The sequence below is a fragment of the Euprymna scolopes genome, chromosome 46 (genome assembly GCF_053919585.1).
Source record: "Euprymna scolopes isolate OS-2025 chromosome 46, ASM5391958v1, whole genome shotgun sequence".
NCBI lineage: Eukaryota > Metazoa > Mollusca > Cephalopoda > Sepiida > Sepiolidae > Euprymna > Euprymna scolopes.
In genome coordinates, this window is record NC_136527.1 from 27,691,922 (window position 1) to 27,764,010 (window position 72,089).

The 72,089-nt window shown below is 31.2% G+C and overlaps 1 long non-coding RNA gene across 1 annotated transcript; it reads right to left on the reverse strand.

The window, feature by feature from the left end:
• Nucleotides 1-25,042: 25,042 nt before the first annotated feature.
• Nucleotides 25,043-32,210, reverse strand: LOC145271039 (uncharacterized). Its single transcript, XR_013865669.1, has 3 exons — nt 32,071-32,210; nt 29,135-29,222; nt 25,043-25,817 (listed from the first exon to the last, which is right to left on the reverse strand). It is a non-coding gene; the product is annotated as an uncharacterized LOC145271039 (long non-coding RNA).
• Between the last annotated feature and the right edge of the window lie 39,879 nt (nt 32,211-72,089).

Consider the following 72,089-nt stretch of genomic DNA (forward strand, 5'->3'; position numbering starts at 1 on the left):
AACTCACACTCTGTTGTTAAAATTCTCAACTCTCAAACTCACACTCTGTTGTCAAAATTCTCAACTCCCAAACTCACACTCTGTTGTAAAAATTCTCAACTCCCAAACTTGACACTCTGTTGTCAAAATTCTCAACTCCCAAACTCACACTCTGTTGTCAAAATTCTCAACTCCCAAACTTGACACTCTGTTGTCAAAATTCTCAACTCCCAAACTTGACACTCTGTTGTCAAAATTCTCAACTCCCAAACTTGACACTCTGTTGTCAAAATTCTCAACTCCCAAACTTGACACTCTGTTGTCAAAATTCTCAACTGCCAAACTTGACACTCTGTTGTCAAAATTCTCAACTCCCAAACTTGACACTCTGTTGTCAAAATTCTCAACTCCCAAACTTGACACTCTGTTGTCAAAATTCTCAACTCCCAAACTTGACACTCTGTTGTCAAAATTCTCAACTCCCAAACTTGGCACTCTGTTGTCAAAATTCTCAACTCATAAACTTGACACTCTGTTGTCAAAATTCTCAACTCCCAAACTCACACTCTGTTGTCAAAATTCTCAACTCCCAAACTCACACTCCGTTGTAAAAATTCTCAACTCCCAAACTTGACACTCTGTTGTCAAAATTCTCAACTCCCAAACTTGACACTCTGTTGTCAAAATTCTCAACTCCCAAACTTGACACTCTGTTGTCAAAATTCTCAACTCCCAAACTTGACACTCTGTTGTCAAAATTCTCAACTCCCAAACTCACACTCTGTTGTTAAAATTCTCAACTCCCAAACTCACACTCTGTTGTCAAAATTCTCAACTCCCAAACTTGACACTCTGTTGTCAAAATTCTCAACTCCCAAACTTGACACTCTGTTGTTAAAATTCTCAACTCCCAAACTCACACTCTGTTGTCAAAATTCTCAACTCCCAAACTCACACTCTGTTGTCAAAATTCTCAACTCCCAAACTCACACTCTGTTGTCAAAATTCTCAACTCCCAAACTCACACTCTGTTGTCAAAATTCTCAACTCCCAAACTCACACTCTGTTGTCAAAATTCTCAACTCCCAAACTTGACACTCTGTTGTCAAAATTCTCAACTCCCAAACTTGACACTCTGTTGTCAAAATTCTCAACTCCCAAACTTGACACTCTGTTGTTAAAATTCTCAACTCCCAAACTCACACTCTGTTGTCAAAATTCTCAACTCCCAAACTCACACTCTGTTGTCAAAATTCTCAACTCCCAAACTTGACACTCTGTTGTCAAAATTCTCAACTCCCAAACTCACACTCTGTTGTCAAAACGTCCAAATCCAAAACACATTTCAAGTTTATTTGCACGCATTCTTCTTACTCGTCTTCTTTTTATGTCTGTTTTTATTCACCTTTTTATCATTTGCATAGAAATGCAACAGTCTGCATCGCTCTAGTGATCGCCTATGATAAAACCAACTTGGTAACTTATTTAGTGTTTTTATCTTCTGTTTTTGTTACAAGACCAAACTTTTCATACAAAGTAAAATAAGAAAAACTAATTTTTGTAATGTATGTGGCTGATCCTTTGATTATGTTGATAATTTTCATTAAGAAAATAAAAAAGTTTTTATTCTCAAGTAAATATTTAAAAGGAAAGAACACAACTTTTATGCCAAAGTAACTATTTTAGTCTTTTTTTTGATACAAGACCTTTTGAAGCATTCACACATGCTAGCCAAGTAAGTTTCGATATTTCCTACAAAGTAAAATAAGAAAAACTGAAAAGCCATATTTTTGTAATGTATGTGGCTCTTCTCTAAAAAGAGAAAAGAATAGAATCCTTTGATTATGTTGATAATTTTATTTAAATAAAAAAGTTTTTATTCTCAAGTAAATGTTTAAAATGAAAGAACACAACTTTTATGCCAAGGACTTCAGGTTCTTCTTCATAAGCCTTGTGGCACCTATAACTGGTATGATTGATATCTCCCTAAGATTCCAGTTTCTTTTAATATCATACATCAGACATCTTAACATGTTTTTACTTCTAAAATTTACTACATCTCAATAAAACATCTATTTTATATCGAGTATTCATGGTTAAATATCTACTTAAGCGTTGTAAGATTTTTAGTGAACAGGAATGGAGATGAGAGATTTCCTAGCAATGTTTAACTCAATTACAGGAGATTATTGCACTTCATTTTATAGGAAATTAAATAAAGCTATCAGCATTAGGAGGCTTATTGTACTTCATTTAATAGAAAATTAAATAAATAAAAATCAACATTAAGAGGTGAGATCAGATCAGCAAATATGTCCCTGCAAAATATCACTCTGATAATCAGATGATGCAGCTTGATTTCTGAATTTCTGCATCTACAAAAACTTTCTCCAGAGATGCATTAAACGATGTGAGGAATGTGTAACTCTGTGATGTTTTTATCTAGAAAAAGAAACTAAAAACTGCGGCAATTTTTGTTCTAATTATATTTGAAATTAGACTCTGGCATTATTATTTACTTTTGCAGCATCATGATATCGAGAAAGTATAATTTTGTTTTTCAGAAGACTAGGTATAAATTGCTTGGTTTACTTAATGTAATATTTTAATGTTCAACAGAATTTCATACAGTTTTTCATAGACGCAGTTTTTCTCACTTGCGTTTTCGTTTTAAAGTGATCAAGGATTTTTGTTTAATACTCGATTAAATTAGGGTAATTGACTTCTGATCTCGTGGTGGTTGAAGCCTAGCTCTCACTTTAGATAAATTTAACAGACAAAAATTACACGTGTAGTAAAACAATGAAGATTTTCTGGTTTTCAAAGGTTTTATTTAAAGAGAAATTTTTTAGAGGAGGAGAGACCATTATCTTATTAACTAATTACTTCTTGATCAGTTTTTCTAAGTTAGTTTTAAGGATAAAAATTTTGAGATGCAGACAGCTAGACATGAAGGTTTTTATAGTTTGGATTTTCCTTCCATTTTCGGATTGATTTTGCTTGTATAGAATCCAGATTCAGACTCCCTCAAAACTCTATTCCATCCTCAAATACGTGATATACTTTTTTGCTATATAATGTTACACTTGCATTTCTTACGTGTTTAATTATTGAACGAAACTTTCAATCACACCACCTGCAGCATGGCATATTTCTATCTGCTAAACAGATTATCCTGAGATGTACGGCTCTAAAATTCAGACGTATAATCCCAATATTAAGAGTCTTATTTTTCTAGTTTAAAGGTTAGGAGGAGAGAACGAGGTTGGCGGGGAGAACGAGGAAGGGAAAAGTGGGGGAAGTGAATTAAAAAATAAAAAAGAATATAAAACGAAAAATACATATAAAAAGTAGTGTTAATGAAGAAATGTAGTATTGGGAATCCCAGCTTAATTGCGATCTAGGTAGTTTAGAAATAGAAAGTTATGTAAGCATATTTTGATTTCCCATCAGCGAGTTAGCAGGGTAAGAAGGTTAGGTTTGACGGGCATCAAACTCGCTTCCAGTTGACGACCACATGGGCTGGGAGTTGGTCTAGGCAGCAGATGAAGCAGACGGAAAATTGGGTCCCTCCCGACAATCAGGGTCCGAGATGATAGGCTTGCCTTGAATAAAAATTTGAAGCTTCAAATCCCATCTTGTTCATTAATGAATCTGTCTGCAGAAGTAAGTACCACTCCCCAGCAAGATGTCAGACCAGCAACCAGAAGATATCCGCTGGCCAAAGCAACCAGGTATGTTCACACTCCATTGTGCATACACGTCTCAGAAACCTTCCAAGGCAAAAGAAACTGTAAGAATGAGAACACACACACACATAGCAGTAAACTTCACGTAAGATACGTAAGATCATACACACACACACACATATATGCAAAAACAGTGATAAACGTTAAAGTATTCGTAACAAGAAAACGTAAAAGTAAACGATTAGTAAAAGCAAACGTTTAATAATAATAATAAATAAGAATAATAAGCACATAAACAGAAAGAAGAAAATCATACACACACACACGTATATGTAAGAACAGTGAAAACGTTAAAGTACTCATAACAAGAAAACGTAAAAGTAAACAGTAAAACCAAAAGTTTAATAATAATAATAAATAAGAATAATAAGCACATAAACAGAAAGAAGAAAACTAATATATATATATATATATATATATATATATATATATATATATATATATTTGTTGCCTACATAACCCCAAAGTGAAACAATGATGAGGCTAGCCAATACCAGATGCGTAACTATTCGGGGAATGCTAGGCGTCTCATGTGTTGAAAACAATTCTTGCATATAGTATCACGGTTAGGCGACTATAGATGAATAAAGAAGATATTTCCAAAAGAAATCATCGTATTTTTAGCAAAATGCGCAGTTATTTATTAATTTCTTTTCTTTTATGGTATCGATTCTTAAAAGGATTTAAAAGTACTTAAAAGCATGGTATATTGAAAATGAAAGTTTCGGCTTATCGTTTTAAGCATATTTGGGCCCACAAATACAGAAGGGGTTGTAGACTATATATATATATATATATATATATATATATATATATATATATATTATAAAAATGTACATCATTATAAAATTCATTCTTCACTTAATAATCGGCGAAAATTACGTATTGATTGGATAATTACTTGATTTTGATAGATTTTAAAAGAAAGCCTCCGTCAAAAAATATACTTACTTTCTCTTTTAGTGTTGGCCGTACCGAGTTTTTTGTGTGTGTTTTTTAGTTTGTTTGTTATTTTTACATATTAAAATATAAAAGTAACTGAAACAATCAGGATTTAAGAGTTAATTCAATTTTCTTGTGCACGGCAGCTTTTACAATCTGTTAATATTGAATAAAAATGGCTTTCAATATTTATTTTAACAGTAGAAATTCATTTCTTTCAACATTTGTACAATTTAGATATCATGCTTATCCCCTTCACAATAAATTAAAAACGAAAATATCTTATTTTCTGATTCAGAGGACAGGACAAATGTAGATAATGTGCTTAGTCTGGCAATTTCCTTCGAATTATATTTTTCCAATTCCAAAATCGACCTACAATATAAAGTTTTAAAAACTAAAGAAAAAAAATAACGCATGAATTTCTGGTTGCTTTTTTATAGATGATAACACCTCCACAACTTTTTTTTAAAATTACGACTTTTAAATGTTTTCGACTATGCTGAATGAGAAAATATCATTTAAATTTTGCAGAGTATTTTTGGGGATATAAAGACTTTTATTATGCACTATAATTCACTGGCTTCCATTTATGCGTGTGATAAATGAGTCTACTTCTCTGCGACTGCCAACTCCCACTTTTTTTAAATATAGTATTTGCGGGTTGGTACGCTGACAACGAATATCACAGTTACATTTGGAGCAAATATCCCCCCTCCCCATCAAATGGAATGTTTATTGCAAAATCCATTTCTTTAAGAATTTCGAGGATTAACATGGGGAGGTTAAGGTTGTCTATTCTGAAAGCCGTTCTTTACATGGGGAGGTTGAGGATGTCTATTCTGAAAGCCGTTCTTAACATGAAATCACTCAAGGAAGTATAGTCGTAATTGTTTTGGCTTATACACATGCATATTACTAATTTCTCGGTTGTGAAAAAAAATGGATTTGTTTCCGCTAGGTGGCACTGTCGGTCACAGAGAAGTAGATTTGTTTATCGCGTGTGCATACAACATTAAGTGAATTTTAAAGTGAATTGTTGAGGTGAACCTAATGTTTAAAAAAAAATACCTTAAACATATTTTTAATATTTCACAAACATTACAATAAGCAATGTTCATTCAATATTTTCATGAAAAAATAATATAATTATAAAAATATTTTTTAATATTTCACGAACATTACGATAAGCAATGTTCATTCAATATTTTCATGAAAAAATAATATAATTATAAAAATATTTTTTAATATTTCACGAACATTACGATAAGCAATGTTCATTCAATATTTTCATGAAAAAATAATATAATTATAAATATATTTTTAATATTTCACTAACATTACGATAAGCAATGTTCATTCAATATTTTCATGAAAAATAATACAATTATAAAAATATTTTTAATATTTCACGAACATTACGATAAGCAATGTTCATTCAATATTTTCATGAAAAAATAATATAATTATAAATATATTTTTAATATTTCACAAACATTACAATAAGCAATGTTCATTCAATATTTTCATGAAAAAATAATATAATTATAAAAATATTTTTAATATTTCACAAACATTACGATAAGCAATGTTCATTCAATATTTTCATGAAAAAATAATATAATTATAAAAATATTTTTTAATATTTCACGAACATTACGATAAGCAATGTTCATTCAATATTTTCATGAAAAAATAATATAATTATAAATATATTTTTAATATTTCACTAACATTACGATAAGCAATGTTCATTCAATATTTTCATGAAAAAATAATATAATTATAAAAATATTTTTTAATATTTCACAAACAATACGATAAGCAGTATCCCTTCAATATTTTCATGAAAAAATAATATAATTATGAAAATATTTTTAATATTTCACAAACAATACTATAAGCAATGTTCATTCAATATTTTCACAAAAAATAATATAATTATAAAAATATGGTACTTGCACAGTTTAACCAAGACATTAAAAAAAGGAAAATATCGAAAAAAAAAAGTTTAAATTGTATGTATCCGTTATGGAACGAAGTTCTCCGGAAAAAAAGTTCTCTTAATTTCATTAAGTAGTTTTTTTTTGTTTTTTTTTTCAGCGGAAAAACACGTTTTTATGAGAACGCGTTGAAGGCAGACATCTTGGATTTTTAAAAAAATGTTTGAATTTTAGAAACACCACGTGAGATAACTTCAGTTAAAGCGCCGACACTCCCTCCCCATCTTTAATACTAGCTTTTCTTCCTAAAAATCGAATCTTTTGCTCGGTATCATAACAAATAGTTTTTTCGCTGTAAAGCAGAAAAGGTAAAATCCATGTAGAGCGTATGGTGTTTATATGAGAAAATAAAGCTGTTTACGCATTATAAATGTTCCTTTCTGTGTCTTATGTTATGTACATTAGTACATTATGGGTCATTTCGAGTTAAACATTTATTTACTGCACCCATCTGAACTAGAGAAAATCATGATTTAAAGGTTGTGTTTTTTTTTGCTTGAACTTTGCGCTTTTCGGATTATTTTGTTATGTTTTATTTTCTTGATGGATATTTGGGGGGGGTTGTCAGAGATTATAGTTATAGGTAAAATCATTAGAAACACTTCAAACAGTGGGGAAGGCACTTAAATCATAAAAAAAAACCGGTAACATAAGTGCATAAGCACCAAAATTGTTTTTCTTATGTTTTGTCTGTTAGTTAAATCCGGCTAAAAAATAATAAGAAGAATCAAAAATAATCCGAAAACTGCAAAGTTCAAGCAAAATTGAAATTTTTTATTTGTTACGTTTGAATAAAAAAATATTATTAAATCAAAAACAGTCGTGTTCCTCGTCGAGTATTTTTTAAAAATATTATTATTTATGAAAATAAAAGGTACTCGTTTTTGTTTACAAGTGCTAATCTGGACTTGCACCAATTTTGTTGTTAATAATTACCTATAACTATAATCTCTGCCCCCCCCCCCAAAAAAACTGACAAAAAAACATCCACCAAGAAAATGAAAAATAACAAAATAATCCGAAAAGCTCAAAGTTCAAGCAAAAAAAAAAAAAAGAAAAAAAAAAGCCAGTTGACAATTTGGTCATTTCGGTTTCCGGTACGCTCGATCTGATTTGGTGCGTGACTTTGTGGCCACCCTGTACAGGGAATCTGAACAAATAAAAACGTTATATTTAATCGTATGTTCTGAACGGGAAAAGCCTCCCCCCCCCCCGCTAGTAATAAAATAAAATGAACTTTTTGCCATTTTTTGGCTTCTGTAGAATTTATTCGCGACTTGTTGTCACTTGTTTTGATCTTTTACTCAACTCTCGCTTTGGAGGTTGGGGGGGTAATTAAGCTTTTTTTTGTATAAATATTTTAACACTTTACTTTATTAATTATCTTTGAAATTTATTTAACTTCTAAATTTAGCTGAATTTGTCAGTTTCTGAAGCCGCCGTAAAAACATTTTTCATTATAACTTTTTTTTCACGTGTATTTTTCATATTTTAATCTTTCAAACACAATTTAAAAAATCAGAAATCTATTTAAAAAATCGATAATAAATAAATCTGTTTCTATAAAACAAACAAACAAAAAATACGATCAGGCGGCTTTCAAAACTATGTTCACCTATCAGTTTCCGCTATTAATTTTCACGTGCAACGAATTAGAGAATTTGGGTTTGTATTACTGTACACATAGATTCGAAAAAGTTATCACAAAACAAATATATAACAAATAAATGTTATCAAAAGCAAGATAAGTTACTTTTCTATCAAACTGGATATATTTTTCGTGTTTTTATTCAATGTAACATGTTTATTCAGCTCGAAAAACATACATTGTTTACCGATATATTGGAAAATTCAAAATGGCGTCTGATTCTCTCTTTAACACGGTAAGTTTGGGAAAAGGTGTTATAAATAAAAACCCAGATAAAATACTGTTAAAAACTCGCTCAATATATGTTACCGTGACATAGTTTGACATATATTCGGCGGGTTTTTAATAGTATTTTTAATAGTTTTTTATTTATAACACCTTTTCCCAAACTTACCGTGTTAAAGAGAGAATCAGACGCCATCTTGAATTTTCCAATACATCGGTAAACACTGTATGTTTTTCGAGCTGAATAAATATGTTACATTGAATAAAAACACGAAAAATATATCCAGTTTGGTAGAAAAGTAACTTATCTTGCCTTTGATAACATACATTTATTTGTCATATATTTGTTTTTTGACAACTTTTTCGAATCTATATGTACAGTAATACAAACCCGAGAATTTTTATTATCTACGATTTATTTGATGTAAAATGAAAAGAATACTCTTCAAATGTTTATAGTTTTTATTTAATATACACATATTTTTATTATTTATTAAGCTCTATAATAACACAACTATTGTAAATTCGGATGCAGCCAAATATTTAGATTAACTTTTTTTATTTTGTTCAGATGTATAGAAAAAATGTAAGCCAAAACGGATTAATAAATGCATAAATATTCAATTATCATTTTTTCTAAATCAATATAATCTAAATGTAAATTTGAAAATCCGATAGTAAAATAACGTTACTGACAATAAATTTTATAGTGCTAAATGCTGATAATGTTTTTCCATAGAAATTACAGTAAACACACAAAATGACGACGACGTGTTTTTGGTTTAGAATGATAACGTAGTACAGAATAGTTTGGAGGTCCTTAGTTGTCAGCGACCTCGAATACCCCTATAAAACCAAATTAGAGTGATCAGTATTCTGTTGTAGCGTAAGGTAACATTTGGGTGGTTAGTAAATTCAGCTAGGCGTGACACCCCTAACACGAAACTGACAAATAAAATATAAAAATCTCGTAATTTCTCTGTTAAAAGTGGGTTATTTATTTTCTTTATGGATTATACTTCCAAAATAAACTATTAAAGTTGTTTTAAAAGTAATAGAAATATTTAAAAAAAAAAAAAAAAACTAATGAATTTTACGAACTCAATATTTTTCAATTTTTAAACTTTAAAAATCTATCAAAATTTTTCTATTGATTCTATTTTTACGATATTTTCAGGGTCAATGTGAAATTTTATGTTCTTTCCAATAAACCGAATATAATATTTTAGACAAACATTTTTTAAAATTCATGCCCCCCCTCATTTTCAAGTTTCTATTAAAAAGTAAATAATTAATTTACTCACCGAAAAGTAAATAATTAATTTACTCACAAATTGAAGAGAAAAGGTCAATAAATAATATATTCAAATTAAAAAAAAATAATAATAATGTTTTTTAGGATTTTACCTGTAAAGTTTGAAGTTTAAAACCTTTTTTTAACCACGTTATTTGTTTTTTCTTCTTCTTTTTATGGAACCTTGGTCCTTGCTCCTTTAATTGAAAAAAAAAATAAGGGCTTGAATTACATTTTTCGAGGATTTATAAGCTTGGAAAGAAAGGGGTCGAATAATTCACGCCTCCCATTTTTAAATGTCTATTAAATAGTAAATAATTTATTTATGTACCAAAGTCTTATATATCACAAATTGAAGAGAAAAGGTCAATAAATAATATATTCAAATTTAAAGCAAAAAAAGTACTGTTTTTTTTAGAAATTTACCTGTTAAGTCCGAAGTTTAAAACTTTAAAAAAAAATAACCACGTTGTGTTTTGTTTGTTTTTTTATGACACCTTGGTCCTTGCTCCTTTAATTGAAACAAAAATTAGGGCTTGAATTACATTTTTCGAAGAGTTATAAGCTTGGAAAGATGGGGTGGAATTATTCACTATTTTCACGAAACTTCTGACACACCTACCTCACCCCAAAAAATAATTCAGGTATTTACCTTTCAATGCACTGCACTACCCTCATATATTATATTTCACGTCTCTTCTTCTTCTTCTTCTTCTTCTTCTTCTTCTTCTTCTTCTTCTCTACCACTTTCTCTCTCCGACTCTGAGACCAGAAATATATTTTCTATTTCAGTTTTTTTTAAATTTTTATTTTATTATTTGATTATTTTTTACATTCTACATTTTATATTCCATATCTTGATAAACGGCCTAATAATGTGAAACCCGTGCTCATCTATTTAACCGTCTGCCTCATTCTTTCTTTCTTTCTCCTTCAATAACTTACCACTCTCTCATTTCCTTTTGCCCTCCTCTTTCTCTCTCCCCCTCTTTTTATTCTTCTGCCTATGGCTTTGTAATTTAACCCTATCCCTTTCTACCTTTGTTATCTCTTTTTTATGAATTTACAGTTGTTTTACTGATGTTTTGATTTGAATCTGTATTTTGTACTTTTCGTACTCTGTTATAATAAATATTCAATCTGCCAAGTAAACTGATTAAAATATCAGATAGTTATTTCGAGCCTGGTAGTGGAAACATGGGTAACTAAACAGACAAAAAAAACGGTAATAAAAACATATTTTGCTCTACATTAGTATTGAGCTCTTTTTCAGGTTTATTCACCATTTTCTCATTATATATATATACATTCTTTCCTCCTTTTTTTTCTTTTTTCACTACCCTGCCTTTTCCATTAACCTTCCTATGTACATACAGTCCTGGTCGAAATCATAAGACTACTTAAAAAAGTAATTATTAGATCAGGGTTAAGGTTTCGAATGAAGCAGAATTCATTTTTTTCATCATATTTTCCCTTTTGGCAAGGGTTTCAACCATTTGTTTGATTAAAAATTCGATAATATGCGTAAACGCTTACTTTCTTAAGTTGTCTTATTATTTTGACCAGGACTCTCTCTCTCTCTCTCTCTCTCTCTCTCTCTCTCTATATATATATATATATATATATATATATATATATATATATATATATATATATATATATATATATATATATATATCAGGGGCGGAGATGGGACTAGTGGCACTCGTGCCCGGCACGACCAATAATTCGATTAATGTTATTCAAAATGGATTAAAAAATCATCCATTAATTTCAAGCAAACATACTTAGTCTGATCTCAATTAAATTACATATCTATTCAAGTTTCGATAACTAAGTAGCAAAAAATTCATAAATATATTTGGGAATAATACAAGGATGCTGTTTTGAACGGGTTGTCTTTGTCCGGCCACCGCCAGATTCATTGAAAACTCCATAACAGCGGCTATGACGTTGAACGTCCGTAATTCGTGCCAAGCCAAAGCTTTACTCGTAATAATCATAATGTTAGAGAAATCCAGATTTTTCTGTAATCACCCGCAAAGTGAAGCCCACTTATAGTGCCTAAAATATTTAGCACGATCCAGCCTGCTGATGTCTGTTTTAAGAAGAGGATGAGGGACCGAGAGAGAGAGAGAGAGAGAGGGGGAGAGAGAGATCTCTAGACACATACATACGCATAAACACATGAAGAACGATTACTACTACTGTTGCAATATGTAGTAGCACGAATAGTTCTGTGTAAACATAACCACGCGTGTATATCAGATTGTAAATAAATATCAGTGATTAAGTTATTGTTTCATTAATTAATAAAGAACAGGTTTTGAATAAGAGTGAATTTGTTTTTTTGAGAAATTTTTTTTTCGTGAATTTTGAATCATAGAAATCTACGAAAAATACGGGTTTTAAGTCATTTTATATTAATACTAAGAAACCCGTCAATCCAATAAATCTTCGTAGAATTCCGTAGTGATACGTAAATACTTTGTAATTTTTTGTCATAAAAACCCTGTATGTAACTTTTCTTGCTGCATCCATCATTTCACAGCTATTTAAACCCAACTGTATTCATCAATATTACCTTTTATTCTATGGGAAAATTTAATCGCCGTTTTTGGAGAACATTACTTCAGTTGCCGAAATATTTCAGTCGCTTCACTTCATTCAATTTTACCACGGACTTTATTTACGAATTCTTTGTATCTTAGAATTTTTGGATAAAATTAAGATTTTCAATGTTCTCAGTGTTTCCACGGATAACTTCAACTGGTCAAGATATCATATGTTTCAAGATTCATCAGATGGAATTTACTTTTTGGAAGTTCCCTGTATTTTGCGTATAACGTCACTTGGGCTAATTTTCCTGTGTTTCACGGGTAAGCAGATTATTCTCTAAAACACTAAAAAAAGTTTTACTGCATTTCCTGTTAATGATCTGAATTTAAAATTAGATATAATGGAAATGGATATTGTGTTAGACCTGAAAAATAGATCGTTTGGCCAGAGAAATGTAGCTGAGAAGCGAGAAATTATCAAAGTTGGGCGCCCAACTCCTTTATTGGTGAATAAGGTTAGAACTCGTTCCTTCCAACCCAAATGGTTTAATGACATTGACTGGTTATGTGCGAGTAAATCTGAGGAAAAACTATTGTTGGCCTTGCTTGCCTTTCACGCCTAAATAACGACAATCATGGACTGATACTGGCCATACTGATTATAGGCATATTTTGGCTGACTGCAAAATTCATTCGAAATCAATGACTCATTTGAACAATTATAAGCGTTTAAAAACATTTGGCATGTATGACATAGTTACTGCTATTAGTGAATCGGCCAAACTTGAAAGAGAAAGGCACAATAAATTGGTCGAAGAAAATAGACAATATCTGAAACACCTGATAAACGCAATATTATATCTTTGCAAACAAGAACTACCATTGCGTGGACACGATGAAGGGGAAGATAGTCTTAACAAAGGTAATTATCGAGAATTATTGCAGTGTTTCTCTAAAATTGACAGTGTGTTTGCATCAAAACTTTCCGCAAAAGAAGGCTCTAGGCAATTTTCAGGTGTTTCCAGAACAATACAGAATGAAATTATATCTCCAATTGATAACGTGATTGCTGATGTTATTTACGCTGAAATTCAAAGTGTCCCATTTATTTCAGTGCAGGCTGATGAAACAACTGACTGTGCAATGCATGCACAGCTTTCGATCATTGTTAGGTGTGTGAATGGATGCAAAATTATTGAACGATTCCTTGGATTTCATGACGTGAGCGATGACAAAAGTGCCACAAGATTAGCTGATGTAATCGAGAAGTCTTTAAATTCCTTTGATGATGCAAAATCAAAATTGGTTTGCCAAACTTATGATGGAGCAGCCGTGATGGCAGGTGAACGGAACGGAGTGCAAATTAAATTTAGAGAGAGGGGATTTAAATACGCCGATTTCATCCATTGTTATGCCCATAAACTTAATTTAATTTTGAGTAAAAGTACGGAAAATGTTGATGGCGTTAAAATATTTTTTTCACATTTACACAGCTTTAGTAAATTCACATCATCTAGTACGAAACGGAAGAGTGTGTTCCGAAAATTTGAAATCAGCATCCCATCTTTGTGTGCTACCAGATGGCTTTATAAATCAAGAACTGTATCCGCTATAAAAGACGATCGTCAAAAAATAATGAACGCACGCGAAGATATTCTTGATCATGGCGAAATATGGGATGGAGCAACACTAAGTGAAACCGACAATTTATTGTCAAAATTGAATGATTTCACTTTCATGTTTTTTATTAACTGTTTTTATGTCATTCTTTCTCAAGCAGAGAAACTATTTGACATTTTACAGTGCAGAAAACTCGACGTGAAATATGCTCAAGATAAAATACATGATTTCATTCAATCAATATCAAACAGTTGTGACAATGAACATTATGAAAATATGATCCAACAAACGATGACGTACATGGAGATATCTGACGAATCACACGCTCCACCAACAAAAAGAACTAGGGGAAATCGAATCAACTACAAAAGTGTATATTTTGAAATAATTCAAAACATCATTTCGTCACTAAAGGATCGATTCGCCAACATAGGAGACTTTTCATATTTTGAATTGCTCGATGTGAAGAAGTTTGAAGTTTTTTCCTGTACATTCCCTAAGCAACATATAGATGCGTTGCAGAAAAAATACCCTGGTATTTTTTACCTAAAATTCTTGACAAGTGAGCTCAGGTATTTGTATTCTGACAATGATTTCAAAAAATGTACCTCAAGTAAAGCTATTTTGGAGATGCTTCATGAACTCGGTTTTTTGTCTGCAATGTCTGAAACTGTGAGACTGATACAACTTTTCCTTACCATTCCCGCTACTTCAGTTTCAAATAAAAGAAGTTTCTCAACCTTGGACAGAATACGATCATTTTTAAGATGCACTATGGCTGAGGATCGACTTTCGTCTTTAGCCCGAATTTCAATTGAGAAGGAAATGCTTAAAGACTTAGAGCAAAGAAATGAATTGCACAATAAGGTATTAGAAAAATTTGCGGCCAAACCAAGACGCCTGGAGTTTATGCTCAAATGAGATGACCTTCCCCAATTCCTACTATTCAAAGGCATTTATAGACGAACACTAGCTGTAAAAAATGCAGCAAAAAAAAAGAAAGTTACATACAGAATCTTTATGAAAAAAATTATTTACGTACTACTACGGACTTCTACGAAGGTTCCGAGGTTTGAGGGTTTTTCTTACTATTAATATAAAATGACATAGAACCCGTATTTTTTGTAGATTTCTATGATTCAAAATTCACGAATAAACCATTCCTTAATGAAACAAAAAGGGATTGTGAAGTGCTAATAAAAAATCAATCATATAATTATTTTATAATTCCATGAGACAAATGACCTGGCGATTTGTGGACTTAATTGCTAACCTGGTTAGTTGTCATTGTCATCAATTTCCTTATTCTAATAAACATATTTTTCTACTCATAGTAATGAATATCTCTTTTCTCCTATACTTTTGAAAGGGAAAAATATCTTATCTACTGTATCAACAAGACCACAAATTATATAGTATCTTGATTGTTCACAAAAAAACAAAAACAAACACCATGCAAGGTATGTTAGTCAATCTGTGCTATGAAATGGAGAATCACGCAATAGCAACTATGATTACTTATTTGGGTCCACGGACCACGGATTGGGAACTAAAGTTGACAAAGGGCAGGGGGGGGGGATCGACAAGCAATAATAGGCTAGAGTCGCCACTGATATATATATATATATATATATATATATATATATATACTAGCTGTACCCTGCCACGCGTTGCAGTGGCTCAATTTGGTGTAATGGAAAAATTTAATAAAAGAGAAAATGCATATTTCTTATATTAGTACAGCTATCCACTGCAAAAAGTTAAAAAGAAGGCGAAACTGAAAAAAATGGTACTCTTGCAGAATTTGATCTGGATCCTCGAGAGTTTCTGTCAATCATTCATGTTTTGGACTTGACCAACAATCAGTGGATGAAGCCGAACGTAGCAAAACTGTTGAAACGCTAAATGTTTTTTTGTTGTTGTTGTTTTAAAAAATGTGAGTTAGTAATTAATATTTGGTTGATGGTGGGGGGAGGGGGGTTACTATACACAGATTCGAAAAAGTTGTCCAAAAACAAATAAATGAAAGCAAATGTAAGGTAATTTACGTTTCTACCTAATTGGATAATTGTTTAGTGTTTTTATGTAATGTAAAATGTTTAATTGGCTCAAAAAACAGAAATGGTCGCGGATTCTGTTGAATACGTTAAGTTTGGGAAAGTAAGTTGAAAACTAAAAACTATACAAAACAGTGTCTGAAACTCACCGATTATATGTTACAATGACATAGGCTGGCATAATCGGTAGGTTTCTGACAGTATTTTGTATAGTTTTTTTAGTTTTAACTCACTTTCTCTAACTTAAAGTAATCAACAGTGTCCACCACCGTTGGTAGCTTTCAAATACACCAATAAACACTGTTTTTCGAGCCGACTAAACGTTACATTAAATGAAAAGGGTTTGTATTACTAAACACAGATACAAAGAAGTTGTCAAAAAATAAATATATAACAAATAAATGTTATCAAAGGCAAGAAAAGTAAGTGTTCTACCTAACTGGATAAGATTTTAGTGTTTTTATGTAATGTATAATCGGTTCAAAAACATTCAATGTTTATCGGTATATCTGGAAAATACAAATGGCGGCAGACTGTATCGAACACGTTAAGTTTGGGGAAATTTTGGGAAAATGAGTTTAAACTAAAAAAACTATACAAAATAATGTTAGGAACTCACTCAATATATGTTACCATGATGTAGGCTGGCATATAATCGGTGGTTTTAAACTTTTGCTCGATACAGGTGACGACTTTTAAAAGTCCCTTTTAGTGATTACCTGGTTTGAGGATATTTGTACAACTAAACGGCAAATCTGCTAAAAAATCCGGTATTATTTTACTTTAAGGCCTGTTTCACGTTCATATATAACGAAATATTTTATTGTAGATTTCGGTTTGCTAAAAACGAATCTGCAAACCGTTTACGTAGAAAAAAAAAAGTTTTCATGATATTCATGAAATTACTTTTTCGAAAAGTGGGTGATCACTTTTCAATAGAAATTTAACTTAGAATGAGCACCCACTTTCTGGCCACCTGAGAAAGGGGCATTTTTCTGTTTCTTGGCTAAAAAGTTTTTTGTTTGATTTCTTTTGCATGGTAATAACCCCTGAACTCTGGGACTATTTTCCATTTCACAGACGTAGCCTTCGTATGCGTAAGCATAAACGAAAGCTGTTTAGCCAATAAACATGGGAAAAAATCCCCCCTCTCTCAGGTGGCTAGAAAGTGGGTGCTCATTTTAAGTTAAATTTACATGGAAAAGTGATCGCCACTTTTTCGAAAAAGTAATTTCTTCATATCATAAAAACTATTTTTTTGCGACGGAAACGGTGTGCAGATTCGTTTTTAGCACACCAAAATCTACAAAAAAAAAATGTTGTTATTTACGAACGTGAGACGCACGGCCCTTAATGGAAAATTATATCAAAAATCCGGGGGAAAATAGTTTTCAATAAAAACAGCAAATGAATTCGATAGAAAAAAAATGGATGCTATTTTTTTTCTTTCTGTGTGTTTCTTGGCTAAAAAGTCTTTTTGTTTGATTTCTTTTGCATGGTATTAACCCCTTAACTCTGGGACTATTTTCCATTTCACAGACGTAACCTTTGTTTATGCTATGCGTGAGCATAAACGAAAACTGTTAAATATAAATTCGCGTACCAAACTGCCTTGTCAAAAAAACGTTTAAGCCAATAAACACGAAAATAAATGCCCCTTCCTCAGGTGGCCAGAAAGTGGGTGCTCATTTTAAGTTAAATTTACATGGAAAAGTGATCACCCACTTTTCGAAAAAAAAATTTCTTCAGATCATGAAAACTATTTTGGTACTCCTTGGGCGTTGAGTTCCATGGCTACCCGCAGAATTATTTAATGGTCGTTCCCTTAGTACCCCCCTAGTCAAGGCTAACGCATGCGCACATAACATTTTTTATTTATTTACTTACGTGGTGGAGTTTCTATACTGATAGGTTTTTTGAAATTTTTTCACTGGATTATTATTGATTGAACACTAACCAGATTATGAAAAAAAATTGAAAAAAAAAATCATTTCAACATTTGAAAGGGGTACTCACTTTTTAGTTACCACGTTCTGGTAAAGCAGTCACTTTTTATTTATTTATTTTTTATTTTTTCTAAATACGGAAGTGTCTTCGGGAGATATAAAATGTTCGCATGTTGATGAAGCAATGTATCGGGAGGCGTACGGGATTAAAAATTATTGGTAAATTTTTAGATTAGCTCCACCTCATCAATTTTCTTTTAAATGACGACTTGAAATGGTTTTCGACTATGCTGAATACGAAAATCGCATCGAAATTTTGCAGAAATAAGTAGTTATCAAGATATAAAAAGTTGTATTATGCATTGTAATCTTTTGGCGGCCATCTTTTTTACGTGTGTGTATTTGTTTATGGCGCGTGTGCACGTAAAAAGATGGCCGCCGAAGAATACAATGCATAATACAACTATTTATTTCCGCAAAATTTCAATGCAATTTGCGTGTTCAGCATACTCGGAAACCTATAAATGTCGTCATTGAAAGGAAAATTGTGGAGGTGGACCTAATCTAAAAAAATACCAAATTATTAAACATTTCTCCAGCATGTTAGTGAAATTTATAATACTTTAAAAAAATTAAAAAGAAACAAAACAAAAGTTTTGAAAAAAAACTCACCTTTCACAAAAACAATTAAAAAAAACAAACAAAACCCACAAACTGACTAAATAAGTAAAAAAAAATAATTAAAAATCTCGAAACTTTATTTTCATGAAAACAATAAAAAAAAAGTCCTGCTCTCTCTATTTTTTTTCTTTGAGAAACAAATATATTTCTGACTTACAAATGCGGTAGAGACTCATTATTTTTACTTTCTATGGTTTTGATATACCGCGTTTTTATTGCTTACAAAATGGGTGACTGATTTATCAGAACGTTGTAACTAAAAAGTGAGCACCACTTTCAAATGGCGAAATAATGATTTCTTTTTTACATTTTTTTTAATAATCTGTTTAATTAGTGTCCAATCAATAATAATCCAGTGAAAAAAAAAACCCAAAAAACCTATAAGTATAGAAATTAAGCATGGGAGTAATGGTTGTACAACAACGTCGCCTTTCGCACTTTTGCAAACATTTTTTTAAAAAAGTAACTAAACCATTTATTGATAATTTGTCACGTGTACAAACATTTATTTATTTATGTAGGCTTAACTCCTTTCATGAATAAGAAAAGTTTTACTCTTTAAGAATAATAAAAGGAAAAAGTTACTGAACATTTATAAAAGGACTTACTTCTTTTCATGAAGGCCAGAGGAATAGTTGGCCGAAAAGTCGTGAAACAAAAACTAATAAAGATGAGAATAATAGTCCGCAATAAAGAAAAATGGTGCTAATGCAGAGAGCGATCCGCGCTATTTTTTAAATCATATTTCCACGTTTAAATAACGTTTTACGATATGTTTTATTATTATTATTTATTCAATTGTAAGGTTAAAGTACAGAATAGGTACAAAACATCCTTCCCTCCCCATGTTAAGAATGACTTTTTAAATAATAACATTATTTCAGCACGGATCACTCTCTGCATGAGTAATCTTATATCGAAAAACAAAACAAAAAACTCAAAAGCAAGCAACAAACTTTTTTTGGCCTTATATAATAAAGAAAAGATGTGTAAATTAAAAAATTGGAAGATAAACAAATGAAATATGTTTTTTTTTGTTTTTTTTTACTTATCGAGTTAACAGAAAATGAAATCTTTCGTCAATTCGTGGCTGTGAAATGAATCGAACCGGAAGTTCAGTTTTATCCACAGAACAGATTCGCAGTAACGGTTAAAAAATATATTTATTTTATTTAATATTTTTATTTTAATTAGGTAAATTTATTTTAATAACATAAAAGCATACCTCGACTCTAAAAATGGGTTGTCTGAAAATTTCAAATAAATTGGTAACGTAGAAATATGGTTTTATTCTTTTAGAACGAACCAACAGTTATATATATATATATATATATATATATATATATATATATATAAAGAGAGAGAGAGAGAGACACACACACAATAAATAAGTAAAAATTATATTCCAACATGCATGATATTGACCATCTTATAAGCTATTCCTTTAATTCAGTTGACTTATACAATTCATGACAGTATCTGTTTCGTAGCGCAAAATCAATCACTAAATTATTATATCAATGAATGTAAGTAACCAATTATTTTACAATTCACCATTAGCAGAAATGAAGTACAACTTATGACTATCGATTGAAATAATTTTTAATACTTAAATTTTATATTGGACAGATTAGTGAATTAATTTATAATATAAACCGAGTAAATCTTTTTAATAATATTAAGTGAAAGACATTAAAACTATATTAGATTAATTATTAGTTTAATATGGATGACTATGGGTTACGAAATGTTTATAATATGAATGTTAAAGGAGAAGAAAAAATGAAATTAAAGAGGAAAAAATAAATAAAAGTAAACTTAATATTTCGTTAGTTTTGTTCCAAGGGAAGTAACTCTGCCTCACTTTAATTCAAATAATATTTATTATTTACAATTACGATAAAAAGGAGGTTTCAGATAATTTTTAAAGTTAACTTAACGTAAGTATATGTTTGGATTGTATGATTTTTGAAAGCTTGATTATAATAGTCAAGAAAATTGAATGATGTCTGGTTTTCAATTCAAATCAATTGATTATTTATAATAATCGTAACGATCAATCATTTTAAGCTTAGTTTAGTTTCGTACATACAAACATGTAACATAGTTTATAATTTATTAATGTTATTTTTATAAGTATGAATACACAAGTTAGAATGTATAAATTTACTAATTATTAAATAGAACTTCTGATGAGTTAAGGACATAATAGATTCACTGATTGATATAATAATTAAGTGATTGATTTTGCGCTACGAAACAGATACTGTCAAGAATTGTATAAGTCAACTGAATTAAAGGAACAAATTATAAGTTGGCCAACATCATGAATTTTGGAATATCATTTTTTGTTATTTATTCTCTATATTGCTCTATAATTACATTGAGCTTCTTAAATAAGGATTGGTATAGATTATAAGAAAATATACTTCTACAGAACTATATATTCTCTTCTTTCTTCTCCCTATTTTTCTATTTATTTTTTTTTTCTTTTTCTCTCTCATCCTTTCCGCCAACCTCCCCTCTCCTCTCTTATTCACCATATTACTCTCTCCCACCCTCCCCTTCTTTCTATTATTTTTACTCTTCTCAACCCTGACCCTAACCCCCTCCCCCTTCTTTCTTTATTATTATTCCTTCCCTACTCTATCACGGTTACATCATTTCATCATTCTCGCTTTCACATAACTCCCTCTCTCCCTCACATCTATTCACTATCCTGTTCTATTCAATTCATCTATTTTTATTAAAAAAAAAGGTTTATTATTTATTAGAAAGATTTATGAACCTTGAAAAGAATTGTAAAAATTCGAAGGAACACAATTAGTTCTTAAAGAAACTAGCATTGCTTTCAATTGAAAAATATACTTCACTAATACACAAGATGTCAAGTTGAAAATGATCTTTTCTTACAAATTAAAACAATAAGAATGAAGTAAAATAAAATATTTATTTCTGTATAAGATTCTATTAAGCTTATATATTTTATATGTATGCATATATATGTATTTTTATGTTTTAATTTTACAAAATATCGAAACAATAGGTAAAACTTTTTCTGGAGCAGTGTAACAGAGTACTCATGAGAAAATCAGCAGCAGCTATAAGATAGCTGGCTTGCTATTTTATATTGCCTTTAACCTTAATCACTACCGGTTTTGAAGAACTGTTAAGGTTATGTGCGTAATTGGAACAGATTATCTCTTTTCGGGGAATCAGGTGAGGGGGGCAATGTTTTGTGGAGCTGGATTTTTTTTTAGATAAATTGAAGTTGTGTCTAATATTGCTGGTGTGGTAGACCTTTGTAAAAAAAATCCGATCTTCGTTCTGTCGACAGAACCGTTTTTATTTTTTATCGCCACTGAGTTATTAATTTGTTTTACATGGACATGCTTGTGTTTTGAACATATATAAATATATGGAGGCGTTATCAAACGTTCAACCAATTATTTTGCCATCCGAAAACTTTCATTTTTATCTTTTATTCTATTAACAAGTTTTTGAATCGGATTAATTTTGTAAAATGGCCGTTTTCATCTTGTACTAGATAATGTTGTATGGTCTTTACTTCCGGGTATTGCATCCTTATTTTGGAGAGTGGATGTGTTTGCATTTTATCATCTTAATTACTGTTAAGTTGAAGGGAGTGCAGAGAGTACAACCCAGGACATAGTACAACCCAGGCTATGATAACGTAATTGTGCGAAATTGGCAATACCCATATGTGCAGATCGAAATATAAATTGGATAAGATTATAAAAATAATAATTAGAAAATCGAAAGAAGAGAAGAAACATTAGAAAACCGAAATAAGTAATTGTATTAAGAGAAGAAACATTGCTAACTAAAAAAATAACTAGGATTGAAAATATGAATTCATCTGTAACATTATTAGATTTTAATGGAATTTGTCTTTCTATTTCGATTAAATGTCTTTATTCTTTTAGATAATCATGGATACATGTTTCGTCATCTCTAACTCTTATGTGTGATTAAAGACCGAAACTGTAGTTGCTCTCTACCGGTTGCACAAAAAAAAACTGCTTGTGAAACTTGAATGAAGTTCTTCATCTTATCCTCGTTCACGCTGTTTATGAAACACGTGATTCGGAAAGAGGGATTTGAAGAGACAGCAAAAAAACATATGGAAGAGCACAATAACCTAAAAAACATGCATGTGAAGCCCCCCCGTGGAAGTTATTTCAAGGTATTAGCAATAATTATAATAAGCAATTGGTGATGGTAAAAGTCAAGTATAAGTTTTGTTTCATGAATGTATTATCCCAGGCATTATCTACTTATTTTGAATCACAAATTTTATATTATTATTGCGTGAAGTATGGCGAGGGTAGAAAGGTTATTTTCAGCAATTGATTAATTTGACATTTCTAAGAGGTTAATTCTAAATATGAATTGACCTTGTGTCTAACTTAAGCCATAGAAAGCATATGAACAAATCAGACTTTCGTGGTATTATTTCAATGTAGTGTTTGTTCTGTCCTAGAAGGATGTGCTCGCAGGTAAAACCTTTGAATGTGTGATTTTTCTATTGCAGTCTTTATTCAATTTTCGGAAAGATAGATTCCAATTATAAAATATGCAACTCTGTGAGGCATGTGAATAAATGTAGATTATAAAATAGAATTAAATTGTTGAATGTTGTTTGTGCAAAAGGTTTTAACGACATATAAGCTATATATGATGAATCACATTCCACCACAAAATTATGACCATGACGTTTTTAAGGTGATTAAATTTCTTTTTGTGTGTACGGATGGGAGTGCTATATTTGAGGATTTCAAAACAAACAACTTAGCATAGTACTTATGTATACTTTGTAGTGGTGATTAATTTCTTTCGTCATTTTCAAATGCAAGTTAGTTCTTACAAGGATTCATTAACTCAAAATATTCATAATCGAAAATTGTTTAAAACTAGAAAAACCACACTCTTATTCTTATATATTGAGAACATACGCCTATAACAATTTTGTTAATTCTTATGAATTTTGGTGAGGGTTACAGTCGTACAACTCATAATAACCTGTTGTTTACCAGAAATATGCTGCAGGTGGCGTGATTAAAAGTTTCCCTAGATAAATATATGAGAAATGTGTAACATGATATGACAAAGAAGTATCTCATGTATTTGAGGATAGAAAAGAGTTTCCAATCTGAATCTGGAAAGAATCTTCAAAGAAGAAATACATTTTTTCATGCCAAATTACGTGAATACATGGAAAAATTTTTAAAAAATGCAGAATAAAATACTTAATCAAAAGTAAAATTAATAAAAGAATCAATTCGAACATTTTGTTAACTTTATTTCACGCTTGCAGTTCTCAGAAACGAAGGGGTTCCTACCTATAATAAATCTGTCTTTTTATTAAAAGAACCAGAATGTTGTTTGTCTCTTTTTTAATTTAATATATATATATATTAATTCTCATGCATTTCAACCGAGAAATCATTTAACCAAATATATTTGTCAGTTTTTTAAATCCTTTTGTCTAATTCAGTTGCTCTTATAATTACTGAAATAAAAATTTTCCAAAGATTCCAGCTTTTTTCTATCTTCTTAAAAGCAGTGGTAATCAAGCTTTCATTGTGAGCAGTCATTATAATTCTATCCTGATCATAGTGAAGAAATCCTCTTTAAAGCCAGTCTATAAAACATTCCTTACTTATATAATAATAATAATTCAAGAAAAAACTTAGCACACTATTGTTTGGCATATTTTTTCCAATTTTTGAAATACAATGTGTGGAGTATTTTTAACTACTATTTTTATTTCTGTAGCTGCTCTGTTAAGTAAAGCATCAGTAGGAACGATCTGTATGATTTCATATGCCTCACCAAATGTCAATCGGATGCAAAAGAAGAACCACATAATTAACAAGAATGTGGTTTCTCTCCTGTATGTGTTTTCATATGGCTCAACAAATGTGACCTCCATGCAAAAGAAGAACCACATAATTAACAAGAATATGGTTTCTCGCCAGTGTGTGTTTTCATATGACTTAACAAACTTGACTTCCATGCAAAAGAAGAACCACATACTTCACAAGAATGTGGTTTCTCTCCCGTATGTGTTTTCATATGACTCAATAAATGTGAGCTCTGTGCAAAAGAAGAACCACATACCTCACAAGAATGTGGTTTCTCTCCCGTATGTGTTTTCATATGACTCAATAAATGTGACCTCTGTGCAAAAGAAGAACCACATACCTCACAAGAATGTGGTTTCTCTCCCGTATGTGTTTTCATATGACTCAATAAATGTGACCTCTGTGCAAAAGAAGAACCACATACTTTACAAGAATGTGGTTTCTCCCCCATATATGTTTTCATATGACGCAACAAACTTGACTTCCATGCAAAAGAAGAACCACATACTTCACAAGAATGTGGTTTCTCTCCCGTATGTGTTAGCATATGATGCAATAAACTTGACTTAAATGCAAAAGAAGAACCACATACTTCACAAGAATGTGGTTTCTCTCCCGTATGTGTTTTCATATGACTCAATAAATGTGACCTCTGTGCAAAAGAAGAACCACATACTTCACAGGAATGTGGTTTCTCCCCCGTATGTGTTTTCATATGATGAAACAAACTTGACTTCCATGCAAAAGTAGAACCACATACTTCACAAAAATATGGTTTCTCGCCTGTATGTGTTTTCATATGACTCAACAACGTTGACTTCAGTGCAAAAGAAGAACCACATACTTCACAAGAATGTGGTTTCTCTCCCGTATGTGTTAGCATATGACGCAATAAACTTGACTTGCGTGCAAAAGAGGAACCACATAATTCACAAGAATGTGGTTTCTCTCCCGTATGTGTTTTCATATGACTCAATAAATGTGACCTCTTTGCAAAAGAAGAACCACATACTTCACAAGAATATGGTTTGCATCTCAGCTTTGTCTTGCATCTGATTCCAGAAAAAATAGGAATGTAATGAAGTGTGTGATGATAGGCACGCTAATAAATTTCAACTTTGGAAAATTTATATGAAGAAATTCATAATTATTTTAAACGATTTTTAAATCAACAATGCAGAAAGGTGCTTCTCATCCATTAATGAATTTTTTTCATTGTTGCAAATTCTGAAAGTATAAAATAAATTTGAAAAAGTACATTTCATGTTGTAAAATTCAATTTATTATGTTGTTAGTTATCAAAAAATATCCAAACATATATTAATTAATTAAATTAAAAAATAAAATGAGTGTATTTTTAATTCAATACAGGTTTGTTTACAAACTTAATGTGTTTTTATTTTTCCAACTGAAAGTAATAACGTTTTTATTATTTTAGAGATGAGGATTGAGTCTTCATATTATTTGATTCTTCAGAATACTGTTCTCCACTTGGGTGTTATTTTCACAACGTTTCTATGTTACCTCCGATCTTATTTGGGTGTATTTTGTCGAACTTGAGAACCTTTTTCTTGAACTCAAAAAATCTTTACATAATTCTGAATGGAACGTTTTAATTAGTACATGGGATTAGCACAGTCTAGTATTGGTAGCGATGACTGGGTAAAAATTTCTAAGTAATTTTTAATTCTATTTTAAATCTCACTGAGGATAAAAACTTCAACGTTAAGTAGTACGTAACCTACAACTAAATTTTACCAAGTACTCTAATCATAGCAACATATATTAGCATTACAGGTCCTAGCAGACAATCTTAGTATGAATTTGAAGAACTATTTTGTTTCTAGATGTTATCAGTATTCATTACTTCCTATATATATATATATATATATATATATATATATAGAGAGAGAGAGAGAGAGAGAGACAGTTTTTATTACATATTACTATATGTATATATATTATTGTTAATGGTTCCTTTATCGTATTAAATAATATATAACCTAGCTTACTCTTGTTTTTTCTCCATTTATAATTTTTACTTTATCCCATAATGGTAGATGATTTAACTTTTCCATCCATATATATTCTGCCATAACTGATTTTTCAATCTCTCCACATATTACAGCTTTTCAATGATTTTATAACCTTACTGTTAGTGAATGGCATGACTCACATTTGTATAATTTTCCACATTTACATGGAATCTATTAGTCATGATTGTTTTCATAAGTGGCTTTCCATGAACAACATGTTTCTGTAGAATCGAATAACTCTTGAATACTATATTATGTTTAGCTCTCTGTTGTATTGTTTTCTTAAACTTTCCACCTTATTTTGACATTTTTATCAGTAGCAATACACATGAACGATAAAATGCTTTGGATAATCACAGATTCCAAGGGGATTCTGATAAAATAGTCATATTTCAGAAACCGAAGCATTTTAAGTCGTCAATATACCACTGTTTTTTTAAACGAATTTATAAATAATAATGTGCAGTATATATTTTAAGAGTTTTAAACAAATAAATTTATAAATAATAATGTTCATTATATATTTTAAGAGTTTTAAACAAATCAATTTATAAATAATAACGTACATTATGTATTTTAAGAGTTTTAAACTAATAAATTATTAATAAATGTGCATTGTATATTTTAAGAGTTTTAAACAAATAAATTTATAAATAATAATGTACATTGTATATTTTAAGAGTTTTAAACAAATAAATTTATAAATAATAATGTACATTGTATATTTTAAGAGTTTTAAGCAAATAAATTGATAAAAACTGTTAACATCATAAAATGGCGTTTTCAATAAGATTTTGTAACAACTCCCCCGATTTCTAAATGCTCATACTGCGCTGGTATGAAGAATTTTTTCATGAGATTTAGAATCTAGCCAAGAAAAGATGGCACTTTTAATAGTTTCGCCTGTTTGAAATAGATTTGAGAACTCGTTTTTCCATTGTGTAAAAAGAGATTTCAACATGAGTATGGAACTTTTTTGTTTTAATTTTATTTGAACTATCATGTTAAATAGAACAATCTTTTTACTGTTTTAATCTGTTAGAATAATAATTGTATATGGTTTTCTGTTGTGATAAATAGCAATTAAAAACATGATATCCGGAAAAAATGGGTTTGATTTTGAGTATGGAATTCTTTTGTTTTAATTTTATTTGAACTATCATGTTCAATAAATCAATCGTTTTTTGTTGTTGATTTTTATTCCAAATCTTTTTACTGTTTTAATGTGCCCAATTATGAAAAATGCAAAATCGATATTTAAATATTTGTAGGAGATGCTCAGTTAAGAAATAAAAACGGTAGAAAAAGACATGAAATGTAATTTTTTAAAAATCAAATTTATTCAAAATTTGTGAACAATTTTTCAGCTTTAACAAAAACTTTTTTTTTAATATATAAATGTCAGCTTTAACAAATACTTATTATTTTTTAAATATATATAAATAGGTGGGTAAAAATACTTGATACTTTTACAAACGTTGCGTTTTCTGTTAGAGTGACGTCACTTGTTTTAAATGACATTTATTTTTGTTTGTTTGTCGTAATTCTTGTATAGTTTCATAATGGGTGTCAAATGCCCTCGTAACAAAAACTCGCTTAATCCTTCGTCTAACCCTAGGTACGAGTGGCAAGTCTACTTCTAAAACCTTCAGAGCTTATAATAACGCTAAGTCCAAGTGGTAGAGCTCCCCACTAAACAAAATTTTTTGGTAAGTTACATATAAACGTAAGAAAAAAAGATCTTTCCTTAAAGAAAAGTGCAAATGATTTTTTCCCATAAAAATTATATTGGTCAACTGTCCTAAGATAGTAGAATGATCTTCAATGCTAAATCATTTTACATTAAATTCATGTGAAACTAACCCCCACTCTAAATTCTAAAAGTTTTTTTTGTTTCTATCAAATATCCAGGATGTTAACATATAATTTCCCTTAGCTCTAATTGTAGAAGGGTTTGCTCGATTAAGAGTAGGGATAGAATGTTAGTTTTTCCGTCATGACTGCTTTGTTGCAGAGAATCTCAACACACGTGTGATAAAAGCCATGGGTTGCTAAGAAAAAGAAGATGAGGATGTACTTCGATTTAGGTGTTAGTAATAATTAGCAGTGTTTTTAAAGAACTTACAGGAACCTGGACTATGTGATAAAAAAGTTTAAGAACCGCTAATGGTTCCCCATTAATTGTAGATGGGCTTGCTCATTGCTCGATTAAAAGTTGGGATAGAAAGTCAGTCTTTCTACCATAATTTCTTTGTTGCAGAGAATCTCAACACAAATGTGATAAAAGCCGCAAGTGGCTTAAGAAAAATGGGGTGAGGATGTATGTCAATTTAGGTGAAATGATGCAGGCAGATGTAATTGAATGATCAATAGTCCATGGAGTTACTGGTCATTGATGACATATTAGCCTTACTTGGGTCGGCAAAATACTTTGTAAACTTAGATCTGAAGTCAGGTTACTCTCAGGTTTAATTAAATAAGAATGATAAAGAAAAGAACTTCATTTACCTGCAACTGGGGTTTATTTCACTTTAACATTATACCATTTGGTCTCGCAAACACCCCGAGGATCTTTCCGCAATTAATGTCCATAGTTCTAAAGGGACAGAAAGATTATGCATTACCATATTTGGATGATATTTTTATATTCTAAGATACGATGGAAAGTCACTTAGATCACATAGATAGGGTACTACTAGTCATTTTACATAAGCACAACCTCAGGTTGAAAGTGATGTAGTGTGAGATTTTAGGAGAAGAACAGGATCTGGCGTTCAAAGTTAGTGAACAGAGTATATAGCCAGACCTGGAAAATGTCAAAATCGATAAAATCTCGACTCCAACTACTGTGAGACAAGTCAGATCTTTCATTCGTATGACGTCATATTATTGTTTATTTATAAAAATATAATTTCTGCCTCAAATGATCCATGATCTGATATGATGTTTGTTAAAACAAATGTACTTTTTTATCTCATAATCTTATTGATATGCAAGAGAGATGGTAGGTGAAATCGTTTTGTTTGAACCAAAATAGTTTTCATTGGATAAGAAAGTTGAGGGCTCATTGCTGTCATATGTTGTTATGGTTTTATTAAATTAGAGAACAAAAGGCAGATGATGAAATTTTTAGATTTGAAGATACGGATGCAGAACAGAGTTATGGGTGAGATAGTGTATTACTTGTCCCAACCTGACAATGAACTATTGATAAGGTAACATGTACCGTTGCATCCTAAAAAAAGTAGTGTTAGTACAGTACCATGACAATAATAGTTATGGAAAAGACTTTTCATGCTATTAAGCAAAACTATTTCCGGTCGTGTTTATTTAAGGAGGTGAATGAATATGTAGGAAATATATCAAATGTGCAAAACAAGAGATCTGAGGAAGCAACAATCTAGAATGCAGAAGTGCGATCAGCCTCCTTTTCCTTTCATAAAACTGGTGTTGGCTATTTTGGGCTCTACCAAAGACACTTTTGGGTAACTAGGAGATAGTGACTTTCATCGATATGTATAGTGGTTGGCTGGAGGCTTTTGCGGTTCCTAATAAGAAGGCAGAAATGGTAGTGCATCTGTTGTTGGATGAAATTCTCCCCAGATTCGGAGGACCACCCCAGCTGTTAAAAGATAATGCCCGGAAAATATTAACAAAGTCATGAAGAAGGTGTTGAAGGACCTCAGCATACATCATGTGATGACGTCATTTTATTACAAAACAAAGAAAGAGTGGAAAGATTTCATAGGATGATGCATGACAGTTAAGCAAAAAACTGATGGAGAACAAGAATAAGAAAATAAAGTCATTAGATTTTAAGATTGGAAATCTGGTTTTTTATAAGAACCACCAGAAGGCGCATGTGGAACATCTGTGGGCAACGTTGATTGAGGAAAGTCCAATGAGTTGGATAGTGATTGAGCCACAGAACAAACTGATATCTCAATATGGAGGAGTCAACATCAACAGGAAAAGTCGTTAATGGATCGTAGAGTCATGACATATAGCATTACATCGAAAATTGCAAATAACTTGGACACAAATTATCTGCTGTATCATCGTTTGTGGATGTCCAAGACAGTAATATATAATATAATGGAGTCTACATCAACGGGAAAGGTTGTTGATGGATTGGAGAGTCCTGACACATAACATGGCATAAAAATTGCCAATAATTTGGACACAAGTTATCTCCTATTTGCACTTATTGTGGATGTCAAAGACAATAATTAGATCCATCTAGAAAGGCCTAGAGTTGGTTCAGAGTTTGGAAGTGGGGAAGAGGAACCAGTGAGAGGGAATTCGTTAGGTTGGGTAAGATCTATATTCTGTTTTTAAAAAATATTTCTTTCTCGGGATTCGTTTTATACGTGACACTTTGGAAGATGATTTCGGTTAACCATTTTGACAGAGTATGCAAAGCATTAGGAATGAATTATGAAAGAAAAGATTATTAGAAAGACAAAAGAAATGAATTTTTCTTGTTTATAAACTCAAGCATGGAAGTCATCAAGTGTCATCTACCGATGTTAATTTTAAATTATCAGATGGTATTCACCATGCATCGGGCGTTTCTCATATTAAGCCATTTAACAAAAAAAAACGAAACTTATTCTTGGAAATAAAAAATTGAGTTAACAAGACAATAACGAGTTTTCGGAATATTAAGCAATGTAATTCCTTATGTTATGAATGGTGACCACCACTGATAACATAAATAATTACTTAGCTTAATATCCATACAACTACTTGTTTGCAGCAATTTTTAATGTCATATTGGTTTCAGCATAACCTAAAACTTTTGAATTCGTCATGCTAAAGATGACTATTAAGGTGGAAAGTAAGTTACAATTTACCAAAACGGCATTCAGGCAGCCCTTTCCCCAAATATCTCCATGTGGCCAGAAAATGGGTGCTCATTTTACATTAAATTTATATAGAAATTGACCTTTTTTATGTTTAAGTCAGTAGTGAAAACAAAATCTGATTTTTTTTTTTGACTTGTGAAGCACTGAAGCAGTTAAAAACATGAAATTTATAAAATTATTATTATTTTTATTTTATTTTTTTTTTGTAAACGATAAAAAAGTTTTTTTAAATGATTAAGTCAGTATTGAAAACAAAAACAATCGACAGCAAAAAATTTTCACCGATAAACCAACATTTTCATTAGGATTATTCGCTTTTTTCTGATTTCATGTTTCAATAAAGATACAGGGAAATTAAAGAACAAAAATCAATAAAAATGTTATCAATTCTGTACGTGAAAACGCATACAGAATTGGTCACCACTGATAACGTAAAGAATTACGTATTGACCGTTTTTATGTTTAAGTCAGTATTGAAAACAAAATCTGATAAATTAGTGACCATTCGATAATAATCCGATGAAAAAAAGATGAAAATAAAAAATACACATACGTGCGCCATGTAGTAATACTTACGTTTTTGTTTTATAATCTGCTTTCGATTAACTTTATCTGATTTTATAAAGGAAACGATGTTTCAAATGTGATTGACTTTACAAGCTCAACTTAACATTCAAGATGACGAACGGAAGAGCAAGTTCGCAGAAAAACAACATTGAAGAGGAAAAATAAAAAATAAATCATTTCGAAATAAAGCCGATCTATTTGGTGAATATCACGGATAAAATTAGTATTATTTTATTTAACATTGTATTATTTACATGAGAGAGAATAGATTACAAGTTCAATTTTTAAAATTTTTTTTATTAATTCTCTAATTCGTTGCACGTGCAATTTAATGGCGGAAACTGATAGTTTTTAAAGCCGCATTTTCGTATTTTTATTTATTTTTTAATTAATTTATTTATTTGTTTATAGATTTCCGATTATTTCTTGATTGTGTTTAAAATAATTATCTAAAGTTAATCTCTACGAGAAAAAAATAATTACAGAGATTAAATGTAAAAAATTACAGGTGAAAAAAAAATGTAATAATGAAAACTTATCACGTTGGAAAAAACTGACAAATTCATCTAAATTAAGAAGTTAAATAAATTCCTTGTAAAACCCAAAAATCACTTGAAAAATAAATACTAGTTTTCTGTGACTATTTCAAAGATAATTAGTAAAATAAAAGGTAATATAGTTCGTCTCAAAGTTGCATCAAGAAGCAGAACTTGAAGTAACAACAAAAACATGAAATCATATCCTACGGAAACGAAACGAAACTTCTGTTTTATTTAGTTATTTTTTTTTTAATACTGCAATAATTAGTTTTAATTATTTTCTTCTGTATCTTCACTTTGCATCGCAACGAAAAATAAAGTAGAAAAATATTTTGTAATAAAAAAATATTAGTTGCATTCAAAATAATTTAAAATAACAACCGTTTTGGGGAGTTTTGTTAAGAGAAGCCAACAAACAAAAAAGTGACAAAGCAAGATAAGTTACTCTTCTACCTACCTGGATAAGGTATGTATTTTAATGCTTTTTTTGATTCAATAAGTTACTCTTCTACCTACCTGGATAAGTTATGTATTTTAATGGTTTTATTCAGTTCAATAAGTTACTCTTCTACCTACCTGGATAAGTTATGTATTTTAATGGTTTTATTCGGTTCGATAAGTTACTCTTCTACCTACCTGGATAAGTTATGTAGTTTAATGCTTTTATTTGGTTCAATAAGTTACTCTTCTACCTACCTGGATAAGTTATGTATTTTAATGCTTTTATTCAGTTCGATAAGTTACTCTTCTACCTACCTGGATAAGTTATGTATTTTAATGCTTTTATTCGGTTCGATAAGTTACTCTTTTACCTATCTGGAAAAGTTATGTATTTTAATGTTTTTATTCAGTTCAATAAGTTACTCTTCTACCTACCTGGATAAGTTATGTATTTTAATGCTTTTATTCGGTTCAATAAGTTACTCTTCTACCTACCTGGATAAGTTATGTATTTTAATGCTTTTATTCGGTTCAATAAGTTACTCTTCTACCTACCTGGATAAGCTATGTATTTTAATACTTTTATTCAGTTCGATAAGTTACTCTTCTACCTACCTAGATAAGTTATGTATTTTAATGCTTTCATTTGGTTCAATAAGTTACTCTTCTACCTACCTGGATAAGTTATGTATTTTAATGCTTTTATTCGGTTCAATAAGTTACTCTTTTACCTATCTGGAAAAGTTATGTATTTTAATGTTTTTATTCGGTTCAATAAGTTACTCTTCTACCTACCTGGATAAGTTATGTATTTTAATGCTTTTATTCGGTTCAATAAGTTACTCTTCTACCTACATGGATAAGTTATGTATTTTAATGCGATAAGTTACTCTTCTACCTAGATAAGTAAGCCGATACAATTTTCAGATAATAACTTTATTCATCCAAAATGATGGAGGTCTGAAACACAATTTAAAATAACAATCAACCGTTTTGGAGAGTTTTGTTAAGAGAAGCCAACAAACAAAAGAAGTGACATATATGGTAACATGGGTATAAAATGATGGAGATCTGAAACATACAATGATATTATGGTAACATTGGTATAAAATGATGGAGGTCTGAAGCATACAATGATATTATGGTAACATTGGTATAAAATGATGGAGGTCTGAAGCATACAATGATATTATGGTAACATTGGTATAAAATGATGGAGGTCTGAAACATACAATGATATTATGGTAACATGGGTATAAAATGATGGAGGTCTGAAACATACAATGATATTATGGTAACATGGGTATAAAATGATGGAGGTCTGAAACATACAATGATATTATGGTAACATGGGTATAAAATGATGGAGGTCTGAAACATACAATGATATTATGTTAACAAAGGTATAAAATGATGGAGGTGTGAAACATACAATGATATTATGTTAACATGGGTATAAAATGATGGAGGTCTGAAACATACAATGATATTATGGTAACATGGGTATAAAATGATGGAGGTCTGAAACATACAATGATATTATGTTAACATGGGTATAAAATGATGGAGGTCTGAAACATACAATGATATTATGTTAACATGGGTATAAAATGATGGAGGTCTGAAATATACAATGATATTATGGTAACATGGGTATAAAATGATGGAGGTCTGAAACATACAATGATATTATGGTAACATGGGTATAAAATGATGGAGCTCTGAAACATACAATGATATTATTGTAACATGAGTATAAAATCATGGAGGTGTGAAACATACATTGATATTATGGTAACATGGGTATAAAATGATGGAGGTCTGAAACATACAATGATATTATGGTAACATGGGTATAAAATGATGGAGGTCTGAAACATACAATGATATTATTGTAACATGGGTATAAAATCATGGAGGTGTGAAACATACAATGATATTATGGTAACATGGGTATAAAATGATGGAGGTCTGAAACATACAATGATATTATGGTAACATGGGTATAAAATGATGGAGGTCTGAAACATACAATGATATTATGGTAACATGAGTATAAAATGATGGAGGTCTGAAACATACAATGATATTATGGTAACATGGGTATAAAATGATGGAGATCTGAAACATACAATGATATTATGGTAACATGGGTATAAAATGATGGAGGTCTGAAACATACAATGATATTATTGTAACATGAGTATAAAATGATGGAGGTCTGAAACATACAATGGTATTATGGTAACATGGGTATAAAATGATGGAGGTCTGAAACATACAATGATATTATGGTAACATGGGTATAAAATGATGGAGGTCTGAAACATACAATGATATTACGGTAACATGGGTATAAAATGATGGAGGTCTGAAACATACAATGATATTATGGTAACATGGGTATAAAATGATGGAGGTCTGAAACATACAATGATATTATTGTAACATGAGTATAAAATGATGGAGGTCTGAAACATACAATGATATTATGGTAACATGAGTATAAAATGATGGAGGTCTGAAACATACAATGATATTATGGTAACATGGGTATAAAATGATGGAGGTCTGAAACATACAATGATATTATGGTAACATGGGTATAAAATGATGGAGGTCTGAAACATACAATGATATTATGGTAACATGGGTATAAAATGATGGAGGTCTGAAACATACAATGATATTATGGTAACATGGGTATAAAATGATGGAGGTCTGAAACATACAATGATATTATGGTAACATGGGTATAAAATGATGGAGGTCTGAAACATACAATGATATTATGGTAACATGGGTATAAAATGATGGAGGTCTGAAACATACAATGGTATTATGGTAACATGGGTATAAAATGATGGAGGTCTGAAACATACAATGATATTATGGTAACATGGGTATAAAATGATGGAGGTCTGAAACATTCAATCATATTATGGTAACAAGAGTATAAAATGATGGAGGTCTGAAACATACAATGATATTATGGTAACATGGGTATAAAATGATGGAGGTCTGAAACATACAATGATATTATGTTAACATGGGTATAAAATGATGGAGGTCTGAAACATACAATGATATTATGGTAACATGGGTATAAAATGATGGATGTCTGAAACATACAATGATATTATGGTAACATGGGTATAAAATGATGGAGGTCTGAAGCATACAATGATATTATGGTAACATGGTTATAAAATGATGGAGGTCTGAAACATACGTTGGAGCCTGCGGTGTGGGAGGTGGCCTGGTAGATGCAGGCATGGGAGGTTGACTGTCATCCACTGGTGGTGGTCTGTCCAAGACTGATGGCATTGGTGATTAAGGCTGAGTGACATGAGGTGGTCTACCCTTCTCAGCTGGTGTAATACAGACAGGAGGTGAACAATGACTTGGTGAAGCAGGTGCATGCCCACTGTTGTCCTGTAGTTTCGAGTCTGTGACGGTCTGAGATGGAACAGATGAGGCTATTGTTATCCCACTCACTGGTGTAGGTGGGTTGGGATTTCCTCCTTTGAAGTGCTATCTCAAGTCATGGTCAATGGTATGTTTTTCAGGAGGGGAATACACCGGCATGTACTTTCGTAGAAACTTCCTGTTGCGTAAATGTCATTGCCTGATCCGTCCATGCGTACAACATATTGGTCAAATTGATGAACTTCAATGACAGTTCCAGTTTTGTCCCATTTTCTCGGACAAGGGTCAGTTTGATTTTGGATCCTGACATTGTCTCCCACTCTGAGAGGTGGCACCCGCTTTGTATGTTCAGCTAAGCATTCGGCAGTTTTCATGTGTCGGTTGCATAAAGCTTCCTCTCTCAGAATAAGTGTGTCACTCTCATGTCTCATGAGATTTGTAGCGGCCGGGCAGGATTGGGATGAAGTCTCGGATTGCCCGCCCAAAGACACACATTGCTGGAGATAATTTTGTATCTCTGTCCGGGGTGTTTCGATACTGCACCATGGCAGGCTGAAAGGCATCGGTGTCTAGTTCACCATTTGGTTCAGTGTTGTCTGTAATCATGCATTTCACGGTCTTCACCCCAACTTCTGCTCTACAGTTGCTATGTGGAAAAGCTACAGATGAGAGCCTATGATTCACACCACAGGTCTTCATGAAATCTCTGGTTGTTGAAGCTGTAAACTCTAGACCACCATCTGAAGATAACTCATCTGCTATTCCAAATGTGACGAATGTGCGTCGTAAGCAGTCAATGAAGGCAGAGGCACCATTGTGTGCCCTTTAAACGATGAGCCAGTTTGAGTATCTATCAACAATCACCAGGTAATTACGGCCTTTGTAGTGGAAGAAGTCCGCACATACACACTGAAATGGATACAAGGGGTAGACGTGTGGCATTGGCGATGCACTTGGTTGAGATGGCGCATTTCGGTTGCAATGATTGCAAGAGTTTCTGAGTTTAGTGATGTCATTGCTTTTGACGTCATGGATGAAATGCCTTGATGTGCAGAGTGCAACGCTGTAAGCACATCTTTTCTCTGTACTAGCTTGAGCATGTCCTAGTCGCTGGCTGTTGCAGTTCTAATCTTGTCCCAGGAGATACACTGCAATGATGTGGCTGAAAACGGCTGATGAATAGAATATGGCTTCACCACATTGCGAAGCAGTGTCTGGCTCTCTGGTCATAACATCTGAGGCTTTGTGCTGCAGTGTTTGGATGGTTTGTGGCACCTCACTCCGGATGTAGCCATCAACAGAGGCTATGCCATCACTGAGAATCATATTGTCAGGCCTTCCAACTGGGTGGCGAGATACGGTATCGGCAGCACAGTGTTTGGCACCAGGCACGTGTAGCATTGTGAACTTAGGGTCTTTTCCTTCAGATTGTGAAGTCTTGAATTGGGGATGTCCTCCAATGATTTGTCCCCCAAAAAGCTTGATCAGCGATGGTCTACTGCGATGATCAACTTGTCAAATCCCAGAACAAAGTATCTTGTTTTCTCCAAGGCATCAGCAACTGCAAGGGCTTAACCTTCGACGGGTGCATACCTGGATTTTGTGGGGCTGGTGAACCCGCTTCAAACAAGAGTTATCTTCCATTTGTCTCGGTTTTGATGCATGTGCCATGTTGTTGGAACAGCCAAAATCCAATGCCATTCTTCGACCAGTCCGTAGCTAGACAAGTTGGTTTGTTTTTGTCGAATATCTGGACACCATGTTCAATTTCACTGATGATGACTGCTTTTGACTCCTGAAAAAGACGACCCAGTGTGTCGTCCCAGTTGAATGGAGTTCCAGTTTCAACAGTTGTCTGAATGCTTGCATCCTGTCAGTCATACTGAAGGTATATGATACCTGATTTACGAGGCCAAACTATGATCTCATGTCTGTGATGTTCTTCGGTGAAGGAAAGTCTAAAATTGCTTCAAAATAGTGACTACATGGTCTCACGCTGTCTGGAGTTATTTCGAAGCCAGTAAACTCTACAGTGTCTTGAGAAAAGATGAATTTCTCTGGGTTCAAGGTGATACCGTTCTTTCCACAAGTTTCCAGCCAGTTACAGGATTGAAGGAAACTGTTCTGGATACTGTTTGAGCAAAGAAGAGCATCGTCACGGCACTTTGTTTTGCCAGGAATGTCAACGACGATTTCTTCGAAGCGACGGGTATAGCCATCCCCAGAGGCTATGTATCCTTGAGGTGCAGTTTTATATATGTACCTGCCCCACGGTGTGATGAAGGTTGTGAAATCTTTGTCCTCTTATCTAATGGATACGCTGTGATATCCATCCCAGGCATCGAAGACAGCTTTTTTAGTGTGTCGTGGGACAGAGCGAGCCTGATGAAATGGGGAGTGTTTGTGGTGGGTCTCCCTCACTGCATGAGCGTTGAGTGCTTGGAAGTCTACGGTTCAACACAGAATGCCATTCTTTTTTGTGCAGACCGCCATGCGATGACTAGGTCTGCTTTCACTTCATCCTGCCAATGAAGTGATACTGGGACGGTGTGTGATGCGCGACAGGTGTAGCTTTGGGGTCGACCATGAGCTGCATCGGTGGGCCTGCCATGTGAGGAAGTAGTTGATGCTGACATGTATTGAAGGTACTGGATTTGTACCTGTCTAGTAGGTATTGTTGAAGTTTCTCTCGGTAAGCTTCATTTGCAGGAAATGGCAGAGCCGACGGTGGAGGGGGTGGTAATTCATGTTTGTGGCATTTACACTTGTCACTGTCTTTACATGAGTCTTAAGAAGATGTTGATTGTGACTGGATTTGCGGTGCAGGGTTGCTCTTTTCTTCCTGTGGACATGGGGGAACCACACATTGGCTGAGTTATGTATTTTAATGCTTTTATTCGGTTCGATAAGTTACTCTTCTTAATTAGTTTCCCCCTCCTCCAAGCGAAGGTTTAGTAACAAATGCAGCTTCGCACAATCAAAACAAAAGACATAAGTTCTTCAGAAGCCCCAAATGTCAGAAACTCCATTTTATTTTAAAATTTATAAAACAATTGAAACATTATTAGACTTTAATTTCTGTATTTTTAAAGATTATAAAAAAATATTCATTAAATTATGTAATTTTATTTTTGTTTTAAAAAATGTTTATTTAATTAGAATATTTTGTTATCTTTTTATGAGGGGCGTGATCAACAGAGAGTGTCATCACTGTTATGACGGTGAACAATTAAAATGGCAGATGTCAGACATATGTGTAGAGGACTATGACATATAAATCCTAATCCCGTTACAAAAGAAAATAATGAAACGAATGGTATGAAGGAAACAAAAACTCAATTGATAGATAAGATAAACGTGTCGTTTATTTACTGTTGAAAGAATGAATGTTTTAGATATAACACGTGTTCATGTCCACGTGGGTGGAACCATTGTTTGTTGCGGGACTGGTGGTGTAGAAAGAAAAGGAAATGCATGTTCATCTCACTATCGTTTGTTCATGCGTGAAGTGAGTAATATAGTAGAAATAAGAATGATAGTCCAGTGTGTAGACAAAGACAAAGATAGTGGGTTAAGCTGTACGCCATGTAAGCAGTCAGCTATTCTCAGGGACAAGTTGTATATAGAGAGAGAAAGAGTGAGAATTTCAATCCAGTTCATGGAGAGAGAATGAGAAAAAGTCAATCCAGGTCATGGAGAGAGAAAGCGTATAAAGTGTACGTACGGTCTGTTAGTTTTTGTCCCACATAGTAGCAAGTGGTGTGAGGCACGCGCGTGCGCACGCATGCCGAAAAGGCACGCTGTCGGTCTGTAGACTGCACAGCTCGAAAGCTGGTCCTAAAAGGAAGAAGCCGCTTATTGCTCTTTTTTCATAGGTGTTTCCGGTGGTGTTTTGCGCATGTGTGGATTTCCTTTAAAAGGGGAAGTGACGTTGTCCATGCATGCGTTAGCAGTATCAGAATTTTTGTAGGAATTTTTGACACCCCTAACACGAAACTGCGAATACAATATAAAAATCTCGTAATTTCTCTGTTAAAAGTGGGTTATTTATTTTCTTTATGGATTATACTTCCAAAATAAACTATTACAGTTGTTTTAAAAGTAATAAAAATATTTTTATTTTTTTTTAAAACAGTAATGAATTTTCCGAACTCAATATATTTCAATTTTTAAACTCAATATTTTTAAATTTTAAAAATCTATCAAAATTTTTCTATTGATTCTATTTTTACGATATTTTCAGGGTCAATGTGAAATTTTATGTTCTTTCCAATAAACCGAATATAATATTTTAGACAAACGTTTTTTTTAAATTCACGCCCCCCCATTTTCACGCCCCCCCCCATTTTCAACTTTCTCTTAAAAAGTAAATAATTAATTTATGTTTAATAGGTTTATATATCACAAATTGAAGAGAAAAGGTCAATAAATAATATATTCAAATTTAAAACAAAAAAAAAATCAGTTTTTTAGAAATTTACCTGTAAAGTCCGAAGTTTAAAACCTTATTTTATAAGAACACATTTTTTCTTTTTGTCTTTTTTTTTTTTTAATGAAACCCTGGTCCTTGCTCCTTTAATTGAAAAAAAAATTAGGGCTTGAATTACATTTTTCGAGGAGTTATAAGCTTAGAAAGATAGGGGGTCGAATAATTTACGCCTCTCATTTTGAAATGTCTATTAAAAAGTAAATAATTCATTTATGTTTAATAGTTTTATATATCACAAATTGAAGAGAAAAGGTCAATAAATAATATATTCAAATTTAAAACAAAAAAAAAATCAGTTTTTTAGAAATTTACCTGTAAAGTCCGAAGTTTAAAACCTTTTTTAAAAAAAAAAAACACATTGTTTTGTTTTGTTTGTTTTTTTAAATAAAACCTTGGTCCTTACTCCTTTAATTGAAAAAAAAAATTAGGGCTTGAATTACATTTTTCGAGGAGTTATAAGCTTGGAAAGATGGGGTGGAATTATTCACTATTTTCACGAAATTTCTGACACTGCTATGCATGCGTGTATGTGCGTACGTTACCGTGTGTGTGTATACACGTGAATGTGAGTGTATGTACGTGAACGTGAATATGTGTACGTGTGTGGAGGTGGGCGCGTATGTTTGTGTGTGCGTATGTATATGACAAGTAATATAGCTTGAAATGTGAAGGCATGCTTTTGTGTGAGACTAGAAAAGGCTCGCGCATATGTTCTACAGAAACCCAAAATGTCAGAAAATTCATTTTATTTTATAACTAGCGGGTGGGGGGGGGCTCACCAGGCTTTGTCCATTCATAAAATACGTTTAAATATATTTTAATTTGTTCAGATTTCGTATATATTATTAGTGTCGTGATGCCAGAAGTAATCAAAGAAAATATATTAGGATGTCATCAGCTAGAATCGAAACCGCAGGCAAAACTGTAGTATTCAAAGCTGGTGACGTTACCACTGTACAAACGTAACACGCATATGAACTGATTAATAATAAACCAAGATGAATGTTCAAAATGTATAATAGTTTTAAAAAAAATCTGGTCCTATAGAACTCATGAAAGTGGTGGCAATTTGTAAGAACTGACCGTGGAGTCACTAACTTGTAAGGGTGAGCCTCCATGTTAACCCATTCATAATCAGGAGCTATCAATTTTTAAGACTGAGGTTGCAGATTTATAGAAGGTTTCCACAATGACACAACCAAGGCATATCCTCACATACATAACATAAAAATATAGAAATAACTCCGGAAATAACGACACTTGACAAAAAACTCAAAATCACTGTATTAAGATGAAATAACATTTATTTACATGTTAGGAATATTAATTCAAATCGTTCCAATAATTTTCACTTCCTATACTGATAAGTGCATAAGCATGAAACATAATCTAATATATAATTGTCAAAATGTGTTTTTATGCAATAACTTTTGAGAAACGTGTCAGAATGTGACAAAATTCGTAGTGTTTTAAAGCTCGGTCTTGCGGACGATAAATATAAAAAAATTGGCCAAAAAAACATTGATTCCTTTACCCTCAACAGTTTTCTGCAAGGATGGGTCGCTTTTTTCATCGACATTTTAACACGTTATCGTCTCCTTTTAGTTACATACCCTTCTTCCTAGGCTCGCAACTTCCAGTTGCACAATGAATACATCAGCTAAGACGTTACATTTTTTTTACACCTTCTTTTCTTCTTTTGCGTCACAGGTTCGAACCTGCCTGCCTTCTATCACTAACAATTTGCGGTAAAAAAAACATAATCTTTTCTTGAAAGCAAAAATATATTCAGTAAAATTGTATTTTTATTTTTTCTGGTTTATTTGAAATTCGTCGGTGTTTGTTACTTTGCTCAACTTAATCCGGTGACTGCCGATTGATCCCGAAAATTCTATGCTTTCAGAAGACGAACAGAAAATTTCTCTTTGCTGTTCAAAAAACAATTCTGGAAGGCAAAATTGATTACATTATTTAATATTTCATCATATTCGTGCAAACTGGGCATTTTAAGTTGTGACAATACTAATGCAAAATGCAACAAAGAAAATTGCCAGACTAAGCACATCATTTGCACTTATAACCTTATGACCTAATAATTTTACAAATGTTCCGAGGTATTCTCTTGAATTAGTAAGGGTTCGTATATCATCTAATCTTGGAGCTCGTCTTTCCAATGCTTTGCTCTTGGATTTGATGGCTATGGACCTTCTTATACCTAATATAGATGTAAAAATATCTATTTGGATAAATGCAAAATTGATAGAGCAAAAGCTAAAATAAAAAGAAATTCTATGAAAAACAAAATGAAAATGTGGAGAATCTTCTTTGTATTCGAGTAGATGGGAAGACAAAGACACACAACTCTACAAAGAATCAGTGGAGGAAACTGGAAGTAATATTCTAAAAAAAAACTAAAGGACTTGAACATTACTTGACAATCACAAAGGAGACATCAAAGGAGAGTGAATATTTGACACACATGTTTTTTTTTTACTGGTATTGATTCAAATGATACAGTTCCTGTGGAGTGTCTGATATTTTACACAAATTTAAAAGTGTAAGCACTATTAAAGCTGTCCTTGTTGACAGTAGAAATGCAAATACTGGCTGTTAAGGTGAACTTGTTACACTTTTAGAAAAAAATAGAATCTTCACACTATTGGTTGCTACTTACATCAAAATGAACTTCCATTCGAAATTCTATTTAAATATGTAGATCGTCACAAAAATCCCTACTACATCCAATGGTCCACTGGATAAATAATGCGCAAATGATTGCCATAATTTACTACAAATTTCTTTTTCAACTGTCGGAAATCCTCTGGAGTTACATTTTGGAATGGAAGATATAGTTAGCCTTAGTTGTTACCGTAGATTTTCTATGAATGTACAGTAGGTATTTATAGAGGTAAGGTTAACCCTAGATTTGTGCTTTTTACACAGGCATCACCACATTATCAAGGCCAAGAGGCCACTTAAGGATAAGGGTTAAAGAGTGTACAGTAGAAATTGGAAAATATAGTAATCGATAGTAATGAAAATTCAGTAAATTTGTTAACTTATATGGAACTGCTCATCAAGAACTTATTTAAGTTAGACTTGAAGACCACCATATTGTCAGGGAAACGGGAGACAATTCCACAGACGTATAGTTCTAAGAAAGAAGCTTTGTTCATCGAATCTACGTTTAGGTTTAGGTACAGATAAAAAGTGGAGGGAATTATTGATAGTGTTTCCAGCTAGACGAGTGTTTCTTGTGAAAGTTTGGCGAGGGGGGACCATAGACTGAAGCTCAGTCGAACACTTTCCATGAAAATAACGATACATCAGAGACAAGCTCACAACATCTCTTCTGTGAGATAGAGGTTGCAGGTAAGAGAAAAGGACATCTCCTACGAGGCTACGAAGTCTATTTTGAACTCTATCAAAACAAGACAAGTTCTTTCTAGCAGCTCCTGCCCAGATGTGGCAACAGTATCCCATCCTTGGACGTACCTGGCTCTTATATAGATAGAGAATTGCATCAGCAGTGAGATATCTACTGGATCGATAGAAAGATCCCACTATTTTTCCAGCGGCCCTGGCAACAGGTTTGATGTACGTGTTCCATTAAAGATCAGGAGTAATTGTCAAGCCCAAAAGCTTGTCAAAACTTAAGGCCTCCTGAAGACGAGAGCCATTCATTTCAATTGATGCCAGATGTGGATCAGAATGTTGATGACGTAAAGAGCGAAGCTTGGTTTTAGATGCATTAAAAGTAACCAGCCACTCCTTTCTCCATTGTACCACGTGCTCAAGATCAGAGGAGAGAGAATCGGAGAGAACTTGGTCGTTTACTGTCTTAGATGTGCTATTATAACCGATAGTGTCATCAGCATAAATGTCTACAAATGATGTAAGGATGCGATTTGGAAGATCATTAATGTAGATCAGTACATACTAACAATAATTTCTGTGCCGACAATAACTAGCTCGACATTATTTTCTTCGTGAATAGCTTGACATCATTTTCTTCGTGAATAGCTTGACACCATTTTATTCATGAATAGATTGACATCATTTTCTTCATTAATAGCTTGTCATCATTTTATTCATGAATAGCTTGACATCATTTTATTCATGAATAGCTTGACATCATTTTCTTCATGAATAGCTTGACATCATTTTATTCATGAATAGCTTGACATCATTTTTTTCATGAATAGCTTGACATCATTTTATTCATGAATAGCTTGACATCATTTTATTCATGAATAGCTTGACATCATTTTATTCATGAATAGCTTGACATCATTTTCTTCGTGAATAGCTTGACATCATTTTTTTCATGAATAGATTGATATCATTTTTTTCATGAATATCTTGACATCATTTTTTTCATGAATAGCTTGACATGATTTTATTCATGAATAGCTTTACATCATTTTCTTCATTAATAGCTTGTCATCATTTTATTCATGAATAGCTTGACATCATTTTATTCATGAATAGCTTGACATCATTTTATTCATGAATAGCTTGACATCATTTTCTTCATGAATAGCTTGACATCATTTTCTTCGTGAATAGCTTGACATCATTTTCTTCATGAATAGCTTGACATCATTTTCTTCATGAATAGCTTGTCATCATTTTATTCATGAATAGCTTGACATCATTTTCTTCATGAATAGCTTGACATCATTTTATTCATGAATAGCTTGACATGATTTTCTTCATGAATAGTTTGACATCATTTTCTTCATGAATAGCTTGACATCATTTTCTTCATGAATAGCTTGACCACATTTTCTTCATGAATAGCTTGACATCATTTTATTCATGAATAGCTTGACATCATTTTCTTCATGAATAGCTTGACCTCATTTTCTTCATGAATAGCTCGACATCATTTTTTCATGAATAGCTTGACATCATTTTTTTCATGAATAGCTTGACATCATTTTCTTCATGAATAGCTTTACATCATTTTATTCATGAATAGCTTGACATCATTTTCTTCGTGAATAGCTTGACATCATTTTATTCATGAATAGCTTGACATCATTTTCTTCATGAATAGCTTGTCATCATTTTTTTCATGAATAGCTTGACATCATTTTCTTCATGAATAGCTTGACATCATTTTATTCATGAATAGCTTGTCATCATTTTATTCATGAATAGCTTGACATCATTTTCTTCATGAATAGCTTGACATCATTTTCTTCATGAATAGTTTGACATGATTTTCTTCGTGAATAGCTTGACATCATTTTCTTTATGAATAGTTTGACATCATTTTCTTCATGAATAGCTTGTCATCATTTTATTCATGAATAGCTTGACATCATTTTCTTCATGAATAGCTTGACATCATTTTCTTCATGAATAGTTTGACATCATTTTCTTTATGAATAGTTTGACATCATTTTCTTCATGAATAGCTCGACATCATTTTATTCATGAATAGCTTGTCATCATTTTATTCATGAATAGCTTGACATCATTTTCTTCATGAATAGCTTGACATCGTTTTCTTCATGAATAGTTTGACATCATTTTCTTTATGAATAGTTTGACATCATTTTATTCATGAATAGCTTGACATCATTTTTTCATGAATAGCTTGACATCATTTTATTCATGAATAGCTCGACATCATTTTATTCATGAATAGCTTTACATCATTTTATTCATGAATAGCTTGTCATCATTTTATTCATGAATAGCTTTACATCATTTTCTTCATGAATAGCTTGACATCATTTTCTTCATGAATAGTTTGACATCATTTTCTTTATGAATAGTTTGACATCATTTTCTTCATGAATAGCTTGACATCATTTTCTTTATGAATAGTTTGACATCATTTTCTTCATGAATAGCTTGTCATCATTTTATTCATGAATAGCTTGACATCATTTTATTCATAAATAGCTCGACATCATTTTATTCATGAATAGCTTGACATCATTTTCTTCATGAATAGATTGATATCATTTTCTTCATGAATAGCTTGTCATCATTTTCTTCATGAATAGTTTGACATCATTTTCTTCATGAATAGCTTGACATCATTTTCTTCATGAATAGCTTGACATCATTTTATTCATGAATAGCTTGTCATCATTTTCTTCATGAATAGCTTGACATCATTTTCTTCATGAATAGATTGATATCATTTTCTTCATGAATAGCTTGTCATCATTTTCTTCATGAATAGCTTGACATCATTTTCTTCATGAATAGCTTGTCATCATTTTATTCATGAATAGCTTGTCATCATTTTCTTCATGAATAGCTTGACATCATTTTCTTCATGAATAGATTGATATCATTTTCTTCATGAATAGCTTGTCATCATTTTCTTCATGAATAGCTTGACATCATTTTCTTCATGAATAGCTTGATATCATTTTATTCATGAATAGCTTGTCATCATTTTCTTCATGAATAGCTTGACATCATTTTATTCATGAATAGCTTGACATCATTTTTTCATGAATAGCTTGACATCATTTTATTCATGAATAGCTTGACATCATTTTATTCATGAATAGCTTGACATCACTTTCTTCATGAATAGCTTGACATCATTTTTTCATGAATAGCTTGGCATCATTTTCTACTTGGTTAAGATGTGACAGGGGTTGGATCAGGGCTGATAGTGCGGAACTTATTACAATTGAGACTCTAAAAAACACCAGTGATGCGTCTATCAGCTTAGATGTGCCAACAATATTTTTATGCATTGATGAATTGTGGCTTTGTGAAGATATAGGATACTTGTGATGTAATTTTATAGCATGTTTGCATGTCTGCTGCAAAGATGTTGAACTTTCTCTAAGCCTAAGTCATCTTTGCAGCAGACTTTGCAATGTCCGATAGTTAGAATTTAGACTCTTTTTTTGCATCCTGTCTAGTATGTAAAAATGAATGTTAGGCCAAAAAATTTAAAAGATGGACACTCAGGTAGTGTGTTTTTTGTTATGGCAATCGTTTTAAGAAGGTTTTATAATTGTTAAAGCAAAGAAGCTTAGTCTTAGTAGCATTACATATTTGTATCTATTTTCGGTCCCATTCCTCTAAAAACTGAACGTAGTTTCCTAATACCTCTTTTATTACTTTAGATATGTGGACATTCGTTTTTTCACCATATCTATTATGGTTAAATTACAAAACTGATGAAAATCTTCTTGAAATTTTATACGACTACATCAGTTAAAAAGGCTATTTTTCAACCATGAAAAGAATTTTTAAAAAACACTTCTAACGAGCACAAGGTGTTCTGAAAGGCCATAGCATTGCTTTCAATTGAAACATTATTATTCCCTGATTGAAAAGAATTTTCAAAATTCTAAAGAACACAATCAGTTCTGAAAGAAACTAGCATTGCTTTCAATCAAAAAAATATTCTTCTCTAATACACAAGAGGTCAAGTTGAAAATAATCTTTTTTTACAAATGAAAACAATAAAAACGAAGTAAAATAAAATATGTATTTCTATATAAGATTCTATAAATTTATACATTTTTTTATGTATCCATATGTATATATTTTTATATATATGCATATGTATATATTTTTATATGTATGCATATTTTTATATTTTTTTTATTTTACAAAATATCGAAACAATAGGTAAAACTTTTTCTGCAGCAGTGTAACAGAGCACGTGTGAGAAAATCAGCAGCAGTTGTAAAATAGCTGGCTGGCGAATATATATATATATATATATATATATATATATATATATATATATATATATATATATATATATAGCTAGCTAGCGGTTTTGAAGAACTGCTAAGAGTTCCGACCAGGTTATGAGGTGAATTGGAACAGATTATTTTAAGAGAATCAAATTAGGGGAAATTTTAAAAAATAGGAGACATTACTTTTGGAACCGCCCCAGAATATATTTGTGCGTTTCTATGGTTTGATATTTCCCCCTGAATTCAAAAATTTTATTAGATCAAGCCTTTCCATGTAATCACATTCTACGCTGTTTACTCATCATTTTCTCATGCCATAAATAGCCCATCATCCAAATGATAATCCCTTTTGACTCCTTATTCGAAACCTAACGTTTAGCAAAGCATAAGTCATTAATTTTCCAATATCCTAATAACAACTTGTCATAAACTAATTGTATACACTTTAGTGTTGGGATAATTAATCGGATCGGGAATCGGACAAAATACAACGTCTGACTGTATCGTATTCAACATTGGAATCGAAAAAACTTCCTACTTTCCGATGGCAAAAACGATTCCTTTTATTGTCGGTTTTCACTGTTGTTAGTAATAATAAAACTAAAATCTATAGAACACCCCTCCCACAAGTGTATTTTTTTCTTACAAAGAAGTCACCACTTATCAGTCTCAGAGGTTACTCGAGGATACGGGTTAAAGCGTGTACAGTAATCACTGAGATATTATCGTAATAATCGTTATTAGTGTAAATTTGGTAAATTGGATTACGTCTCTCCTCAAGAATTTGTTTACGTTGGACTTGAAGACGATCATATTGCAGTCAGCGGAAAAGCAGACAAGGAGGAAAGCGAACGAGTGTTCCACAGGTGTGCATTTCGAAGAAAGAAGTTTTGTTCATGGAATCTATGTTTAGGTTTAAGCACAGATAAAGAGTGGGGGAAATTGGGCATTTTATATGTGTCTTTTTTTTACGAAAAAATACCAACCTTATACTTAAATATTTAGAGATTTATAAGAATCGGAATTGGTAATTGTATCGGAATCGGGAATTTAATACGGGGACGGTAATTGCATGGGAATCAGGGAAAATATTTATTTGACTCAACAAATTTGACTTCTGTTAAAAAATACTTCACAAGAATTGGACTTCATACAAAAAGATCATTCCGTGCAAAAGAATATCAACATATTTCACAAGAATGCGGTTTCTCTCACGAATGTTTGCATATGATTAAATAATGGATCATTCCATGCAAAAGAAGAACTACATACTCCAAATAATGGGGTCTGTCACTGTTTTAATTATCTTATCACTTTCTTTTTGATGGGATGGGGCATTCTACCAAATGCCAAACATTCTCCCATTTATTTAGTTTTTAAAACTGAAAAATCTTTTTAAGATTCTATCCATCCCTTTAAGTGCTATTGTTGGTATTTCTTTTGCACTTGGTTCACTGTGTATATTCGCCAGATAGTTTTAAAAATTCTTTTTCATAATCCCTGTTTCACCTATAATGATTGAAATGATAAATATCTTTTAAAGATTTCAGTTTCTTTTCATGCCGTACATGTCTTTGGTATTTTCTTATTTTTTCCTTGTCAGTTCTGTTAATGACAGCATCATAAGGACAACTGGTGTGCATTTTAATATGAGGCAACAAATTAGACTTCCGTGCAAAAGAACACCATACTCACCAAGAATGTGCTTAGTCTCCCATATGTGTTTTCATATGATTCAACAAATGTGAATTCCTTGCAAAAGAAAAACCACAAACTTCACAAGAATATGGTTTGTCTTCCGTATGTGATTTCATGTGACACAACAAATATGACCTCCATGCAAAAGAAGAACCACATACTTCACAAGAATGTTGTTTATCTCCCGTATGTGTTTTCATATGACTCAACAGATTTGACTTCCATGCAAAAGAAGAACCACATACTTCACAAGAATGTGGTTTGTCTCCTGTATGTGTTTTCATATGACTCAACAAATTTGACTTTTGTGCAAAAGATGAACCACATATTTCACAAGAATGTGGTTTGTCGTCTCTGTGTGTTTTAATATGACGTAACAAATTTGACTTCCATGCAAAAGAAGAACCACATACTTCACAATAATGTGGTTTCTCTCCCGTATGTGTTTTCATATGCCGCAACAAATATGACTTCCATACAAAAGAAGAGCCACATACTTCACAGGAATGTGGTTTGTCTCCCATATGTGTTTTCATATGACTCAACAGATTTGACTTCCATGCAAAAGAAGAACCACATACTTCACATGAATGTGGTTTATCTCCGGTATGTGTTTTCATATGACTCAACAAATTTGACTTCCATGAAAAAGAAAAACCACATACTTCACAAGAATGCGGTTTGTCTCCCGTATGTGTTTTCATATGACTCAACATATTTGACTTTGATCCAAAAGAAGAACCACATACTTCACAAAAGTGTGGTTTGTCTCCCGTATGTGTTTTCATATGTCTCAATAAATTTGACTTCGTTGCAAAAGAATAACCACATACTTCACAAGAATGTGGTTTGTCTCTCGTATGTGTTTTCATATGACGACACAAAGTTGATTGCTGTGCAAAAGAAGAACCACATACTTCACAAGAATATCGTTTTGCGCCCATGTTTGCTTGCATCTGAAAGTATATGCAATGAAGTGTATGATGATAGACAAGCTAATAAATTTCAACTTTAGAAAATTTATATGAAGAAATATGTAATTAGTTTAAACAATTTTAAATCATTAATAGAAAAAATAGCACTTATCCAATAATGGATTTCTTTTCATTGTCGCAAATTCTGGAAATATAAAACAAATTTGAAAAAATACATTTCATGTCGTAAAATTGAATTTATGCTGATTTTTACTAAAAAATCCAAAACATTTATTAAAAGATTTCAAAATGAGTTATGGTTTCATGCAATACTGTTTTATTAACAAAATAGATCTGTTTCTATTTTCAAATGTTTAACTATTTTTTTTTTACGTTTCTTCATTTTAGAGATGAGTATTGATTATTTTGGATACTGTTTTCATCTTGGGTGTCATTTTCTCTTGCAGTAAGGAATTTGTACATAATTCTATATGGAACCCTTTATTTGGTGCATGAGATTTGCATGCTCTTGAATTGTTAGCGAAGACTGGGTAAAAATTCTAAGTAATTTTAAATTCTATTTTAAATCTTACTGAGGATTGAAACTTCAGTGTTCAGTAGTATGTAACATACAAAAAAGTTACCAAGTACTCTAATCATAGCACCAGGAAATATTTGTTTCTAGATGTTATCACTATTTAGTACTATATATATATATATATATATATATATATATATAGAGAGAGAGAGAGAGAGAGAGAGAGAGAGAGCGAGAGAGAGACTTTATACTACATTTTACTCTATGTATATATATATATTACCATTGTTCTTCTCCATAATTTTTACTTTATAAGGGTAGATGGTTTCCGTTTTTCATCCATATAAATTCCGCCATAACTAATTTTCAATCTTTCCACATATTTCAATGTTTTTCTAACCTTATTGTTACTTAATGACATGGCTTACATTTGTAGAATTTTCCACATTTACATGGAATATTTTAGTTATGTTTTTCCATAAGCATCTTCACATGCAAAACATGTTTCTTTGGAGTCGAATCACTCTTGAATACTATATTCTTGAATACTCTATTCTGTCTAGCTGTTTGCTGGAGTGATTTCTTATATTTCCACCTCATTTTGATATGTATTTTTATTAGTACATATTGATTTTGCTCTGTTGTAGGAACCAAACCATTACTTTGTTTACATTGTATAGATTGTGAGAACTGAAGTTTAGATATTAGCTACACAGATAAAGATATTAAGAAATATTTAGGGTGTTATGAAAGTATTTTAATGATGTTAACCCCTCGTGGCATCACATGACTTGGAAAATAAAAGAGACAAGAGTTAAATTCCTTGATGTCATGTGTTGAAGATACACACGCGCAAACGCATGGATGAGAGTTGGTAGCAAACTCACTAAATGATGGGGTCAGGTTGTAAGAATTTCTATCATCAGTGGTGAACGGGCAACTATTTGATGCATGCAAGTTGAAGGTGAGCACACCTACAAAAAGCAGGTCACATATATAGTGCAGAGAAAAAATGTGAGGCCTACAGTCGGCAATCAACGGGGCACAAGCATTCCTCCATTTACCAACCTCCTAGTCCACATTCTCCATCTCTAGCTAGGCCCACACATATGAGGCAGTAATGAAACAGAAAATAAAATTTTATATATTTTTATATAAAAGCAAAGTGTACAATTCTTTTTCTGGGTGACAAATTCGACTGCATAACATACATTAAATAGAGGGTCTTAGGGATAGGGAGATGAAGATGGTTGTGTAGAGACATGAGCCACAGGATCTTCAAGCAGCTTATCAGAAAGTCCTAGCAGAAGTTAACTGGAAGATCTGACTCAACGCAAGCCAGGAGTATGGAGACGTAAAAAAGGAAACCAAGTAGAGAATAAGGGACTAGTATTAAAACAAGAGAGAAGGAAAGAAGCAGGTGTTGGGTGTTACTATTTTGTCGAGGTGGGAAACATACAGAGATTCTTCAAGAAGCATATCCAAGAAAACCAGGAGTGCTCCATTCGTGCAATGCCCGACGACCAGAACAAGGGCATACTGATGCACATAGTTGGTAACATGGGCACATCAAATTCTGTTTTAATTAGAATTGAGAGAAAGAATTATAGAATTCTTCTGAATAGGCAAGCAGAGATGTCAGTAATAATAGCAGTATTTTTTAAAGCACTTAAACAACAGCCTGAACTATGTGAAAAAAATTTAAGAACAGCTAATGGGTTCCCATTAACTGCAAGAGTAAGGATAGCAAGTCAGTGAGATTCCCGTATTGAACACTGCTAACACACAAATGTGATACTATACTGTAACTGGCTTAAGAAAAACGATATATTTTGTGAGAAAAAAGTTTAAGAACAGCTAATGGGTTCCCATTTATTGTAAGAGTTGGGATAGGAAGTCAGTCTAACCATCAGGAATTCTTTGTTGCAACAAAAATGTGATACTAAGCCATTACTGTCTTAAGAAATATTGGCTGAGGATGTACTTCGATTTAGGAGTGATAAGAATACTTTGTCAAAGATAAGAATATGCAAATAAGTAGTGGATTTATTAGCAAAAGGTGTAAAGGTCATGTAAGTTATGTTGCAATCCTAGCAGAGTATCAGTAGCTAATGCAGTGGTAAAGGTTGAACGGTCTTGTAAGTTTCTGTTTTTCATAATGAAAACCAACCAGTCACCCTGGAAAGGGGCTGCCGAATAGCTAAGTGTAGTATGACTTGTAACATTACAGAGATTACCGCGCTTGATGAACAAAAGAACAAGATTCCTGAGAATAATTTGAAGGAATAAAAGTACCTGCAGAATTCAAGTTGGAAGTTGATATGTTGCTGAAGCGTGACAGAGATTTTATGTTATGGACGATAAGGACTTTGGCAGAACTGATTCGGTGGAGATGTTTATTGATAATGGAATATCAATACAGGAATGCATGAGCCCATTACTGTAACACAAACACAACAAATACAATGAACGAGTTAATATTAAGTAGTTCATTGTCCTGCAATTTCACAGACTGCAATCTTTTGGGAATTCTTTGAATAAGTCTTTGGCAATTTCTATTGCTTATAGTAAACAACATCAATTAGTCACCTTGAGATTGGGCTGCTAAGTGTAGTGTGACTTGTAACATCACAGAGCTTAAGTAAGGATGATAAAGAAAACCTATGATCACCTGCCACACTTTAATGTGATGCTATTTGGATTCGCAAACGCCCCAGGGATCTTCCAGAAATTAATGTCCATAGTTCTAAAATTTGATGATACTATGGAAAATTACTTAAATCACATAGATATGGTACTAGCCAGTTTACATGAGTACAACCTCAGGATAAAATCTATGTAGTGTGATGTTTTAGGCGAAGTACAGTATCTGGGATTCAAAGTAAGTGAACAGAGTATATACATATCTCGACTCCAACTACTGTGAGACAAGTCAGAGTTTTCATTGATATGACGTCATATTATCGACGATTTATAAACAAATCTTTGTGAGATTGCCGACCCATTAGTTCATCTAATGAGGAAATATGTGATGTTCTAATGTGACTACATTTTGTCATTTTGCTTTTGACAGCCTAAAACTGAAGCTCACAGATATGGTTATACTGGCTTATCCCGATCCTGAGAAGGACTACAGAATGTACAAGGATGCCCCCAATCATGTGATTCGGGAATGTCTGTCACAATTCCTCTATGATCTGAATGAGGGTAAAGATAAAAAAAAAACAAATTTACATGTTATCCCATAAACTTAGTGATACACTGACGAGATGGTACTTGACAGGGAAGCACAATGTTTGTGCGGACCTCTAATCAAGACAATGATAATTCCCAGTAGAAATAGATAATAGGAATTACTAGGTACGATAAACTTTAATTGTTTTGTTTGAGCCCAAATAGTTTTCATTGTATAAGAAAATTGAGGGCTTATCAATATCGCACGATCGTCTTACATTGTTTGGTTTTTATTAAATTAGGGAACAAGACGCAGATAATGAAACTTTTAGATTTAAAGATGCAGATGCAGAACAAAAAAGTTCATAGTGATGGACGAGATAGTGTATTAATTGTCCCAACCTGACAACAAACTGTGCATAAGATTATATGTACCGTCGCATCTTTACAAAGGAGTGTTAATACAGAACAATAATGGTAATGGAAAAGACATTTCATGCCATGAAGCAAAACTATTTCTGATCATGATCAAAAAAGGGAATGAATACATAGGAAATGTATCGTATGCCAAACCAGACAACCTCGAATGCAGTCTGCCTTCTTTTCCTTTAATACCACTGGCGTTGGATATTTTCAGACCCTACCCAAAGAATGAGGAAGCGACAACCTGCCTTCTTTTCCTTTCATACTACTGCCGTTGGATATTTTCAGACCCTACCCAAAGAATGAGGAAGCGACAACCTGCCTTCTTTTTCTTTCATACCACTGGCGTTGGATATTTTCAGACCCAAAGACACTTTCGGGTAACCAGTACATAATGACTTTCATCGATATGTATAGTGGTGGGCTGGAGGCTTTGCGGTTCCTAATAAGAAGGCAGAAACGGTGGTGCATCTGTTGTTGGATGAAATTCTCCTCAGATTTGGGGCACCACCCCAGCTGTTAACATATGATGGACCGGAAAATGTTAACAAAGTGATAAAGAAGACATTGCAGACCCTCAACCTACATCATGTGACCTTGTAAGCAAAATGACAAAATTATCACCATACCACTTGCTCTACAAGAGAGACGTGATCCTGCCATTCAATAATATATTAATGCCTTGTAGAGTATACTATGGTGATGAGCAACACGAGATCGCTCTAAGAGATGCATCGATCTTTTACTTTGGTAAGGGATAACATTTGGAAAAAAAGTAAAGTCCAAGCGAACTTGAAAGTTTTATTTTTAAATAAAAAGATATAAATAAAAATAGCACTGGTTCCATTAAATAAAAATAGCGCACATTCCATTTTAACTTTCACCAATTTTCCTGTTACATAAACTCTGGCAAAAAAAATATCCATCGAAAAAAGACAGATAAACTCAGAACAAAAATCATGCAGAAATTTCAAGCCAAAAAAAAAAAAAAAAACTTGGTCACACACGCAAAAATTCTTTCCTTCTAAAAATAATGAATTCTCCCTCAATCGAACAACGTTCAACATCAGAGCCAATGTGTATTTTGCTAGTTGGGTAGCACTCGTGTACGTCAGCCAAAGAAACCTATTCTTGGAAAGAAAAAATTGAGTTAACAAGACAATAACGAGTTTTTCCGAATATTAAACAATGTAATTCCTTATGTTATGAATGGTGGCCACCACTGATAAGATAAAGAATTACTTAGCTTAATATCCATAAAACTACTTGTCTGCAGCGATTTTAAATATTCGATATTCGTTTTCAGCATACCCGAAAACCTATAAAGTTGCAATGGTAAAAGATGATTGTTAAGGTGGAAAGTAAGTAATAACGGTTTTAAGGCAGAAAAAAAATCACCATGTGGCCAGAAAGTGGGTGCTCATTTTACATTAAATTTGTATAAAAAAGGGATCCATACTTTTTGAAAGAATAATTTTCTCATATCATGAAAACTAATTCTCTGTGCAACTTCTGAATTATTTATTCATTTTCAGCATTCTCGAAAACCTACCAAAGTCCTCTTTGTAAAGTATTTTTGGAGTTTGAAAGATTCAAGACATTTTTTTAGGTTTAGATGTTGACCGTCGTTTTTTAGTTTTTTTTTTAATGTTTAAGTCAGTATTGAAAACAAAATCTAAATGCGCCGGGAAAAAAAACATTTAAAATTGGTAAGACTGTAGTTTAGGTGGAAAAATAATCTTGAACCCTTTATCACATAAAAGGAACTAATTTCCCTAATCACTGGTTATGCCAATAATATATAAACAATAATATAGGTATTTCAGAAGTTGTTTTTGAAAACAACTTTAAAAAAAAACTTCTATTTATATTGCTTTTAATTAAAATAAAAAAAAGGTTTTCATAGGTTACAATTATGAAACGTTCTATTCATATTTAAATGTTTTATACGTTTCGTGTTTTTTTTTTAAATGTTACACAATGAATACCCTTTTTAATGATAAACAATACATAAATAGAAATAATAAATTATCAGACATTTTTAAGTTTAAGTTTTATAATTAATAAATTTAAATTTGAAATAGAGAAATAATAAATTACAAGAGATTACGCGCGTTTAATATTAATTTGTATCGTTTATAACTACTCACGTGATTTAATAATAATCACGTGATTCAATTTTGAATTAAAATTTTTTTAAATATTGTTTAAACTTAAACTTAAAAATGTCTGATAATTTATTATTTCTATTTATATATTGTTTATCATTAAAAAGGGTATTCATTGTGTACAATTAAAAAAAAAACACACGAAACGTATAAAACATTTAAATATGAATAGAACGTTTCATAATTGTAACCTATGAAAATCTTTTTTTTTTTTTTAATTAAAAGCAATATAAATAGAAGTTTTTTTTCTTTTTTTTTATTAAGTTATTTTCAAAAACAACCTCTGAAATGCCTATATTATTGTTTATATATTATTGGCATAATAACGTACCGGTGACTAGGGAAATTAGTTCCTTTTATGTGATAAAGAGTTCGAGATTATTTGTCCACCTAAACTACAGTCGTGCCTTAAAATTTATAAAATTAATTTTTTTTTTCTTTGGTAAACGATAAAGAAGTTTTTTTGGTAAAATCCATTGAAAGCGGTCGGTGGTTCTATGAGAAAATAAAGCTATGTACGCATTATAAATGTTTCTTTTCTGTGTCTTACGTTATACATTAGTACATTAGGGGTCATTTCGAGTTAAAAGTTTATTTACTGCACCCATCTGGACTAGAGAAAATCATGATTTAAATGTGTATGTCTCGTCTAAATAACTAACGATAATTCTCTGATATGGCCGACCAGACGGGTGATCAAAAAGTCAGATCGAGCGTACGCCGTACCGCATACCGGAAAACGAAATGAGACTAACGAAATGAGCCAAATCGAAATTGAATTTTATTTACGTTTGAATAAAAAACAGTCGAGTTATTTTTTTTTATTCAAGAACCCCCCCCCCCAAAAAAAAACGGGCAAAAAAAAAAAAACGGACAAAAAAAAAAAAATACGGGCAAAAAAAAATTATCCAAGAAAATAAAACATAACAAATTAATCTGAAAAGCGCAAAGTTCAAGCAAAAAAAAAAAAAAAAAAAAAAAAAAAGTTGATCTCATTTCGTTTTCCGGTACGCTTGATCTGACTTTTTGTTATGTTTAAATCAGTATTGAAAACAAAAAAACAATCGACAGCGAAAACTTTTCAAACAATAAATCAACATTTTCATTAGGATTATTCGTTTAGTAAATGTAGTTATCTCCCTTACATTTTAACATATTCTGCAAATGCACAAAAATCGATACGAAACTCATGTAGTAATACTTACGTTTTTGTTTTATAATCTGCTTTCGATTAATTTTGTCTTCTTTTATAAAGGAAACAATTTTTCAAATGTGATTGACTTTACAAGCTCAACTTAACATTCAAGATGACGAACGGAAGAGCAAGTTCGCAGAAAACAAAATTGAAGAGATAAATCATTTCGAAAAAGAGCCGATCTATTTGGTGCATTTCACGGATAAAATTAGTATTATTTTATTTAACATTTTAATATTTACATAAGAGAGAACAGATTACAAGTTTCATCTTTATGAATTCTCTAATTCGTTGCACGTGCAATTTAATGATGGAATGCACATAGTTTTGAAAGCTTGTTTATCATATTTTTTTTAATAGATTTCATTTTTTTTTATTGTGTTTGAAAGATTACAGCCTAAAATTAATCTGGTGCTTGTGCAGTTTACCGAAGACATAACAAAACGAAGATATTGAAAAAGAACCATGAATTCGTATCGCCGAACAAGGAGGGGGAGGGGAATAAAAAACGTTTTAAGTTTGCAACGAAACGGGGGCTGATGCTTGCGGGGTAACAAAAATTAACACGTGTTCTTCGTCTAACACCGAGGATAGAAAAACAGACTAAAACACTGTAAAACAGTTTTTTTTTTTTTTTTTTTTAAACACACAACTTCTCGTTCGAATAACGTGACTTTGCGAGAGTTCTTTACGTCCGTGTCCGGGCGTTTTATCTAACCACAGATGAGGGGTGTCCTTTACTTACCCCAACCTCACTGCTCAAGTTTGACCACTCCAAATCATCACAGTATCCGTAATGGAATAAAGTTTTTATTTCTATAAAAATCACTCAATTTGATCAAGTACTTTTTTTTTTGCAGAATAAAATCACATTTTACTGAGCTCGATCGGTTAACGGGGTAGAGGGGGCTGCATTTAAACGAAAAACGATTAACAAAGGACAAAATGAAAAAGGGATTAAAAAAAAACTAAAATATTTATCTAAGTATTTTTAAATGTATTTGGTAAACTGCACAAGCACTGTTAATCTCTATACGAGAGCGAAAAATTACACGCGAAAATATTTCCTTGTAAAAATCCCTTGAAAGATAAATATTAGTTTTCTGAGACTATTTTAAATATAATTAGTAAAGTCTTAAGATATTGAATTGAAAAAAAAGACACCTTGTTTGTGCAAAATTATCTTTATTACCCCCCCCCTGTAAGCGAGAGATATTGAACTAAAATGGTACAAAAATAGTTTAAATAGCTACACACACACACACACACACACACACACACACACACACACACACACACACACAAGCGACGAGAGTGTAGTAACAGATCTAGCTTCGCACAATCAAAACAAGAGACAACGCGTCACGCATAAGTTCTACAAAAGCCAAAAAATGTTAGAAAGTCCATTTTATTGTAAAATTTATAAAACAATTGAAACATTATTATATTTTAATTTCTGTATTCTTAAAAATTATAAAAAATATTCGTTAAATTATATAATTTTATTTTGTTGTAAAAAATATGGTTGTTTAATTAAAATATTTACTTTTTTACACGATGACTCGATTTATTCTGAAATGTTTTGTAACGATAAATTAAATTAATCCTGAAAGTAAAAGTGCAAATTAAATGTGAAAAAAATAAAAAAATAAAAATCACTGATTACACTGACAATTTATTTATTGAAAAATAACCAAAACCAATTTATTAATAATTAAAGATATAATACTGTGACTGCATACACATCCTGTCTGTTTCCTGTATTTTATTTTAATTTTATTTTTTTACAATTTTGCGCATCCGTATTTGTCAAAGTTAATCATTATTAAAAATTAACATTTTTTCGATTATTTTTTTTTTTTTAGTGATTCTAGATTTAATTATTTATTTTTTCAATATTTAAAAAAAAAAATCTTATGCTGATGATTACACCGGTGCCCCAAAAACTCCCCCATAACATATTAAAAAATATTTTCACTTGTTGTTTTTAAAAAATATACAATCGATTTTTTAAGTGTTCGTTTTCTACTTAACAGGCTAAGTTGTTAGTGATTTCACTTATTTTAAAGCGTTTATTCTGTTCAAAAATGAGATTACAGACCGCATAATATTAAAAAAAAATTATACTTATTTACTGTTGTTTTTAAATTAAGTAGTTATTAAATAAAACTTTAAAATATTTTTTGGAGAAAGAAATGGTAAAACTGGAGGAGACTGTAACGTTTTGCGGTTGTCGCAAAAATGGAATTGCTTATGTGGTACCAGTATTTAAGAATTCTGGTGAAAGAACTGACCCATTAAATGATCGCCCCCTTAGACTCCTCCCACTTTTTTGCCAAAATATTTGAGACCTTAATAAACCATGCTCTAGTCCATCACCTTACAAATGCTAAACTTCTGACTGAACAACAATATGGATTTAAACAAGCCCGTTCCACAGCAGACATCCTAACTGTAATCTCTGAACATATATACCATTCACTGGACAAAGCGGGTGAGAGTAGAGCGGTAGCTCTAGATATATCTAAGGCATTTGACAGGGTATGGCATGAGGGTCTCCTCAGGAAAATTAGATCATACGGTATCACTGGTAGAATACTTAACATAATTAAATCCTTCTTAGATAAGAGAAAAATTCAGGTTGTCCTCGATGGTCGTGCATCTAAACAATATGATATAAATGCGGGAGTGCTCCAGGGGTCTATCCTTGGACCTCTACTGTTCCTGATATTCATAAATTACCTCCCCGACAAAATTGCCTCTGAGATGGGTATATATGCTGATGACACCACACTCTATAACAGGCACGACAGGAAAACGAATGAACACATATCTAAAGAAATGGCAGAAACACTAGAGGATGACCGCTAATCTGTAGTGGAATGGGGACAAAAATGGATGGTCACGTTCAATGCTGCCAAGGCTAAACAAGTTTCATTCAATAATTACAAGAAACCTTCTCTACCACCTATAACAATGGCCAACGACTCTTTATCTGAGAGTACGTCTTTCAAGCTCCTTGGTCTAGCATTCACAGGAAACATAAGTTGGAACAATTACATCGAGGGCATTGCCAGAGCCGCTGCAAGGAAGGTGGGCTATCTCTACCATGCTAGAAAATTACTAACACCCGAAAGTATCCTGTACATTTATAAGGAAACCATTCGCCCATGTACGGAGTATTGGTGTCATATTTGGACTGGTGCATCGGCTACTAGTCTCTCGCTCCTTGACAAGGTTCAAAAGAGAGTCGAAAATCTGATAGGCACTGAACTGGCATCGAAGCTTCAGCCTCTATCCTATCGACGAAACGTTGCATCCCTGTTGGGTTTATAAGTTTATTTGAACATGTGTTATTATATAGTACTAGTTGTTGAGTATATAAGTTTATTTGAACATGTGTTATTATATATTACTAGTTGTTGAGTATATAAGTTTATTTGAACATGTGTTATTATATATTACTAGTTGTTGGGTATATAAGTTTATTTGAACATGTGTTATTATATATTACTAGTTGTTGAGTATATAAGTTTATTTGAACATGTGTTATTATATATTACTAGTTGTTGGGTATATAAGTTTATTTGAACATGTGTTATTATATATTACTAGTTGTTAGGTATATAAGTTTATTTGAACATGTGTTATTATATATTATTAGTTGTTGGGTATATAAGTTTATTTGAACATGTGTTATGATATATTATTAGTTGTTGGGTATATAAGTTAATTTAAACATGTGTTATTATATATTACTAGTTGTTGGGTATATAAGTTTATTTGAACATGTGTTATTATATATTACTAGTTGTAGGGTATATAAGTTTATTCGAACATGTGTTATTATATATTACTAGTTGTTGGGTATATAAGTTTATTTGAACATGTGTTATCATATAGTACTAGTTGTTGGGTATATAAGTTTATTTGAACATGTGTAATTATATATTACTAGTTGTTGGGTATATAAGTTTATTTAAACATGTGTTATTGTATATTACTAGTTGTTGAGTATATATGTTTATTTGAACATGTGTTATTATATATTACTAGTTGTTGAGTATATAAGTTTATTTGAACATGTGTTATTATATATTACTAGTTGTTGAGTATATAAGTTTATTTAAACATGTGTTATTATACATTACTAGTTGTTGGGTATATAAGTTTATTTGAACATGTGTCATTGTATATTACTAGTTGTTGAGTATATAAGTTTATTTGAACATGTGTTATTATATATTACTAGTTGTTGAGTATATAAGTTTATTTGAACATGTGTTATTATATATTACTAGTTGTTGGGTATATAAGTTTATTTGAACATGTGTTATTATATATTACTAGTTGTTGGGTATATACGTTTATTTAAACATGTGTTATATATTACTAGTTGTTGAGTATATAAGTTTATTTGAACATGTGTTATTATATATTACTAGTTGTTGTGTATATAAGTTTATTTAAACATGTGTTATTATATATTACTAGTTGTTGGGTATATAAGTTTATTTGAACATGTGTAATTATATATTACTAGTTGTTGGGTATATAACTTTATTTAAACATTTGTTATTATATATTACTAGTTGTTGAGTATATAAGTTTATTTGAACATGTGTTATTATATATTACTAGTTGTTGGGTATATAAGTTTATTTGAACATGTGTTATTATATATTACTAGTTGTTGAGTATATAAGTTTATTTAAACATGTGTTATTATATATTACTAGTTGTTGGGTATATAAGTTTATTTGAACATATGTTATTATATATTACTAGTTGTTGGGTATATAAGTTTATTTGAACATGTGTTATTATATATTACTAGTTGTAGGGTATATAAGTTTATTTGAACATGTGTTATTATATATTACTAGTTGTTGGGTATATAAGTTAATTTAAACATGTGTTATTATATATTACTAGTTGTTGGGTATATAAGTTTATTTAAACATGTGTTATTATATATTCTTAGTTGTTGGGTATATAAGTTTATTTGAACATGTGTTATTATATATTACTAGTTGTTGGGTATATAAGTTTATTTGAACATGTGTTATCATATAGTACTAGTTGTTGGGTATATAAGTTTATTTGAACATGTGTAATTATATATTACTAGTTGTTGGGTATATAAGTTTATTTGAACATGTTTTATCATATATTACAAGTTGTTGAGTATATAAGTTTATTTGAACATGTGTTATTATATATTACTAGTTGTTGGGTATAAAAGTATGGGAAAAACATACTGAATCTATTTGTCCCATGTGCTATTTTTTAAAATTTACTCAATTGTAACATTGTATCTGTGTCATTATTACCTAAATTCAATTTTTCAGCCAGATTATTGACCCCTTTTTGTGGCTGTAGAAAGCCTACTATAAACTATGCCTAATCTTTCTTCTATTGCATGTATATCAACAACTCATATATTTTGCTTAATATCGGAGCTTAGTATCGGAATATTTGTTACTGTTAAGAAAGCTATTATCACAAACATTGCTTTAATCTTACAGACTTTGGTTAACCTTAATAACTACTTGTTTTCAAGAATTGATAAGAAAGAATCCCGACAAGCTTATGTGTGTAATTGGAACATATCTTCTCTTAAAGTTATTACTTTGTTTTAACCATAATTTATTTTCAAGAACTTAATAAGAGTTCCGACAGGATATGGGCGTAATTACAACATATCTTCTTTTTGCGGGGTATCAGATTAAGGTGCCCCTTTTTATGAAGCTGGATTTTCTCAAGAAATTCAAGTTGTGTCACATATTGCTGGTGTGGGAAGCATGTAAAAATCCCATCTTCGTTCTTTAATATTTTATATTGTCAGCGAGTTATTACTTTATTTTATATGCTCGTGGTTTGAACGTATATAAACATATGGAGGCGTTGTCAAGCATCCGAATCATTATTCTGCCATTGGAAAACTTTCATTTGTTATCTTTTATTTTCTTAACAAGTTTTTGAATAGAATTAATTAATTTTGTAATCTTGCTTTGATAATTTATATGGTTTTTACTTCAAAGTATTGCATCTTTCTTTTGTTGAGTGACCATATTTGCGTCTTATCGTCTTAGTGGCTATCAGGTTTAAGGGAATGCCAACATTACATAATCGTGTGAAATTGATCGAAATATAAATTGAATACAATTATAAAAATAATTACAAAATCGAAACAATTGTATTAAGAGAAGAAACATTTCAAACTAAAAAAATAACTAGGATTAAAGATAGGAATTCATCTGTAGCATTATTATATTTTAATGGAATTTGTCTTTTCATTTTGATTAAATGTTTTTATCTGTTAGATTTCCAAGGACACATGTTTACTCATGTATGACTTCAATTGTTGTCACATAGTGCTCTAACATTTGAGCGATTGAAAAAAACTGCTTGTGACAGTGAAACTTGAATGAAGCCTATCTTATCCTATTTCACACGACGGTTAATGAGACACGTAAATTGGAAATAGGGATTTGAAAAGTCAAATAGAAGAACACACTAGCTTGAAAAACATGGGAAGTCTCTCCACATTCCACAGTAGACGTTTCCTTAAGGTATTAGTGATAATTATAATAAGCGATTAGTGAAGGTAAAAGTCAAGTATGTTTTTTTACATAGGTATCACCCCTTATCAAGACCCAAAGGCTACTCGACTCGAGGATAAGTGTTAAGAGTGTAAAGTAGTCAATTGAACAATATAGTAATTGTCAGTAATGGAAATTCGGTAAATTTGTTAACTTAAGTGGAACGGCTCATCAAGAACTTGTTTACGTTGGACTTGAAGACGGCAAGTCAATGACAATAATTAAATCGACTATGAAACAAGATCTTAATCGCTTGAAGCAAAAACGCAAGTGAGAAAAAGCCATGTGTTTATAAAAAGACCGTGTAAAAACTTTTAAGTTAAATTAACCAAGCCTATATAACTAGTACCCTGGGTAACAATCAGATGTCTGCAATTTTCTTAAGCTTGTTTGGCCGAAATACCTAAGTACGTGTGCCAAACAACAACCCGTTCTCTGCACTTGGCCAGAGGAGGTAACGTAGTGCAAAAGAAATCTTCAATAACTCACATACCCACATATTCTTACACATTAGCGAGAGTCTGTGGAACAGAAATAATTGCAACATATATCTATACACGAACTAAAAAGAACAAGGTTAATCAACACACATCCACAGTGTTAACACATTGACTCACACACACCTCTAAAGTTTATTAGTTTATTTTACTTTCTGTACCAAACTAGACTTTTAATGAAGAAACCTTACTGATTGAAAATAATTATTATATCCTTATATAATTGTAGATATAAACATGTTTTGTTACCGAATTTCGTTTCCATCAATTTTCGATTAAAAAAAATTCTGTTGATCGTTTTAATAACTGGTGACCGTGATATGCATACATGTTTAATTTTTTCATTCATAATAAATATGCACGTCACAATTTATACTTCCTACACTAACATTAGAAATGCACATAAATATGCACGCCACAATTTATACTTCCTACACTAACATTAGCAATGCACATAAATATGCACGTCACAATTTATACTTCCTACACTAACATTAGAAATTCACATAAATATGCACGTCACAATTTATACTTCCTACACTAACATTAGAAATGCACATAAATATGCACGTCACAATTTATTCTTCCTACACTAACATTAGAAATGCACATAAATATGCACGTCACAATTTATTCTTCCTACACTAACATTAGAAATGCACATAAATATGCACGTCACAATTTATACTTCCTACACTAACATTAGAAATGCACATTAGAAAAATGAAACACAATTTAAATGCTAAATTACATGAAAAATAAAAATGCAGATTTAAACTATTTAATCCAAAGTAAAATTAATGGAAACATCTATTCTAACATTTTGTTAACCTTATTTCATGGTTTCGCTACTTTAACAAAAGGATGAAGTTAAGAAATGATTGAACACCAAATGTCATATCGCTGGTGACTTAGATAAGATCGTTTACACGACCGGTTTTGTTTATGTTGTAATGCCCTGTTCTAATTTCTCACATAAGTAGAACAACAAACATTATCACAGTCATTAAGTTTTTTTCAGATAATAACATCCCAGAGTTTCAAATTTCTCGCATCGTTTAATGCATCGCTGGAGACAGTTTTTGCAGAAGATGCGGAAATTCAGAAATCAAGTTGTATCATCTGGAAATCGCTTTCAAAAACAAATTTCTCGTTAGATGAAAATTGAATGGCGGAAAGTATTGTAAAATGCATGGGAGAAAATGTCTGCGCTTCTGATCTCACACATTGTGTTGTGGTTCGGAGTGATATCTTTCAGGGGGATATTTTCTCTTGATTTTCATGACTTTATTTAATTTCCTGACAATTAAAGCATAATAAGCTGCTGTAAATTGTGGAATTAAATTCTCGAGTGAAACTTGCTTCGGTACAGTGTTGTATCCGTTTTTGCTTCTGGAAATTTGTCAGCAACCTAGGAATCCATCAAATAGTTTCAACAGACCCTGCACTAATCATAACCTTTTTGGTGATTTGGCGAATAGTCAAGCATGTATCTCTAAAAAAGTAGTCTCACCATGGCTGAGAGTTGCATCATCAATGACAGATGGAGGGCAACCAGATCTAGGTGCTGCTGCTACAGATTTCATGACATTGAAATTCACAATGACAACGTTTTACAGGAATAATATTTTGTGACATCGTTTCTTTTATTTTCATCCAAAGTTTCCTGTGGTGTGCGTTATTTTAAATAAGACAACTGATCACTATATGACACTTGACATGCTCCATTTAACACTTGATGAGTTTCAAGCACTTGTAAATCAGGAACAACAATTAGTTCAGAGTTGTAATTTGCGACATGACCAAAATGCATATGCTATATTTATACACTACTAAACAAACAGCAGTGGTTCGGAGTCATTACTCTTTCGTATTTAACATATTTTGCACAATAAACTTTTTTATGAAAACAATAATGATGAAAGGCTTGAGTAGATATTTAAACAAGACTATTCCTTTTATTGAGATATATTATTTATTTGCTTTTATTGAGATATATTATTTATTTGCTTTTATTGAGATATATTATTTATTTGCTGTTATTGAGATATATTATTTATTTGCTGTTATTGAGATATATTATTTATTTGCTTTTATTGAGATATATTATTTATTTGCTTTTATTGAGATATATTATTTATTTGCTGTTATTGAGATATATTATTTATTTGCTGTTATTGAGACATATTATTTATTTGCTTTTATTGAGATATATTATTTATTTGCTTTTATTGAGATATATTATTTATTTGCTTTTATTGAGATATATTATTTATTTGCTTTTATTGAGATATATTATTTTTTTGCTTTTATTGAGATATATTATTTTTTTGCTTTTATTGAGATATATTATTTTTTATTTGCTTTTATTGAGATATATTATTTTTTTGCTTTTATTGAGATATATTATTTTTTTGCTTTTATTGAGATATATTATTTATTTGCTTTTATTGAGATATATTATTTATTTGCTTTTATTGAGATATATTATTTATTTGCTTTTATTGAGATATATTATTTTTTTGCCTTTATTGAGATATATTATTTATTTGCTTTTATTGAGATATATTATTTATTTGCTTTTATTGAGATATATTATTTATTTGCTTTTATTGAGATGTATTATTTATTTGCTTTTATTGAGATATATTATTTATTTGCTTTTATTGAGATATATTATTTTTTTGCTTTTATTGAGATATATTATTTTTTTGCTTTTATTGAGATATATTATTTATTTGCTTTTATTGAGATATATTATTTATTTGCTTTTATTGAGATATATTATTTATTTGCTTTTATTGAGATATATTATTTATTTGCTTTTATTGAGATATATTATTTATTTGCTTTTATTGAGATATATTATTTTTTTGCTTTTATTGAGATATATTATTTATTTGCTTTTATTGAGATATATTATTTATTTGCTTTTACTGAGATATATTATTTATTTGCTTTTATTGAGATATATTATTTATTTGCTTTTATTGAGATATATTATTTATTTGCTTTTATTGAGATATATTATTTATTTGCTTTTATTGAGATATATTATTTATTTGCTTTTATTGAGATATATTATTTATTTGCTTTTATTGAGATATATTATTTATGTGCTTTTATTGAGATATATTATTTTTTTGCTTTTATTGAGATATATTATTTATTTGCTTTTATTGAGATATATTATTTATTTGCTTTTATTGAGATATATTATTTATTTGCTTTTATTGAGATATATTATTTTTTTGCTTTTATTGAGATATATTATTTATTTGCTTTTATTGAGATATATTATTTTTTTGCTTTTATTGAGATATATTATTTTTTTGCTTTTATTGAGATATATTATTTTTTATTTGCTTTTATTGAGATATATTATTTTTTTGCTTTTATTGAGATATATTATTTTTTATTTGCTTTTATTGAGATATATTATTTTTTATTTGCTTTTATTGAGATATATTATTTTTTTGCTTTTATTGAGATATATTATTTATTTGCTTTTATTGAGATATATTATTTTTTTGCTTTTATTGAGATATATTATTTCTTTGCTTTTATTGAGATATATTATTTTTTTGCTTTTATTGAGATATATTATTTATTTGCTTTTATTGAGATGTATTATTTATTTGCTTTTATTGAGATATATTATTTATTTGCTTTTATTGAGATATATTATTTTTTTGCTTTTATTGAGATATATTATTTATTTGCTTTTATTGAGATATATTATTTTTTTGCTTTTATTGAGATATATTATTTTTTCGCTTTTATTGAGATGTATTATTTATTTGCTTTTATTGAGATATATTATTTTTTTGCTTTTATTGAGATATATTATTTTTTTGCTTTTATTGAGATATATTATTTATTTGCTTTTATTGAGATATATTATTTTTTTGCTTTTATTGAGATATATTATTTTTTTGCTTTTATTGAGATATATTATTTATTTGCTTTTATTGAGATATATTATTTATTTTCTTTTATTGAGATATATTATTTTTTTGCTTTTATTGAGATATATTATTTATTTGCTTTTATTGAGATATATTATTTTTTTGCTTTTATTGAGATATATTATTTATTTGCTTTTATTGAGATATATTATTTTTTTGCTTTTATTGAGATATATTATTTTTTTGCTTTTATTGAGATATATTATTTTTTATTTGCTTTTATTGAGATATATTATTTTTTTGCTTTTATTGAGATATATTATTTTTTCGCTTTTATTGAGATATATTATTTATTTGCTTTTATTGAGATATAATATTTTTTTGCTTTTATTGAGATATATTATTTTTTTGCTTTTATTGAGATATATTATTTATTTGCTTTTATTGAGATATATTATTTATTTGCTTTTATTGAGATATATTATTTATTTGCTTTTATTGAGATATATCATTTATTTGCTTTTATTGAGATATATTATTTATTTGCTTTAAGACAATAATTAACATAATCAAAAGATCATATTTTTTTCGATCGTGGGATTTTGTATGAGAAAGTAACACAGATTTTTAACACCAACACACATATATAACAATAATTCTAACACACGCATAAGAAAAGATTAGTAACACACACATATAACAAGAATACCAACACACACATATAACAATAATTCTAACACACACATAAGAAAAGATTACCAACACACACATATAACAAGAATACAACCGGACATATAACAAAAACAGCAACACGCATATAACAAGAGTACCAACACACATATAACAAGAATACCAACACACATATAACAAGAATATAGTTTTTAACTTTTTCAAACTTTTATCATTTTAGTTATTGCTATGAATGGAGCATACTGCCAGATGCCAGACATTCACAAAATACAGAACATTACAATTGTGTGTTTGTATGTTTGTCTAAAGCTGATTTCATAAAAACAAAAGAGCTACAAAAATATTTTCAGTTTTTCTTATTTTACTTTGTAAGGAAAACTGAAACTTACATGTCCAGCATGTGCGCATGTTCAAAGAGTCGGTCGGGTAAAACACAGTAGAAAAACTAATATTGTTGCCCATTATGTAGCGATGAGATAAATCAAATTTTAAAAGATAATAAAAAAATCTTAAGACGTGACCTCAGCATAAAAATGTTCTTTCATGTGGTTTTAAAAATTTACACGAGAATATATACATAATCAAAATATCATATTCTTTTCACATCAGTTTTTTTTTCACACGAGAATATTCACGCACATAACAAAAATATTGTTTTTAACTTTTAAAAAATTTTATGATTTTAATTCTTCCTGTGGATGGACGAGTAAGAAGAAGGCATGCTACATATGTATTTGTTTGCAACTCAACTTGAAAGTTGAGTTTTGGAGTTGGAAGTTTTGACAACAGAATTACCGTATAAATTGTTAGTTTACCCATACATTTAAGTTTGAAGAAATCCTCCTGGAATTTACAATTAATTTTATTATGATGTGAATTTATATCCGAGGGCACATTTATGGATAGTTATTATCCCTGTTATCATTTCATTGCTAAAGTTTGGTCTTCTACGCATTGTGTCTAAATATTTCTTAGGATTTTGCATTAAGCCAGTTAATATATTTCATATACTTTTGTCTTTTTGTTTCAATTTCTTCAGTCAAATTTCTCGTAAATCAATGGGCTACCTAATTTAGGCTCACATTTAAGTCTATATAAAATGCACAGATATTTTAATGTTATATTAAAGTTAAAATGTTGTTTCATTCTTTTTTAATTTAATTATTTTGTTAAAGCTGGTGATGGAGCATCCTACCGGATGCCAGCCATTTATCCTTTATCTCATACATTTCCATCGAACAATCATTTTAAGATTCTAACGTCTGTTTTTGAACAATTGTTTGTATCTTTTTGCACTTGTTTCACCAGTTTGGTCTTCTATGCATTGTGTCTAAATATTTCTTAGGATTTTTAATTAAGCCAGTTTATATATTTCATATACTTTTGTCTTTTTGTTTCATTTTCTTCAGTAAAAGTTCTCAGAAATCAATGGGCCCCCTTGCTTGGGCTCACACTTAAACTCTATATGCAATACATAGATATTTGAATATTCGATTAAAGTTCTTTTGTCTTCCATGTTTTTGCATATGACACAACATAAATTTATTGTAAGAATTCATTATAATTCTGTCCTGATCATACTGGCGACATTCTCTTTGAAGCCAGTTTAGAAAGCCTTCATTA